The following is a 68,938-nucleotide window of genomic DNA, read 5'->3' on the forward strand; positions in this document are numbered from 1 at the left end:
ACTGCGGTCCAATGTACTATCCTCCCGATCACTTTTTTTTTTTTTTAATAAAGAAGCTGTTAGTATTCGAAAATTTGGAGATAGAAAAGGAACCTTCTTTACGAATTGTTTTCTGACTTGAAACGCCGGTCCACGAAGTCTGTAGGTGCTGGTTCTCTTTTTTAGTACGTCCCTAGGCTCATGCCGGGAACAATCTATGTGCAGAGAAGGGGGAGAGGGGAAGGATATGAGAGACTAGGGACACAAAACTTCCTGGCGCACCTCTTCAGTACGAAAATAGAAATTCCGCCTGAGGAAGCTGTGCTACCGGACAGCGTTTTTCTGCTGGCTAAAGGCAGAGCAGGGTGACTGCGCTCCGCTTCCCCCCCCCCCCCCTAGAGCGGAAGGCGCTTGCTCTGCTCGAAGGGGAAAGGGAACAGGCCCGACCGGGGGGGGGGGAGGGGGCGCGGTTGCCAACACTGCGTGACAGGGCGGGGCTGGGCGGCCGGAATGGACCAATCCGAGCTCAGCGCGCGATTTTTAAATTCCCCCTGGTGTCCCAGAGACGGGGAGCTCGCGGGACTAGGGCCGCTCCTCTGCACCGCCCCTCCCTGGCAGACGCCGTGACGCACCGCACGCGGAAGGGACCGCCGAGAAATTAAAGTGGGGGAGGGGCGGGGAAAACGCCACTATCACAGGCTCCTGATTTACACGTAGTAAATAAAACACTTTCTGGAAATCCTTATCTTGCCAGCAAACTGTACCAAAAGCGCCTGAATTCCGAATATTTTCTTTCTCGCGTAAATCCCTCTCCATTGTATTTGATTTTGATTCTGCAGTAACTGCAGTGTTTCAGCTCTTTTTGAGAGTAAGTGGGTGGCTCTTAAAAGAGCCTTTGGGTTTATTTAAAGGAGTAGACTCTACAATTTTTTCTAAATAGTTTTACTTCTTTTTCGGCGCTGCCTTCTTTGCCTTGGCTGCTTTGGGCTTGGTTGCCTTGGGCTTGGCAGGCTTCGGCTTCACTGCTTTCGCTTTGGCCGGGCTCTTCGCTGCCTTCTTGGGGCGGCCAGCCTTGGCTGCCTTCTTAGGGCTCTTGGCCGCTTTCTTGGCCGCGGTGGCAGCCGGCTTCTTTGCTTTCTTGGGGCTCTTCTTCACCGCCGCCGCCTTCTTGGGCTTCTTGGCGGCGCTCGCGGGTTTCTTGGCCGCCGGTTTCTTGGGCTTGGCTGCTGGTTTTTTCTTGGTTGCCTTTTCTTTAGTCTCGCCCGGCTTTTTGTTCAGTTTGAAAGAACCGGAGGCGCCGGTACCCTTAGTCTGCACCAGGGTGCCCTTGCTAACAAGGCTCTTAAGCCCCAACTTAATGCGGCTGTTGTTCTTCTCCACGTCGTAACCGCCAGCAGCCAGCGCCTTCTTGAGCGCAGCCAGCGAGAGCCCCTTGCGCTCCTTGGAGGCGGACACGGCCTTGGTGATCAGCTCGGTGACGCTGGGGCCCGAGGGCTTGCGGGCTTTGGAGCCGCCTGCCGCCTTCTTCGGCTTCTTGGCGGCGGCCTTTGCCCCGGGAGCGGAGACGGCGGGAGCGGCAACAGGCGCGGTCTCCGACATAGCGGCGAGCGTCGTCCACGAATTAAGGGAAACCACTGGGCCTGGAGCAACTCAGTGGCCTCGTATTTATAGAGACGAGCCGCGCGCTGATTGGTGCGTTGCAGAGCCCGCCCCGCTGCACGGCAGAAAGGTCCCTTCTCGCCGCTCATTTTGTGTTTCTTAGGAGTCAAAAAAGCGTGTTTTTTCCAGAATTTCTGCCACCGAATCACCCCAGTTCGCAGCGGCGTGAAAAGGGAAGACTGCTTTTCTGCTCGGCAAAGTTTCCCTTCGAAGAGGCAAACGGTGAGTTAAGAAAGAGTCGATAAACCCTGAGTCCTGGACCTGGATAGACCTCGGGAGACAGAAACTTTTGTTTTTCCTTCTAAATAAAATCTGCGACCTGCACAACTAAATCTCCAAACTACTTAATTATTATTCTTTAAAGGGTCTTCTCTAAATCTGAACTGAAAACCAGGAATTTGAACCGATATTTTAATCGTAAATTGATTTCAAAGAGAAGGAAGTAACACAGGCTCATCTTGAGCACTGAATATGGATTAGAAATTAGCTTCTTTGTCCAAAATCCTTTACCCTTTTAAAAATAATTAAAATAAATTAAATTAGTACATTATGTAACAGGGCAGAAAGCAGATTAAAGATCTGTGAAGGACTGTTTTTGTCCTAGAAAGAGATGACTTTTTAAAGTAGAGCAGTTAGCACTATGTTGCTCTGTGTGCACAATACAGACATGGTTACCTATTGCTGTGTTGCAGAAGCATTAATTATCTTAATATATTAGGTCACATCAGAATTTCACACCGTTTTCACTATAGATTATAATCAATACCCTAACACTTTGTATTCAGCAGTGTTTTTATTTTGATCCAATTCAGTTGGTGAAAATCTGAGTCATCCTTATCTAAGGAGACACTGCTGCAAATGATTTTCCATGCATCTACACCATAAAACTTTACCAACTTATCATTTACATTTCTCCTTTTAAAGCAGAATGCTGAATGTTACAGTCACGTTGTGCAGTGATTGATTCCTGCATTGGAAGTAAGATTTAAAGTAGCACGTTTAACTCTGAAGTATCTATTATTCTAAAATGACTGGCTGCTAGGAAGAGAGGGAAAGCCTTCCCATACACTTTATGAAGACCACATTTAAACCATTTAAAAACACAGCTTATTTCTCATAGCATAAACAACTAAAAAAGGTCTTCTCTGATATTTTATTATTGTCTATGACTCTTCTTTTTTAGAAAGGCTGACTGAAATCTGCTTTTTTCCTCTTGCTATTGTGTTAGTGGTGCTGCAATTTCATGTTCATTTTCAAGAACTATTAGAATGTGATTGTTGTCCTATAACCACTGATCTTCATGCCTATTTTAGCATCTTTGTTATTCAGTGCTATATATAGCATTGAATCAAAACTGGCAACAGTCCTTTTAACCTTAAACTGCCTGTCAAGTCATTACAAATTATTCTCAAATTTATGCAAACTCCAGACAGCGGACATGATAGCTCAAAGCAATGAGTAAACTGTATTAAAAATTAGCAGTTCTGAATGCCCCTTGTTAACAGAAAATGACAAAATCCATAACTTGAAATTTGTTTAGAGGTGGGCAGGGTTGTTTTGAATATCATTAATGATTTCTTTCATTTTGCCATAGGACTAAGTTGAAAGAGGGAAGGATTGCTGGATGCATGATTCTTTCTTGCAGCAATACTCAACATTGTGTCTTTCTTATTCTTACCAGAGCAAAATAATTCCTTTGATACAGAGTAGTTTTTTGTTGAATGTATTTCCAAAGGTTAACATGTATAATTTTCAGTCTATTTGAAATTCGATGTTTCACTTTTATTTCCTTGTCTACAAGCTAGACACTTAAAACACCTTATTTTTGACAGCAAAAACAGAACATACAAAATAAAATTTTTTCTTAAGTTCTACAGCTCCTTTTATGATGGAGTGGGTGGCTCTAAAAAGAGCCTTTAGGTTACTTTTGAAGTGGAAACGCTCCTCTGCTGAGTTTTACTTGCTCTTGGCCTTATGACTCTCAGTCTTCTTGGGCAATAGCACCGCCTGGATGTTGGGCAGCACGCCGCCCTGCGCGATGGTGACCTTGCCCAGCAGCTTGTTGAGCTCCTCGTCGTTGCGGATGGCCAGCTGCAGGTGGCGCGGGATGATGCGCGTCTTCTTGTTGTCGCGCGCCGCGTTGCCCGCCAGCTCCAGGATCTCGGCCGTCAGGTACTCCAGCACGGCCGCCAGGTACACCGGCGCGCCGGCGCCCACCCGCTCCGCGTAGTTRCCTTTGCGCAGCAGCCGGTGCACGCGGCCCACGGGGAACTGCAGCCCGGCCCGCGACGAGCGCGACTTGGCCTTGGCCCGCGCCTTCCCGCCCTGCTTCCCGCGACCAGACATAGCGCCCGACGCTCCTCTACAGTCACTACCGCCCAGGCCAATGTGAAATCAGCGTAGCACCGCCCCGCGCCCGGCCCCTTTTATAGCTTCCCTGCGCGGACCGGCGTGCCCCGCGATTGGCTGCACCGCGCCTTCGCTTGGCGCGTCCAATGGCGCTGCGGATCCAAATCCACCCAATGGGGGAGCAGGTGGCTGCCCCCTCCTCGCACGCTGCCCCCCGTGCGCAAGGGGCGGGCGGCAACGCGCACGCCCCCGGGGGGCGGGGGGGCAGACGGGTGCAGTGCAACCCCTCCCCCCCCGCCCCCTCCATTCGGCTCCGCTCGTGGCAGCGCCCCGCCCTCCCCGGCTGAGAAACCCAACGGCCACCGCCCCGCGTGGGCGGGGTTCGCGACGCCATCTTGGTGGAGGGAGGGTCACGGCCCGCACGGGGCGAACGGGAATGTGCGACCGCCTCGGAGTGACAGAGGGATCTTCTGCTAGCACCAGCTTCATCGTTTTGGTGATTATCCTACCATCCGCCCGTATCTAGCGCTTCAGAAATTCTGGTAGAGTATCAGAAAGACACTTTTTTTTTAATACCAAAATACACAGGTTCTTTTTGGAAGGTCAAAAGAAACAACATTTGCAACCCAGCCCTACTGAGATGTGTACGATACCAGACACGAACATGTAACAGAATTAGCTTATTTTGTTCCAGAAACAAACTGCTGAAGTAGTACTCTAATCAAGCTAATATGATGTTATTTTTGAGGCTATTCGGCAAAGCATCAGAAGTAAAGGCTGTGATGCTTTTGCTTCACCAAGATTTAGGATGTCCATCTGTTACTGGCTGGTGCTGTTTCGCAAAGAGATTCTTGTTCATTTTGCCTTTCCCTTTGTTCTAAGTTGTGTGGTTTCTCTGTTCCCTGACATCTCTCTTTCTTTAATCTATTTCCAGCAAGGACAGACATTATCCTTGTCTAAGCCAGTGAATGAGTCCACGCTCTGGAATTATCCACGGCCTTCTGCTGTCCCCAGTGTTGCGCTGTCTTTTCATCCTGCTTCCCCCGCACCTCAGATGCCTGCTCTCACTGTTAACTGCACAGGGCAGCACGCCTCTCGCATCCGAGCATGCTCGCGGCCTGCGGGGTTGCTTTCTTTGTTCCCAACCTCGTTCCTTGATGCTGTTGCAGTCTAACTTGCGGTTCCCATAACGCATCTCAGCTCCTGTGATATGGGTATCATAAAATCATTTTGAAGTGAGCAACGTGGGTGCCAGAATCTGCTGCTTACCAGGGATACCAGCATTGCCATATAACAGGGAAAGGCAAAAACACCTGTTCCCACCAGGCCAATCCATAGCAGGATCCCCCACACACACACTCCCCCAAAAGACTTTTCAACTAAATTCTTCTTTCCAAGAGGTTACAATAATAGGAATTTTGATCTAAACTGTTCAGAGTATTTCAGCAAAAGGATCATGAACAAAGCCAAAGAAAAAGACATCTGCAGCACACACACAAAGTACTGACACAACTTGTTTATTTCTGGGCAACCAAGATCAATTCCCTGTTCTGAAAAATCTAATAACCTTTAGGAAGCACCTTTCATCAGCAGCATCATTCAATGGATTATGCCAAATTAACTAACCTCAAGAGTCCTCTTTATTTCCATCTTTGTCCAGGCACTGATACCTCAGGCAAGTCACATCGCTTCTCGGTGCCTCCCCCCCCCCCCGATCATTACCTCTACTGTAAACAGCACCCAGAGCCACAGATGAAAGATGCTACCACAAAATCCAGGTGGTATTAGAAGAATCACAAAGCTCTGTATGAGCACACCACAAAAGCGAGATACAATCAACTAATGAAGTGGCACAGCTGTAACCATAAGATATACATTGCTTTATGCAGCTGACAAAGAGCTAGTGTGAAACAAAGCAAGCTTTTCCCAGATAAACCAGACTGGGTTTATGGTGCCATTTGTCCAGGGCTAAGAACACCCGTTCTGTGTTTGTAGAGATGGCATAACAGGAGCTTGTCTATGACCAGTGCAATCATGATATAAATATATAATTTTCAAAGGCTGTGTTGAAACATAGACAAAAGCTGTTTTTAAATGCCACATTTTCTTTTTTTAATATTTCTATTTAAATACTAGAAATTTATTCCATTCTTCCTCAATAAATAAACTAACAGTAAGAAATATATATGTATTTCACATACTTTCTTATTAAATGCTTTTCTGCCTGGTCTCAGACTTCTGAGTCACAGAGCAGTACAAATACAAGGGAGCATTTCCTGTATTTGCTTGGCAGAAGTACAATCACAAAACTTTACATAATTCAGCAAATGTTGAGCTGAAGCAAAGTTCGTTCACCTGTTCTTGTTGAAGGACTCCAGTCGCTCAGAGTCATTACCAGAGCCCAAAAATCCACATGTGGATAAAAGGAAACATTCATCTCGATGATCCAAGTAATGTCAATTTAGATATCAAATTGTTTTACAGTCATTTCTGACTGCTTTGACTGATGCTGGAGAAAAGGTTGCCAGCAATCCAGAAAGATCACCTGGATTTGACATTCCTGCCATGGCCCATCATTTACGTGGCTGGTGAAGAAATAGTTTATTACATGAGTGAATGGACTGAAGCAAGGGCAACCATAGATCCTACTGCTCTGATAAAAACAGGAGTTTCCTGCTTTGTGCTCTTCGTGCTTAGAAATGTATTAAAAACAAGGAAGGGAAAAAATCCCTCGTACTATTTTAGCTAAAGAAAAAAGCAGACCAAGTCAGTAGGATGAAACCTCAGTCTCACATGCAGACAGTTTTTACACACATGCTCTCAGCTAGTCATACAACTCCCAAACTCCCATTTTTATCTGAAAACAAGAACACAGCTGCTGCTGGGACATTAGACAGGAATGCGAGAAGCCTCCTGTGTGAGGCTGGGCCCTACAAGAGGCAGGAGGCATCCTAGCCCTGGAGTCTTCCCCTGTCCTGAAGAGGACAGGAGCAGGCAACCACTCTGTCCCAAACAGAAGAGATGCCTTACCTAGAGGAGAATATGACAAATGGTACATAAAAGGTTTAAAAAAAAAAAAAAAAATCAGACCAAAGTGGAAGAATGAATGGAATGAATCAAGTGATTCCTGCAGGTTATTAATATAATCACATGGCAGCTAGTGAGCTTTTATTGACTTTGGATGACAGGGAGAGAGGTCCTTTTCTCGGAATACAATTCCTATTCTCCTCAACCTATTTCCTGGAAGGGAGGGTCAATAATCCTATTAAACTCAAGGTCAGAGGTACCATAAACTAAAAATTATGCCCCCCACATAAATCACCATTTTCACATTTCACTTATTAATGAAGACAAAATATAAATATCTTTAAAATAAACAAAAAAAGAGGATATCCCCCTAAGTATCACTTAAAAGAAAAAAAAAACTACACAACTGCAATTGAATCCTAAATCAGGAAGAGAACCATTGTACAAACTTGTGTTCGTATGCAGAATTCTGTAAAACAGAATCAAAAGTTTTGAAGTGTAACTAAGTTTGGGTAACTAATAATTTTGGTTGTCACTTTAAAAGGGACTTAGCTAAATGTTCAATGTTTTAAGGTTAAGTCTGATGCTTATAACTCAGATGATGCCTATAGTTGGTTATCTAGTAGTCTGGCAGCCTAAGACTAGCAGAAACTCTCAATTAAAAGAGAACAAAGAAGCCACTACACAGTCTGGATATATTCATCTAGAAATTGATACATGCTTAGAGGACTCACTTTTAAGCCACTAAGACATTCACTACAAGCACTTTAATGAAGACAACTAAGTTTTTTTTCAATCTGAACACTTAATATTAAATCATAATTTTAAATGTAAGACATACTTTTTTTAAATTACAAAACCCTGCAGGATAAAGACTCCTATATAAATATGTAACTATTAGTATTCATTTGGTGCTTAAATACAGTGTTTCAGACAAAACTTAAGTGCTTTGAAAATACAATTCTCTCAGAAGAAGCAATTCATTTGGGGAGGACTTACTGTCAACACAATTAATCCCACAGGTCTTGAAGTTGATTTGTCTACATGATCCCAAGAGGTTTTATTCTTATTTGAAACAGACCAAAAAGATTTGTTTCTTGCATATGGTAAAGGTTATTGGAATGTATTTGACTGGCAGCATAATGAATGAAGTTAAAGGTGTATTTCAGCCAAAAGAGAGGAAGAATGCTTTAAGCTAGAAAATGAAGAAGTCCTTAGAAAAAGAAAAAAAACCTGCAGTTTAAGAGCGCTAATTTCACAGAATTTGCATCTACTGATTTTACAACAAAAAACTTGTAAAGTTTGCAAAATTATTTGTCAAGATCTTAGAATTAAAGTTGTTTACCAATTTTTATGTAAGATAAATCTAGTCTGTCCAAGATGCATCTAGTATATATCTAAGGCTTGATATAAAGTAAACCTTTCGATGAGAGTATATTTAAAAAAAAAAAAGTAGTGTTTTGTAATTAAGAGTATTTCAGGACTTAAATTTCTACCATCCACCAGCAAAGGCTGAAAGGGACATACAGGAACTGTTGAAACAAGAATATAAAAGACTTAATTAAGAATATATATATATATATATATTATCCTTTTATTCATTTACAACATAGCTATTGCTCTTCTTTCATGAAGGTCAGAATGCCTGTGTCTTCCTCAAGGTCTTTGAAGAGATTCCTCCCTTTCCATCCATATACTAGATTTATACAGATCACAAGGAAACTGACATTTTGATACACTGAACATTTATTGTCTTTCACAAGACAAAATGAAATTTCCCCTGTCAGTTAAAAGCCATCAAGATGACTGTAGAGGGGACAGGGTGCAAAATTCCAGTGTACAGTATACACAACAAATTACCTCCCTGACTACCCTGGAAGAAAAAATGATTGATCAATCTCACTGCAACTAAAAAAGCGACAGGATTATAAAATATTTACAGGAAAAAAAAAACAGTACAGAAAATAAAAACTTGACAACCATGTGTGTGTATGAAATCCTGCTAACGTTTTTCCAGCTCCTTAAAAATTTGCTCCACTACCCTCGCCAAAGCACTCATGAAGTGAAAGGTTTCCAGGCAGAGCATTATCATACCGCCTCAGAGTACCATTACCTCCCACCAAGGAAGGGGGAGGACTCGAGGAAAGCAGTATCACCTTCTTGACTGCAATTTCCTTCCACTAAGTGGACATGCTAGCTCTGAAATGAGGTCCTGTCACCCCTCATCTGCTGCGGTCTCTATTCAGAGCATACTGGCAAGTTAACCTGTGGGTAGGGAACTATTCCCTGTCATGCAAGCCCTCTCACTGCTTGCAGGGGGGCCTTTTCTTCTACTCCCTCTGCGGGAGTCTGATCTGTGTTCAGAGAGCAGGAAAGCTGACTAGGGCTATGACAGGTCACAGGAGACCTTCCATTTCCTTCATGAAGGCTTCATACACATCATCCTTTGTCTGTACAGAGATAGGGGCAGACGATCCAGACTTAGGGGCTGCTTTGGTTAACGGGAGAGTAGGCTCATCATCTGGTTTTCTCTGGGAGGCAGCCAAAGCCCCTTTATTCTCCCGGCGCACTCGCAAGGCAGTGGGCACGAAGCGAGTGATCTCTGCCTTGGGGTTAGTGATCTGCGGCTTGGCACTGATAGTGGCTGTAGCTTTCTTCTCAATGGTGGCCGCACTGGTGTCATCCGCCTTGGGACGCTGAATCAAGCTGGGTGGGGCACTCAGCACCCCTGGATTTGGAATGGGAGCTGGTGGGAAAAGCCCAGGTGGGGCAGGTCCTAACGGAGGCACCAAAGGTGGCCGTAACATGCCTGGGCGAGGAGGAGGGATACCTGCAAGAGAAAAAAAGTATGAGCTGGCTCCACACTGGGAGCCTGAAAATCTTTGACAGAAAAGTGCGCAGGCTCAAAAAGTAAAGAAATATCAACAAGATGCAACTGCGCTGGCTTCAGAAACTGTTTTCAATGTTGCACCAACCACTGGTTCCCAAAAGGAAGAAAGAAGAAAAAGTTGAGGAAAGAAAAGTGCTCCTTGGACTTTGAAATCTACAGGTCCCTGCATATTGTTCCACCTCTTTCAAATTACCCTGTTCCAAGCTGAAAATAAAGTTTCTTGGTCAGCTACTTGGCTGAAATTTCAGAATCATCAGAAGTATATGACCAGGCAGCATAAAATCCCCCATCATCATTGCGCTCTGGTATTATTCAGAAACACAGTCCAGCAAAATTGTAAACTCTGAATCCTCCTTCCCCCCCTTTTTTAAGGGCAGATTTCTTGCTAGCAAACTACACAGCAATATTGAATTACTTATTACATAGGAAAAGAGACAGCTATGAGGGACCAACCAGGAAGAACTTCCTAAGGGAGTACTTTTAGCCCCACAGAGGGGAACACAGACAAACTGGTAACAGGGCACTATTTAAAGACAAAAGGAATATCCACTTTTTCCCCCCCATCAGATTTACTGGCTTGATCATCACAGTAAAGGTTCTAAGTGTACTAGGACAATAAAGCAGGGAGAGACCCTGCTCCAAAGCTTTACCTGGTGGGGCAGGAGGTGGCAGACGAGGAGGGGGTCCACGTGGAGGAGGACCTGGGGGCAGACCTGGTGGGGGGCCAGGCGGAGGGCCTGGTGGTCGCCCAGGCGGAGGGCCTGGCGGTAGAAGTCGAGGTAAAGGCCCACGCAGTCCTGGTAACCCAGGAGGTCTCAGGAACGGAGGAGCTCCTGAAAGCATACATACGAAAAAGAGAAACTTCTTTAGTAGATAAAAGAACCATCACATCAGGTAATATTGAAGACCCTTGACATGAACTCAAAAGCTGTGTCTGTTACTAGCCAGCTGCCAGATTAAATACATCTTCTGAAAGTCTCAAGAAGAGACGGCAGTCTTAAGTCAGGGAAAAGTTTCTTGGTAATAATCAGGTATATTCCACTACCTGTGGAAAAGCTCTATTCCCCCCTTAAGAGGCGTGGTGCTAGACCCTTTTCAGCTCCTGGTACTTCCCAACCACACTAAAAACCAAGGTGACCATTTTGATGAGCAGGCATGTGAGCGAATGAGTTTGTCACACTAGCTGTTGTACCAATGCCAAAAGTCTTCCATTAGATGAACGTTTCAGTGATACTGTGTTAAACCTCAAAATCCTGTCACAGTTGGTTTGTCAGGTGGCCCTAACAACTTGCCTTCTTTAAGGATGCAAGTGCAGCTCTGACATCACAGCCACATACTTCAGAGAAATATATAACATCCTGATGTACTGAACCCCAGACAAATATAATGGAACAAGTCCTCTTCCTTATCCCAAACAGCTATTTTATTAGGTGTCTTTTTTTTTTTTTTGATAAACAGAATCACTTTGTCACGCAACTGAATTGAGTTCAGAGTCATTCTGCTCTTAGAACCATACTAAACAGGTGTTACTTCAAAGGTTTTATCATTTCTCCTCTTCAGATTTGTTCAGAAAGATATCAGCATGCTCCAGAACGTATCTTATTCCCAAACCAAACACTCAGCCACATGCTTCCTTTCACCTTGATGCTGCTTGGAACAGGGGTCTTCCCCATGTACTGGAGAAATAGCCAAAAACTGCTACTGAGCTGACATTGTCCAAATTTAAACAGCTAAAAGTGAAAGAACTTTTCACTCTGGAATCTAATTGCCCTTCTAGCCTGAAAAGAAGCAAAAAAAATCATCTTGCTCTAATGAAAGTAACTGTTTTTAAAGTTTAGATCCCTCCTGCCAGGAGATATCAAAAAGAAAACTGAAGGTGGTGGTGGGAAGGAGGAAATACCAGAAAGAACTTTGCTTCTTTCCCCCCACCACCTTGTTAAATCATGTTGTTAGTGTGCCATGTAGAACAAAAAACATTAAAATCATTGTATATACTCTTTCTCAGTACACTCTAACTAAAATATTGGTCTTTGTGATGCAAGTATAAAAGCTCAGGGAACAGATTTAAATACTTTTTTTTTTTTTTTAATTACTAAGCAAACTGTTATCCAGTTCAGGTAAATGGTAACCCCACTAACTTACAGAAAATAAAGTGCTGTCTTTCTCTAGATCCCAGAAACTTTGGTGCTTGCCCTCCAAAAAAATAAAAAATAAAAAAATAAAAAAATAAAATAAAATCATATACCATTTAAAAAAAACCCTGATATTGATCGGATGCTAGTAATCTCTAGGCCTCCCAATATTGATGTAAGTTCAACTTTAATGCTTATTTCATCTGAGGATGGTTTTCTTCCTAATAAGACCAAAATACCTTGAGAGAGTGGAATAACAGAAGCCTTCATACTGCAGCTTGTTTAAAAATAAAATTGGATAGTAGCTCCCAAGCTTCTTTAACCTTTCCTCATGTGGGGGCCAGGGTATCAGTAGAGAGGCACATGGCATTCTGTGGGCTTCTTCATAGTCCAACACTGGCTCTGCTGCTACTCATCAGTGCTACAAATAAGCTAATATCATCAGCCTGACTATAGCTATACTGATCTGATGCCTCAAAAGCAGTGCAGCAATAACAGACACAAGAGACCACATATGTCTCAGCAATTGCCACATTGGGCTCTTGTTCCTCAACCGTAACACATACATACCCATTCTGCAGCTTCGTAACCCCCAACTAAGCGACTATCTGCAGTACTGAGAGCCTGCTACCTTCAAACCAGAGAAAAATAAATAAATAAATCAAGTGTTCACCTGGTGGAGGGCCAGGAGGAAGGCCGGTGGGTGGGCCTGGGGGCCTCAGCGGAGGGGCTGGAGGTGGTCCTAGAGGAGGTGGCCCAGGCATAGGAGGTGCCTGTATCTGAGTTGGAGGAACAGGCTGTGGAGGAGGTTGCTGCTGTTGCGCCTGGGAGGTTGCAGTAGATGACCCACTTTCTGCAAGAGCTTCCTCACTGTGTTGCTGTTGTGATGTCTCTTCAGACTCTGAGTCCTCTTCCTCCTCCTCGTCTTCTTCTGAATATTCTTCCACTTCTCTCCCTTCCTCTGGAATTTCCTGACCTGAAAACAGAGTCATATTTATAAAATCAGCTCTCAGCTACTCTCTTTTTTGAATAGTACAGAGAAACTTAAGTACATAAAATAAAAAATGAAAAACCTCACTTTGAAGGAAAAATAAAACCGACCACATTTAACTACTACACAGAAAAAGCAAAAGCAGCACAGAGTTCTAGGTAGTGCTGCCACCTACAGCTATACTTTCCTGCGAGGACTAAAACTTCTACTACCAAACCTGAACTTGAGCTATGTGATACAGGAGCATAAAAAAGAACAGAGTAACTTCCTATGACCATCTAAAATATGGGTCCACTTAAGACATATCTGTATGACTCACCTGCCATTCGCAACATCATGGCCTGGAGTGGAGTCAGTTCTTTCATGTTCTTTTTCTTTTTTCGTGATTTCCCAGGCATGTCTGCAAACCGTACACTATGACCTAGGGAAAGCAAAGCATGAAGAAAGAGGAAAAAAAATTAGATACATGAAAGTTTTCTACCTGGTGTGGATAATACTTCATTTTAAAGTAATGATGCTCCTAGGTAAGAGTTAACAGTGGTATTACTGACTTTTTAAAATTTTACTAGCCTCTACCACCAGTAGAATTCTCTACCAGTTCAATTTCCCCAAACAAATCAAAAAAAAAAAAAATTAATGTCTAAAAGCATTAGTAATGTGAAATTTAATCACTTTAGAAGTGCTGTTCAAGTCACTAAATAGTGACAATATTTTACACTGAGGCTTATTTTCTGTAGGGTCCTGTGCTAATTTAATGTTTTAGGCCAAACATGGTTTGTGACCTTAATAGTCTAACTCAACTATTAAGGATAGCTCAACCTGGAAAATATGAGGCACACTCAGATATTTCACATCTAGATAGTTTTATACAGGTCCATTTATGCAAAAAAAAAAAAAAAAAAAAAAAAAAAAACTTCAAATTCTCCAAGTGAAGTTTAGGAGAGCTAGAACAGAGTTAATTTGCTAGGAGTGTGTGTGCGCACGTGTACACACATGTATACACATGCACACACACACTTTAAGTCAATAACACAAACACAACCTATATTAAATAATATTCCTCTTTTGACAAATCAAAATTCAATTTATAACTTCCCACCAGACCTGATTTCTTCTCTTCGCCACCTTCTCGCTCCTTGTCATTATCACGATGCAGGAAATCCTCGGCTTCACTGTCTGCATCTGACCTATCGCTGTCACTGTCATCACTGCTCTCATCGTGCTTGTCTTGATCCATATCCTCAGGATAGCCTTCGTCTTCGCTGGTACTGGAGATATCATCATCATGCCCTCGCTGTCCTGCAGGAAGCAAAGTATCAGGAAATGTATAAATTCCAAATACACAGGCGTGAAAGAGTATTTTAGAAGTCTGCCGTTAGAAAACCTCCATATTGATAGAATTAACTTTTTGTCATTCTTTTATTCTTTAATACAGATTATTAAGGAATATTTGGGGGATTCTGTTCATAAGGTTTCTGATTCCTCTAAACTGGCTGGCTAATTTCCGTGAAGACAACTCCTACCCAAAACTCACTGGTTCATTTCTGTTCAGCAATTTTTTCCCCCTTTGAAATACTTTGATCTTTTCTGGTACACAGGAAAGCTGATCACTTCACTGGCAAAAGTTTAGACATGATACAATAACTGCATGAAAAAAGGGACTCTAGCAAGTGCATGCCCAGGTTTGTTTCAGTTCTCTTGAGAAAAGGAAAAGGTTTCTCTGAGAAAGTTAATATATATACATATATATATAAAAAATTTATATATATATATATATATATATATATATATATATATAAAATATATATTTTTTAAAAAAAAAAAAAACACACACACCCTGCAATGTTTCAGCCTTGTTAAGACTGTAGTGGAGGATATCCAGCCTATGCAACATAACGAAGAAAACAAGTACCTGAAAGTTTTAATTAGTAGTTTCAGCATCTAAAGATATAGATGCTAACAAAACTGCAGATATTAAACTATGAAATATACCAGAATCACCTCACTGGCACAATCACTTACGATGAAACCCTCCTCAGGTAGTATAAACACCCATATTTCCCAAAGAACACCTTGGCTAAGGTACACTATGTTTACAGTAGAACTATCTGTAGCAAAATAGAGAAGTCTAGGAAAAATGAAGACAGAGACAAAGAGGTCTTTTTACCTGCTTCAGAACTGTAAGAAATATCTTCTTCTCGCCTTCGAGGAGCCATCTCCAAGGTGAAACCCACCTTACGCCCATACATTTGTAGGACTTGAGGCGGGGGTGGCCCTGGAGGAGGTCCAGGGGGCTTCCTGCCTGGAGGTAAACGTGGAACACCAAGTCCAGGAGGTGGAAGTACAGAAATGGCCCGAACTGGTGGTCTGGAAATAAAAAAAAGGAAACAAACCCAGAAGAACACAGACATACACAAACATGAGATTAATAGAATTCTTTACTCCTTCTCTCATCATTGCTTCTACAGAAACATTCTATAAACAGATATGAACGTTTAAAAAAAAAAAAAAAAAAAAGCTTTGCCTCAAGAAGTTTACAGCCTCATACAAAGACACAATTGCTGAAGATCAGACAAAAGAAAGTTTCTCAGAAGACAATATAAGAGAAGACTGAAATAAACTGAACACTGAATCCCATCACAGAAGCCGAATGAAGACCTCAGAAAGTCAGTGAAAACAGAAGACTATTCAGAAAGAAATAGTCTAGAATAAGAAAGCACACTAGCAAGTAAAGTAGAATACTAGCAAGACAAAAGAAAACATACAGAGCAACTTAAGGGAGCATTTAGGTTCAAACAATGTGGCAGGGCTTTAAACTGAATTGATACACAGAAAGACAAATGCTAGAAGACAGTGTACTACTCGTAAACCAGATTAAACAAAAAAAATGTAATACTAGGCAAAGATTAAGAAAGGATTTGGCAAAAAAAAAAAAAAAAAAAAAAAAAAAAAAAAAAAAAAAAAAAAAAAAAAAGTTTGGAAAAAAAAAAAAAAAAAAAAAAAAAAAAGTACAATTCACTCTCTCAGAATCTCCAGTTTCCACTACTCAATATTACCTCTACCAGTAACATCTAGCTCCTCCCCAGTAATACAAGCACTGCTTTTCACTTCCACTCCAAGCTTCTTACCCATAAGCTGATGTCTTCTTCAGGATAGAAGGTGGCTGGGCCCCAGGAAGGGGAATGTCCTGTATGAGGATGTTGGAGGGTGCATGTGGCATATCTGGTAAGGGGATACTTTCCACTTCAACGTGCTGAGCATTCTGGGGAGACGGAGGGGAAGGAAGAGAGAGAGAGAAAGAGAGAGAGGGAGAATGGGTTAATCCCACAGAAGCTACCAAACAGCTTCTTTACACTACAGGATACAAACACATGGGACCTGCCATCACTTGCCAAAGGTGCCTGTTCTGATAGCATGTTATCTTGCAGCAGTCCAAGCCAAAGATATTTGGAGAAAATCAATCATAAAAGCCTCCAGTGCAAGACACACCACATGCAGCACACCTGTGAAAGGCTTTAGTATTTTAACCCAAACCCAGCCAGGTTTCCATCCCCCTTTAGACCTTCAGTCCCCAAAGCAAAGATGCTGAAGACAACTATGCCTATATCTTTTGGTTATCCAGAAGGCATGAATCACAGGCTGCTGCATGTTCCAAAGGAAAACCTTACAGATGTTTGCACTTGGGCAACATTACGTTCTCCAATATGGTAGGGAGGAATTTCAAAAGAAGCTCTTAATGAGAATCCTCTGGCATTCATTTAATTTCCTTCAACAGAATTAGCTGAAATTCACAGAACAATCTACTGCACTTTCACAGATAAAGCTCCCTTCATTTGTAACTGTCACACCTGAAGAGGGGACAAAGTATATGCTACCACAGCTACAGGTCTATAATTATAAGCAGCATTACCTTGACAGCATCAAAATACTGGCTGAGTTGTGATCTCTTCTGCTCATACTCCACTTCCAACTTGCGCAGCTCTTTATAGATGTCAGGATTCTCCTTCTCATAGAGCCGCAAGATACGCTCGAAAGTCTCACGCAGTTTTTTGCGTTTATCCTTTAACACTTTTTCATTAAGTTGTGGCTGCTGTACGGGGTTAAACTCTAATCCAAGACAGCAAAAAATAAAACAAAAATTCAGAAGATATTCTACTCTACAACTGTGATGAATGAAACAACTTTAAAAACAAACAACTTTCAATTTCTATTTTCAGGAAGTCTTCAGCCTTAAGACAACCCCGTCCTTCAACTCTAATCCGCCACACAACCTACTCAGTCTTTATTGCAGCCATCTTCTCCAAAAATTTTGCCTTCAGAGACAACAAACCACTTCATGATTTGAAGTCCTTAATTATTCATAGAATCTCCCTCTCACAGAGTTTCTAATAGGAAAGAAAGAGGTTTACTCTGCCTCTTTTAGTCTCTCAACTGTCCCTAAAAACTATTCTTCTGTGTCTACAAAAAAAACACTGCTTAAGCCCAACAGCTAGTACTACTCACTCACCCATCTCATCCAATTTTTCCATGTCCCGGATAATCTGCTTTGGATCTTTCATCTTTAGCACAGCTGCTCGTACCATCATCCGTTGCTTTTTGTTCTGAGAATATCAGAGATCAAGGGGATGAGAAAAATGTCACAGAAAAGACAGAACCTTTGTATCAAAGACTTGTCTCTCAATATTCCCAGCCTGAAAAAAAGGGCATTTTAAAATGCCTTGCAGATATTAATCACAGTACAATCAAAAGCAAAGGTAATTAAAACTACTGGGAGTTTTAATTCCACTCTCTATTTATAAATACTTCCATAATTCAGTCACTCCAATTAAGACACATATAACCAGCAAGTTAAACCAACTAACCAAAGGGGTACAATAAAATATGCCAACAAATACGTAAGGTTTTTTTTTTTTTTTAATTTCTAAGAACTTACAATAATGCTTTGAAAAGTCTTAATCATCTCAAGTTAAAATACAGTAGAACAAAGAGATACTGTTACTCGAAACCAAATTTCTATTTCCTTAAAGTATTTGTTTAGACAGTATTTTCCAAAGTGAATCTTGCAAAATCAACTGAAACATCTGCAGTCTACTCATTGGTCATGGCCCATTACAATTACAAACATGATGCACCATACAGGGGATGCCAAATAAATGTTCCTGATCTCTTTATTTACCTTCTTTAGTTCCCTTTTCCGAGCTTCCTTACCTAGAGAGGGGAAAAAAGGAAAAGAAAATAACTTGAAAGAGACAACCATGTCCATGAAGAACCTCTCCCTAATCAGGGCTACTGCCCTGTGTCTCAACAGTTGACTTGTTTTACACAAAAACATAACTTTTTATCTCATTCTCACCGAGAGAGAAATATGACTAGAAATAAAATTCTATTTCATTTGTGTTGTACAGAAAGAAAAAGACTGGAAATATCACCATGTCTTGTCTGTTTCTGTACAGACAAGAACTACGGACAGCAAGTCATAACGGTATTTGCAGTCATCAAAGGACTGCTGCCCAGAAGCTGCCTGTAACAACAGACAATGAATTGCACTTTAAAACAAAACACATTTTGAATACACATCTAAAATAAAGCATATTCATAATGGCAGTCTGAGTATTGCTATCTGCTTAGTGTTGATAACAGGCCAGACACGTTACCAAAAGGAAAAAAAAACAGGATTAGATGATTTCCTCATCCAAACAGAGTATTTACAAAATTTAACACATTCCTCAGATTCTAGCTTCAGACAGATTAACTATACCACAAGCTTGCAGTTTAGCTGACAGCTAAGTAAAGAGGCCTTAGAACACTTATAACTAAAGTAAAAGCTAAGAGACAGATACTGCACAGCAACAACAGCATGCAAGCGAGTAGCTCTCTTGGGAAGTTTTTATAGCAACCAAAACAAAGATAATATTTCTGAAATTTGGGGAAATCAGTTCATATTCACATACGAGGACTTTTCTTTCTGAGATAAAGGTGGTTTGTTTGTTTTTTTTAAATCTGTCACTCCAGGACCCCATGTTCATATCCATTTAGCTTTTATGGATACTTACGGGCCTGATCCGTGGGATTCATGAACTTCCCACTCTTGGTGGATGATGTAGATCTCCGCCCCATCTTGACCTTTTTTCTTCTGTCTCAAAAAATAAAAATAAAAAAAGACCTGGAAAAGATAACAAAGTCTCATATCCTGTGCACCAATAGTGTGAGAATGATTATTTCCCCTCTCTAAATCAGTAGGTTACTCCCTCAAATACTTGTCAGCTCTTCAAATCCTAGCACAACCTCAGGCATTTATAACAGAATCACCCTATTTTAAACAACAACCAGTTAGTTATTCACTTCAAGAGTCAAATCAAGAAGCTTCCAGCTTATGTCATTTGGGGGAAGGGGGGGGGGAAATCACACATGTTATGCTTTTCTAAGAGCACATCAGAGACCTTCTCATTTTTCATTTACTCCCACAAGAGCTCTCCAGTTTTTACCTTCTCATTCCTCTCCATTTCATATGCTTCCTGTAAATTTCCTCCTTTCCTCACTTCTAAGTTGTCCATGATTCTTCTTCCCCATACCCATTGTATCCATCAGCAAGTATTCTGCACACATTCACATCTCTTTCTCCTCACCACAAACCACTGCCATGCTATTGCCCTTATGCTCTCTACCTCCATATCTCCACCAGTATCATTTTAAGCTATAGTAAAATGGACAGAGAAAGGCAAGATTATTCTGGAGTTACTTCCTGTTTTCAAACAGTTTTTTTTTTTAATTCACAGATGACTACTGATGTCATAACTACAGCTGTGCATGCATCCTTTCTCACAATTCTAACCTGCATTTTCTCCCCCCCATCCAAAACCACACCACAAAAAATACACAACAGGTTCCATCCCAAAAACTAAAACATTCTGCAAATTGGGAGTTGATGGAATGCAGCTTTCAAGTCACCATACTGCATCCAAACAGGCAGTGTCCAAACACAGTGAAAGACTTCATAAGTTCAGTCCAAAGTTCTCGACACCCTTGCCGCAGCTTGCCCCACACATCCTTCTCCCCTCATTGCAAAAGCTGCCACTTTCAAACCACTACTGATTCATGTACCTCACCTCATCTACTATAAAGAAATTTAAGCATAAGTCTCGTTTAGGGTTTCAGCACCTCACAGAATAGATTGCTAACAAGCTCCAGGGATTAACTGCACTCAGTGCACTGTTCAGCAAAAGTCCACAGAACTCATGGCTCTTACTACCAGACTATGCAAACAGCAGGCCAACTGTGAGCAACAGCACCCCACGATCTGTGATCACCAATAACACATATGTCCTACTTACAAAAATAACTCACATTGATAGATTTCTTTGCAAGATACTATAATTTCTTTAGCTAGGAATGCTTAGAGGGCAGACCTACGAGTTGCACATGCACGCTGCACTTCCCAGATTTATAACATTGACAGTAGGGAACCGGGGTAGAAAGCATCCCATGAGGAACACGAGAGTCTCCGCTCCGCTTCCCTCCCCTCCGCTCCCCTCCCCCAACCGGGGGTGGGGGGAAGGAGGGAGGGAGGGAAGGTGGTACCGTATGCCACCTTCCTCTGCCCGCTTCGCTTCGCTTCCCTTCCCCTCCCCTCCCAGCGCCGCTCCTCTCACCCTGCGCCTGGCCGGGCCGCGCAGATCCCTCCCGCCGCCGCCGCGGCCTCTATAACGGCGGCACTCCTCGTTGCCGCGGCCGCGCCGCCATCTTGAACCCGAACAGAGTGGCGCACCGCCGTAAAGAGCGACTGCCGTGCCGCACCGCCCAGAACGGCTCTCTGGAAGTAGCGCGCCACCTCCGACTCTATGATTCCGCTCCTCTTCTCTCCCTTGCACGGGGACTGCTCTATGGTTTGGCTGGCGGGAGGCCGGGGTGGGGTCACGCGGCGGAGGGGGCGGGCCGGCGCCGCCCCGCGAGGGGGGGAGGGGCAGGGCTCGACGCGCCGCGCGCGGGCACAGAGCCATGTGATCTGGGTGTCCATTAGGCGCGGCTATTGCCTCAGGGGCCTCAGGTGGGGGAGGTGCCCTAGCTCTGGCCGGGGGGAGGTGGGTCGCTCCCTGCCCCTGTGTCCCTCGGGGCCAGGAAAGGCTGTGAGGGCAGGCTGTGGGGCTGGAGGGGAGGGAAAGTTCAGGGAGGAGGTCGTGTCTTGACATAGAACTATCTGAAAGAAAAAATTGGGGAAGCAGGAGGGATGGAGGGCACTCGGGGGTGGAGGAGTATTACAAAAATTGAGAGGTTAAAAAAACAGAGGGCCAGGGGAAGGTGTGCAGAGTGAGCCTAGGCTATGTGATGTTTGGTCTGTAGCATCTGGAGTTACAGTTTAAATTGATGAACTGATGATGGCTTGACTGCTTTGAGAGAAAAAGGCAATAAAAATCTGAGCCTTTATGAGATTTTTTCACTTTAATAGATACTAGGCAGAGATTATTTTCCTTTTGAGCAACAAATAGGCACATTTCAATCTGTTTCAGTTTCTTCTTTGTAAACTCATATGCTAGAAGGAAATGGCTACAAATGATGTTTAGTAACATCTTTAGCAGTTCAATGAGTATTTCCCAGCCTTAGGAAGAAGAAGAATGCCAATTCTGTAAGACAAAATCAGAATATAAACCTTTGGGGGAACTCTTGTACAGCAATGATATTCACCAGATAACTTGGGCCATACAAAGAGTACAGGAGAGCTAGTTTCCCACCAGCAGAGAGCACAGAAGCTACTCTCCATGCTCGCCTTTTCCTGCAGCTTCCCCCCCCCCCCCCATGGAAACCCCTGCAGCAAACTGGTGACCAGCTTTGCGGAAGCTGATGGACACTTGGTGGTAACTGTTCTCACTGCACAAAGTGTTTCTCCCAAAAAAGTCCCTGGGCATATGAGCACGCGTGAAGAACCAGGATAAAAAAATATGTGAAACATCTCTTTGGTTAACAGTTGCATCAGTGTGAATAAGGAGGGGGGAAGCAGCATAGTGTGGGTGCAGGCTAAAAGAATAAACACGCCAGGGGAGACAGAGTAGGAAGGACATTCTTCCACACACAGATGTACCTAGAAGCTAGTAGAGGAGGCTTGCAGAGATGGTCTGATCTCTGAGCATGAGTTACAGATCACCTGGTTTGGGGTGAATGGGCAGTGTTACCCCAAAGTGTTAGGGCTTTTCAAATAATGAAGACTTAGATGACAAACTGGGAACATTACTAAGAATCTCTGCAGGGTGGATAAAAGCAAGACTATGCACTAAGCATCGCGTTAACATCAATATTAGTCACAAACTATACAAAATCTAAGTTAGAAGATGATCAGTCCAGCAGCATCTACAAAGCCAGGTTTCTGAGAGCTCCAACTGTCCCAGAAGTCCTGCTCACCACGTATGTAGCACCTTTGGGGCATGTTCTTTTGTGTTGTTCTTGTTACTGGGTAGAATTAGTTGCAGAACAGATTTTGGTTGCAACAATCCAATATTTCTACACAGGTGTGAAAGCAGCTTACACTGCTTTGGGCTGGTTTACAGTTCCTTTTCTTCTTTGAGCTTGTTCTTATTTAAAATACCTATGATATACAATTTTAATTTTTAATCCTTTGTTCACAACAAATGAGTGAGCAGAAGGAGAGTGCCTGAGGGGGCTGTGATGGGAACATTATGGCCATGCACATCAAGTCTTTGTCATATGCATGAAAGGAGTACCATATCATTGGAGAGGGAGGTACCAATGCTTTGCAGATTGCCTCTTCCTCATGGGCTGGGCCTGTTGTCATGACATTACTGGGCTCAGTGGGGGATGTGTTAGTGCAGCAATCCTAATTTAGGTTTCTCCCAGGAGTCTGCTGACTTGGAGCTCAGCAGGAGCTAGATTACAAAGGACATCAAGCACAGACATCTCCAAGCACCTCAAGTGACAAGCTGGATCCAGGGCAGCTCTCTGTCAAGAGCCACAAAAACTGCATGTGTGCAGGGCTGTGCCTCACAAGTGCTTTGTTTATTGTTGGAGAGAAATTTCTGGGCCTGACCAAACACATATTTGGCCAATTAGATATCTGTCCTGTAAGAAATGCTGCCAAACAACTACTAGACAAGGAGAAACATTGTCCAGCCTGTAGAGTTCCCATGCAACCTGTGTCCATATTACAATAGTACTGTCACATTTCACTTGGCCTGAATGTACTTCTGTCACTCAGAGAGGTAGCACCAGAGGGTCTAGAGCAGAAGCATCAGCAGTTTGGCCCCAAACTGGGTATGGCATCTTCAGAGAAACAAGCGTGAGATTTATCAGAGGGCAAGAGAAAGCAGATAATCGTTTCCTATTTTGAGGGGAAGTATTTCAATTACCTATCACACACAGAGTGAGCTAGGCTGTTTCTGCTCTGCTGGATGCTCCCCCTTGCATTTAGCCAGTTGAATGCACACTGCACTGAGTGTGAGAACCAGTAACTAATGACAAGGAATATATAACTGGCAGTAATACAGGCAAATCCCAGAGATTTTCTTATTCCTGGGGTTGGGGGAAAGAGTTGGGGGGGGGGTCCCCCAAGCTAATTTGCAGGTTTCTTACCTCAAAACAGCCTTGTCTGGCTGGGGCATCTGTGAGGTCATGGGCCCCGTCCTAGCTCATAGGGTTGCTGGCCAGGCCTCTGTGAGGTCATGGCCTCCTGCTCTATAAGCAGCGGCCTGCGGGCTGCCAGCGTCCTCAGCGTCTTTAACATCTTGTGGACATGAGGACACCTTCCACGCCTGCTTTCTCAAGGAACCCATCTTTCCTTTGAGCCCACCAGCAACAAGGATCTATCAAGAAGTGAATGGCGACTGTGTGTCTTTACAGTCTTCATTGCATATGCCCATCCCCCAACACGGCTTAGAATTTGCTTTAAAGAAAATGTGGACGAACTGCCTGAAAAATATGATAGAATTCTGTTTGTCTGACTCCAATATTCTCCTACAACAGTGGTTGGCAACTTCACAAAGGTATGTACCGAGCTGGTGTTTCTTCTTCCTAAATTAGAATGTACAGGTACCCATAGAAAATGAGCACAAACTGGGACTTCCTGTTTCTCCAAAACTCAAAACATTACTGTTCTGCTGATTGACAGTGTCTAATCCCTTTGACTGAAGTGATAATCCCCTGTTTCTACTAAGCACCACACTTCTTAGGAGCTAGGAAAAGCTGCATCTTAGAGAAACAAGGTGCTTTAGGTCACCGTGCCACCACAATACCTTGTGCCTAGGCAGGGCAGTGCTTTTTACCTCCTCTGAATTGCCTCTCCAGACCCACACCACCCAGGCTGCGGCTTGCGTTGGCCCCGCTTGTCAGGCCAGCAGTGCCATCTCTGGCGCTCACCCAAGCTCCGGAGCTGGGGACTTCTTCCCTGTTGGCTGCCAGAGCTATTTTCGAGCCGTCAGCTGCGTTGCCATCTAGTGGCTTCCGTGCAAATGAGAATAAAGGCAGAGAGAGGCCTGAAAAAATGATTAAAAGTGGGAAAGATGGGAAAGAAAAAAAATGAATAGGAAAGAGTTAAGAAGAGAATGAACAGCTTTTCTGTTGTAACTCACCTGTTTACTTTCATAGGCACAATCTAGTTATTATCATAATCATTTAATATTGCTAATATTGAATATTAATAAACATGTATGAATTTGAATATGCTTTTAGTGTGGGGGAGGCTGGTACTAAAATGTACCTATGTACAGTCCTGGATAGATAATAATCTGTCCTGGATAGGAATAGTAATTTATAAATTGCATCTTTAATGAAGATTTTAATCTTTTTTCTTAGTAAGTACACCATATGATTTGGCTTCAGATTGATTTTTGAGACAGAACAAAAAAAGTAGAACAACTACAGGAAGGAGAGCTTGTTTAGATGTTTAGATGCATTTTTTTATTAATTTTTAAATTACATTTTTCTTCAAAGAACAAAGCAAAAAAGCAAACCACAGTAAATTAGAGAAGGAGACTTCTTCTTGCTTCTAGCTTTTTGTTTTTAAAATCTGCTGCATAAGGACATTTGGTAGCATGTCATGAAATGCAAAATTTGAGTATGCTCTTGGCAGTCCCACATTGGTGACTTGCAAAGCACTTGAAAAGAAAATAAATTCAACAGCATGTCTGTGATCTAGGGCTATGATCCTACAAATACTTGCACATGTGTATAATCCCATTTCAACCAGCAGCGCAGCAAATGTGCCCAGAACTAAGTACCTGTGGGCTGGCAGGAGCAAGGCATTACTGAGCATAAGAGATTATTCACAGAACACCTGGAACACTATAGCTGATTTCTCTCAGTTGTGGGGCAGGGTTGTATGTGTTTGTCTGTCGGCACATGATTTTCTTAACTGCTAATCTACTGGGATTAGAATTTATTTAAAGAAGATCTCTGGCAGGCTCCTTAGGACAAGAATAGGACAGGAAATAGCAGTTAAATATGCTTCAGCAAGTCCTTAATGAGCACTTGTATGAAAAGGGAATTCAGCGTATCAGATTTAGTGCTAATCCACACTAAGCAAATTTAGGCAGTACAGCTGTCCCAATGAACCCTCCAGATGATGATGTGGGTTTGTTTATTGAAATCGTTTTCTCCCATCATGATCTCACTTTTGCTATAGAAACACAATAAGGAAAAAAACATGCTTTCTAACCACTACTGCTCCACCAGTGAAATTATTGTCGTTAGTACTAGTTATGTTTCAGGGTTGTTATCTACAACGCATTCCAGAAAACCGCTGAACAAAAGGTGCCAAGTATTTGAACTGCTGCCTTGCAGAAGCACCCTTAAGCCAATTCCTTATTAATATATTTCTGTTCCAGTTCCCTCATCTGTCACATCTCTTGTTCTGTTACCACTAGAAAGAAACAAATACACGCACAGTGAGAAAAAAAAAATCATTTTACCATAATGAATCAAAAACGTTTAGCAGACAGAGCTGCTGCAGTTGCTATCATGGCAGGAGCAAGAATACCAACTTCATTCATTGAGCCTGATGTCTCACCAAGGAAGTCACTTCATGGATGGCATGCTGGTATTTTTCTGAGGCTGCTTTAAATTGGGCCAGGTGTTCCTCATAGCTTCTCACAGCTGCCAGAAGCTGGTTCTTCTCCACAGCTCCCAGAATGGCGTGGAGGATCATTTCAATGCCAAGCCCGAGAATGGCAATGCTGATTCCCCCAAGAACAGATGCCCCAATCTGTGCAAGGAGACTGACAAGTTTGCCAACAGTGAGAGTTATAAGATTGGAGCCAATTAGTTTGATAGCTACCATCCCGGCCGTCGAAGTCGCTTCTCCAAGAACAACAGAAAAGACTTTATGGGCTATTGCAATTTTCTCCAGTTCAGGCTCTTTGATATCATACAACTTCTGGTACAGCACAGGCTCTAGCTTTTCCTTCATGTCACTATCAATCTTCTGTACTTGACACTGAATCTCACTCATTGCTTGAATGATAATGTCACAGTTTTCCTTGACGGTACTGCTCTCTCTCATCTTAATACGGGGAATCATACACCCCAGGTGTTCATTCAGCACTCCAGCCAGCTCATTTGTTGCACGGAAATTTGTGGACATGCAGTCAAGCAATTCCTGATGCAGATGGATCAATTCTTGACGTCTCTTGGGGTTATCTGGGTAAAGGAGGTCGCTCAGCGCCATTCTTCAGAAATAAGCTACTCTAAGAGAAAAAAGAAAACTTTATTCTGTTTAACACCTGGAACCCTAACCCTTAAAGAGAATTAAAATGTACTCCTTTGTCTCTGCCTCACTGATTCTTTTCATACTTGGCAAATCAAATCCCAAGATATAGCTTATAAGTCTAGAAATCGTAATTGTGTTTGGGGTCTTTCCAGTGCATGTATTGTATCACTTCAGACCTGAAAGTTGCACCTACTAAATATTGCAGTGTTGAAATACCTTTGAACTTGACTTGCTGAAGCCAAATGATTAGAAAGAGACATTCTGAAACTTGGGCATATTCAGATCAACAAAAACAACTAACAAATATGTAATTAGCAGGTTAGTAAAATGAATGTGTCATTCTTCACCTAGAAAGCTGAAGGTGGTAGAAACTGAACTGGTTCATTAAGAAACAAACTTATCTCATCTGCAAAATCTAAAATAATCTGAGGACATGAAATGCCTGTTCTAAACACACTTTTGTATCAGCCTATTTTCTTCAATTAATGGCATCTGATTTTTATACTACTGCAATGGCTTGTGGAGTGGGCACAGCCTGTACTGGCATAAGGGTGTTTTATGCAGTGTACTGTATCTCTTCTCACGTTCAAGAGAAAGTGTTGTCATATAAGCACTTTTATACTAATAAACTCATACTTGCGAATTCATACAGAATAGTGAAAGCTTCTTAGATAAATCCATCCTAATATCATTTTGCACATATCTCCCACTGTGTTTTCTTCCCCAATATTTAACCCCTATTCCTTATTATTGTTGATTTCTTCAGTGTTCCTATTCACCGCTGTTTATAATGCTATAAATAATTCCCCATTGATTTTTTACTCACAGCTGTCAAACAACTATAGACAGCTCCCTCGATGTTGAATGTGCCATGTAATTGCAGTGAGGTGCACCTATTTTAATAGGATGTGTGCGATAACAGACTGCCTTGGAGCAGCACACACCAGCTTGCAGGGAGTGTCCCACCTCTGCAGCCTGACTCCTCCTGTACACAGGTTGTCCTGTTTAGATCTAACATCAGCAGGTGCTCGCCAAGCTCCTAGGACATAGCTGGGCAGAGCCTGGCCCTCTCCCATCACTGTACAGACCAGAGCACATAATTTAAATTCTTTTTTTTTTCTCTAAACTCTTGTGTCCAATCCTTATGGTCACTGTTCTTGTCTGAGCTGTCTCTGGTTTGACAATAAGAAGGCATGTTTAATATATTTTTCAGCATCAGCTGAATGTCAACATACAGGGTCCAAAGTGACAGTTACCAAGGATTATGGAGTTATTCCTTGTTACTAAGCTTCTGTAATCAGCTCTGTGCCACTTCCTTTTAACCCATCGCCAACTGCAAAGAAAAAATGCTTTAGTGTGATTTTGAGTTAAATGAACTCTGCAACTGGGGCGAACTGTGAATGAGCAGAACATCTGATTTCTTTGTTGGTACTTTTGCATTCTCAGCCCTCTTGTCACAAATCTTGGCCACTTTTATGAATTAGTTTGCATTTTTCCAAGATAAATCTCTTCTTGTTATTGGTGCCTACATACCACAGTTATAACTACAAATTGTTATGAGTAGGAGATAAGATAGATTTTTCTTCTGCAACAACCCCTTTCTGTTATTTTGCTCTTTTTAGTTCTTGCACAGTCTGTTAATTCCAAACCATCTGACACTGATCCAGCCATATTTCACTAAATGCACCTCTCCCCAACAAAATCACTGTAGAAAAACAGAATGATTTCAACAGTTCCCTAGCCAGCTTTTAGTCCCAGTGTTGAAATACAAGCCACTCTGAAGGGATTTTTTTCCCATAATATTTTGCGCAATAGTGTACATTGAATTAGGTATGCATTTCTTCCAGTCACTTACCTTGTAGCTCTGTCAAAAAAATAAACTCTTTAACTCATCTTTCTTCAGGCTGGAGGGAACAAAGTCCATATACAGTAAGAGTTTGTGATTTTCAGGAAACATAAAACCCTGTGAATGCAAAGTATGATTTCATATCAATTCTGCCTCAGGGATATTGTTGGCCTGCTTCCTGACCCAGAGTGGTATTAGATCTTTTCCACTCCAGTGACATTTTGTTAAAAGGTAATTTGCTTATTCTTACTTACAGAAACTGAGAGAAAACAAATTGTTCTAAGAACAACAACACTTCAATGAACATCTTACATACTAGAAAGATATGGAGGAGTTTTCTAGCATCTATTCTTTATCCATTACAAGAATTATTTCAGGTTCCCATTACCACTCTTGACTGTATGTCCCTTAAAACTAAAATTGCCTCTCACTCTTCACATTAGCACTTTTGCTAGTTGTTACATTCACTTTCTAGAGTTAGGCTGACTACATATATTTCAGTATTTCTGCCTATTTCTTCAGTTCCAAGGAGATATTCTCCAGGGGGGTTTCCAGGGGCTTTTCCAGTTAAACATTTAGACTGCCTACCTGATTTTGACTGAGCGCTTCTGCAATCAGCTGAATGTGTGCAGGACAATGACTTCATCCTCTTTCCCCTGGATACCTCTGGTGGTTTCCAGAAGCATGTGATGAGTTACAGATCCAGAGCGTGGGGCTTCATCTGGGTCCTGTTGCCTGCCTTCTCTCAGTTATTCCTATTGGATGATGTTTTCCTTCTCCTTTCTCCTTCCCTCCAATTACAACACATTTCAGTTTATTTCAGGCTAGTTCACAACTGTTAGGTCCTCCAGGCCTGTGTCCAAAGGCCTTCTGTTCGTGGAGAGAATAATTACAGCATGAATCCATCTGCCTATGACAAAGGTGCCATCATAAGCACCTCTAGCCATGTCTGAAAGGGGATGGTATTACATGCTGTTGTCAGAAGATTTAACATGTAGGGCAGCACTTTTCATTCATCCAGGTACAGGATTAGGTTTCGTACTGGGATTTATACATTTCTGTTGTTTATAAATATGCATAATAAATGCTAATGTTTTCAGCTGTTGCTTGAAATGATGAATTACTGCCATGACTGTTTTTGTACACCTATGAATTATGGAAGAAAAGTTGAACAGTCCAACACAAATAGAAAAATAAATACCAGAAACCATGAAGTCAGCAGTACAGGCTTTGTCTGTCCCAGCGGGAGAGCCTGTACTTCTGCATTCATTCAAGTTAGACACCTTCTATGCACTGAGCTTTAGAAAGGCAGACCCACCGTCCACCAGGACCTAGTCACCAGTGCTGCCTCCCCATGTCAGAGTGGTTGAGTTCTCACGTGAAAGTACAAGACCAGTTCTTCTATCAAGCATAAAATGAGTCATCTGTAATTGCCAGCTTGTTTTCCCTGAAAGCTGAGCTATTTTGTTCTGTCCAGAACTAGAGTATGAAACTCTCCTTGATTTCAGAGCTGTAGGCATGAGAGCATGAGCTAAGAGAGAGCACTAATGATTTAACTATTACTTTTCTGCAATTAGCTGTTCCCAGCCCTTTCTCAGCTGTGACTCCTTTTACTAACTGAGAATATCATGCAGTCCTGAAATACTTCCTCAAATATTAAACTGGATTGAATTCATCAGCCTAGCAACTACCTCTTTGTCATACTCTGTAGTCCTGGAAGCTGATTTCAGGTCCTCAAGGTTTGTGGTGGATGTGAACCATTCTCTTCTGCAGTTCCTACTCGATTGTATGGAACATGATTCAGAATGATTTGAACAATAAACCAGCAGTTTTGTTCCAGTTTTGCTCCAGTTCTTTAAGCAAGATAATAGCTATCGTTTCAGACTTTTTACATTTGGGGGAAGAACTTCATCTGATGTGTCTGTCACTCTTCTTTGCTGCAATTTCCCAGGTCCTCTCCTCTGATGCAGTGAGAGGGGAGGAAGTGGCATGGAGCCCCAGAGCCAGCTCTGGCTTAACAACAGTGGTGGCTAAAATCAATTTTACTGCTTTATGCAATTTCAGACTACTTCTGCCAGGGTAAAGGAAAGGAGGGAGAGGTATGGGGTAGAGCTGAGCACTAAGAGAAAAGCCTTGAAGTGTATGAAGTGGGATGGGGAACTGCAACTGCTTGGATACCTCTAATTGTGCATCTAATTGCAGCAATAGCTGATGAAACATGGCTGCTGGTTGCAGCACCTGCAGCCAGTCTGGCTTTCCAGGGCAGGCCTCTGGCACAGGCAAATGCAACACCAGGAACAGTGCTATTTTGTTCCCCTCAGCAGTGTGCTGCCCTAGGACTGTGCCTGCAGTTGGCCTTGGGAGAACACCTAGTAGTCAAAAGAGCAGCAAGGTGGGAGCCCAGGCAAGGAGACTGTTACCTGCTTCCACCCACCAAGGGATGCTGAGCTGCTGTCTCTAGGTAGCAGGAGTGCAACATCTTGCCACTCTATGATTTGACAGATGTGGGTCACTTCAAAGGAAATGGTATCCTGACAGCACATTGCATTATCGGCCTTTAATTGTTTTGTCTCTTGACAGCAGATGACTCATTTGGCAGATTGACTTTCCTCTGTCCATTCCCCCCTGCCCAGAACACAAGTTTAATTCTGAGTAGACCCACTGGTATACTCAAACCAAAGGATGATAGTTCTAAGGATGATGTAAAATAGACTATTTGCTAGGACTCCCATAATGGATCTACCAATAAACACCAAAAGGCAAGAATTATTCTCTCACACACCTCAGCTTTTCAGCTGAGGGTCAGATTCATAATTCCAGCAGCCATCAAAATAATAACATATAGCTGCTTACCCCATATTTTGCTGGCCTGCCTGGTAAGACCTGCAAAGGCTAGCAGAAGCCCTTTTTCCATGTTCTCTTCTAACTCTAATGTCTCTTGTTTGGGGGGGGGGGGGCAGGTGGGTTGATAATTTGTAATTTTAGTTTCAGAAGTGTAACATTATAGCTGAAAAGATTTTCAGTTTTTCTGCCCTGTGTCTTCTGGATTTCTTCTCTTTGCTTTTCAGATCTCTTCTGTAGAAATGTTATCCCGCCTTGGGTTTGAGAGTGAGAAAGAAAGGCTGCTCAGAGCCAGCCAGGATCTGTATGACTTAGTGTGCATGTATATCTCTTCGACCAACACAATATTCCGGATCCTCAATGAGCACCTTGGCACCAACTTCCCAATCATTTCAGTTAAAGAAAACTTCAGCGTTAAAGAGAACCTGCAGCTTCTAGTCAATGCTTTGAAAGAGATGCAAGTCATTGTGGAAACAAAAGACAAAGATGTGCAGGAAAAAATCAGCCACAGTTTGTATGCTAAGATTGCTGGTCCCATCACCTCTCTACAGGATAAGGTCGCTACAGTAAAGGATCTTTATGAGAATTATAAGGGGGTTTTAGAAAGCATCATGGGCGCGCTCATTGCAGTGACGTTGAAACATGGCAAACTCCCTGACACAGTAGAGTCTGCTATTCATCAGTTATTGAATTCTCCTGCCTTATGCCTCCAAGTATCGGAAATTCTCATGGACTATGCTGATATTGCTGAGATACTGCCACAAATTGAAGCACTGAGTACCACAAAAGGCAGCTCCTCTTCAAGGGATACACCTGAAAAGGTCAAGTCTCGCTCTCAATCCTCCTCCTCTTCACTTCTTACTTTCATAGAGCTTGTTCTTCAAGGACACAAATCTGTAAAGAAAAGCCTGAAAATAGCAGCTGACTACCTAGAAGAGGCTGTCAGGGTGCTAAGGGCACCTTGTGAAGCATTCCATTCCTTTGTTAAAATGGTTGAGGCCTTCATCCCACTGATAACAGATAAGTTGCAGGAGACATAAATGTGTTGACTATCAGAAATCCATTTTGATTCCATTTATTCTCACACAACGAAGAGTTTGAACATGTTCAAACACACATACAGAAGGTATCTGCAGCAGCTGCTTCTAATCTTTTCAGTCTTTTTTTGGTATCTTTGAACATTTAGGGGTCAAAATCAAGTTCTGTTGGTTTATTATTTGAAATCACTGGTAAACCGAAATCAACAAGAATGTAGCATGAACTATAGATAGAAAGCAAGCATGTAGTAAAATACCTCTATATTAAATCTGTTTTAACTTTCTGGGCAAGCATGTCTGAGGATTTCAGGAACAGTAGTTAGGTTGACAGAAAATGTTACTAGATTTTAGATTGATGGCATCTGCCATTGCTGACACCTAAATCTGATACCTGAAATGCTGAATCTCAGGCTGCCCCTTTCAAGCTGCTAAAAGCTGAAAGCACCTAAATTCCCTAACTGTCTGCATTTCTGATGCTAACATTTCTCAGATACCTGAACTTCTGCATTACTAGCCGCAGATTTCCAAGGTAATGACAACACTGAGCTTATATGAAGCTGCACAGAGAGTTCAAGCAGTTTGCACAGAAACCTTTGGCTGTCCTTTCTTTTGACTAACCGGCTGATGAGAACTTTGTGCAGCCCTCATGTTCAGATCTCATGTGGATCACTAAATTCTTGCTTACTGCTTTGGACAGGTGATGGTGAATACAGAGCTCCAGTTTCATGCCAAGTTCAGTCGTGACTGAAAGTTGTTACCACTCAAAGGCTGTTTGTGAAATGTGTCAGTGAGTAATGGCAGTGAGAAACGCACAATGAGTTCAATGGTTTGATGATTCCCTGAAAAGTTAAATTGCCATGACTAGTCTCCTTGGACCAGTGAGATAACCACTCTGACCATAATCCCAGGGGCTAGGATCAGAGAAGGTGAAGGGTCAGAAGTGAAGGAGAAAGCCAGGCATTTTGGAAAGGGGAAGTGCAGGCAGAAATTTTTCCTTATTTTCACATTGTTGTCTTTCCGAGGTGGGAGGACTTCACAGTTGTTCTGGCTTGGGCGTCTAAGGCTCTAGGAGTGCTAAATGAATATGTAAAAGTGAGAGGAATATGTAGCTAAATCAGAAGTTCAGATTTCAGTTTGTGATGTGAATTTGACCACCAGCATTAGACATTGCAAACCTGTGAAGTAGAAAGACAGGTTCAGTCACATCCAACAATCACTAAGACAGCAGTGGGCTCCACAGGCTTTCCTGCATTTCAATGTGAAATGGCCAGCAGGTATTCATCAGCCACCAGAGGACTGTTGTGAACACAGCATCTGCCTGAGTTTTGCAAAAGAAATGCTACAGCCAAACATGAAAGCTGAAGGCAGGCCTGACAAGTCTCTGATCCTCTGCTACTAGATCTGTGTCGCAGGACAACTTCATGCTTCTGTCCACCATGTGCCAGATGCAGTCAGTCAGCTTGAGATGGGAGATATCAGCTGGCTTTGGTGCATGGGGTCATGCTGGTGGGAAGGCTGCTGTGCTGCAGCCACAGACTTTGCTGTCTCCTGGGAGCCTGCATGCAAAGGAGATAGGCAACGCTGCACACTTACCAGTTAGGGTCTACCACTATAGTGCATTTTCCATCACACAGCCAGAGTCTCTCTTGTGCTAAAAACAAAGTTACTAAGAGATTCAAAGTCCATATGTGTCTTTCCTGAATGCCTGAGGGACAAGCTACCTACAGTGAAGGTAGTCACTGCCCTACTCTTCAGTAAGGCCACCAGTTGTCCTCCTGCCTGAATGGATCCAGGGAATGCCTATTTTGATGAACTGGGCTGAATGTTCCAGTCTCAGCTAGAGAGTTGCAGCTGAAGGCAAAGGAGGTGTTGAACCTTCTGTAACAACAGTAACTGGTGGCTGATATGCTGTGAACCTTCTTTGCTTGCTATTCAAGTGTGTATATATGTAGATGTAACCAGAGCATCCATCACTGCCTGGCCAAGCACAAGAAAACTCCAATGACAGTAGGAAGAACGGCAGAGCAAAGGCAGTGAAACCACTGTTCTTGAAGCTGAAAGAGAGTCAAGAAAGCAGCCATTTAGACCTCTTTTGGCTGTCTAATACTTCCTGTACTTGCTAACACAGCTTTTACCCAGAACAGTCATTTCCACAAGTCTACCTACTATTTTGTCTTAGGTCTAGGCAAAAGCTCTCATTCCTGAATGACTGTTTTGTGCTCAAAGGTTGCTATTGTCCAAAGAGACAAAAGCAAGAGTCCTGTATTAGTGGTGGACTGAATGAAGGACAGGGCTGTGGAAAAGACCCAGTGAGGTCTTCCAGCACAGAAGAGTTATTTCTGTTGCCAGGACACTCACAGTGTGTGCTTTGCCAAAGAATACTTCTCAAGACTTCCTTCTGCCACAGGAGAAGAGAAAAAGGCTAAAGCAGCAGTGGCTTTGTCCAGCCTGTACCTGAGCTTGCCAGGTATTGGTGGACCAAAGCTCAGCATAGTCCTGAGGCCTGAAATGTGGCAGTCTTGCAAACCACCAGAATAATATCTGAATTCAAGCTGCCTGCAAATCTCATCTGCCCTTGCAATATGGATGCTAGGGACCCCAAGGCATGGGGCCTATGACATCCTTGCAATGGCAGATGGGATAAGTGGAGGCTCCAAAGACCCTGAGATTTGTTGTGTATCAGGTGGATTCGTATTTAGTGAGCTGTGGGGTGTTCCCAGGTTCCACAACAAGCAGGTGAAAATTGGTGCATATGGGTCCTAGAGTGCTCTGGTAGGCAAACACAGTGAGCAAGCTATCGATCTGGACTTGAGTGTGGCCCCGTGTAGGTGCAGCTGGTGAGGACTGCTTAGGGTACTTGAGGCCAGATAGTCCTGCATTCCCCCTGCACAAAGGCCTATATACAATACCTTCCAAGAGCTGGCAGTGGTACTTGCTGTAGTTCTCCACAGAATGCAGATGCAGCCGGTTACCCTGCTGTGTCTGAGAGAAGTTTTTGACAAGGAATATCTCGTAAGGGGGAATGAGGACTTCCTTCTCAGACATGTAGTGAGAAAAGCCTTGCACAGCTGCTCCCAGGCAAGTTACCACAGTGAACAAAGTTTCATTCCCAAACTTCTGCGCTTCTTTCCAGAGGCAGGAGGTGGAGGTGAAATGGCCAAATCTCACTCTGCTGCCTACAATGGCCTTGATATATATGTCTTTTACACCCCGTGCATCCGGTAACACTTACGTTTCCCTATGCTCTCCTTGCTGCTCTGCCATTGCTTCATTATCTGGATGGCAGTCGTTAGGTAGAAGTGAAAATATTTGAAACTGAAGTTGTGTCTGTAGTGCTCTGGAGAGCTTCCAGCAATAGATGTGGCCCAGTTCAGCTGGGAGTGCAGGGAGGAGTTCATGGTGTAAGCCATGAGGACTGTGGCATGGCTCTCATGCATCTCCCTCAGCAGACCTACTGGGCTCTTTAACAAAGCCTCCTGAGCCTTCTTCCAGAGACTCAAATAGTTCTTGTTAGCAGCTATTTCCTTTTGGAAATAGTCTCCTCGCTCCAGTTCTTCCATCATCTGCTCTCTGCACCCCAGATACTGGTCATCGTAGGAATGCAGAGCCATATCCATCATATGTTGGGACATAGCCTACAACATGAAAGCAAACCACAATTAACATCAGAAGTGTGAACTTTTTGTGAATCTCTGTGGATGTAAGCCAGGTTTTTCCCTACCCTCTTCCTGCTTTTTGTCACTATTGGCAGAGCAAGCACAGCAGGTAGGCATCTCTGACAAGCCCTTCTTGAGCAACCTCAGGCTGTTGTCCAAACCTCATGGCAGGCAAGTACCAGTCAGGATGCCAGAGTCCTCAATTTATGAAAATAAGTGTCATTAAAAGCTTCAGCAAAGTTTGCAGCAGTATAGATATACCAGCCGGCAAGGTCTAGGAAACAATGCAGAGTTCCCCTGGGTTCTGGACACACAGAAAATGGTAAGGTATAGCTAGTCAGGCTCAGATCGGTAGAGAGTACCTCCACTGCATTCCATGGCATCGGATACAGAGAGGACAAAACTTGTGAAGAGCATTGCATTTTGTTAAACCAAATGCTCAAATATACTGTTGGAAATCTGCAGGCAATGTTTCATCTTGGTTCTGATGGGACCAGACTCTGTGCTATTCCCTTAGTAATCAAGTTTAGCTATACTTCCAATATCTCCCCTCTTTTCTGGAGTAAAATGGGCAAGAGGATAGGGGCTGTAGGACAGACCCATGGTGCATTTATTTCTGTACTCCACTCATGATTAGTAAGTGGTTTTGAAGAGGGAAAGAATAAGCAAATCAATATGCTGGGGGGCAGTGCAGCCTGAACATATCTCAGGGGTGAATTTCTTCTTTCTGCCTTGTTATACCTCTCAGACACATTGTGGCTCCAGAGTGTGTTCAGTAAGATAGTATAGTAGCACTATGTTAAAACTTTTATTCATCCAGTTTGTCTCAGTGAGGCCAGGTAGATTTGTCATGTCAATAAACATTAAGCACATGAGTAAGGATTTACACAACTGAGTGGTGTAACAGGAAAATAACTTCTAATATATTCTGTCTGCAAAATGACACAGCTAGTTATACTTCTAGCATTTCTATTTAATAAAAATCTTTTCTAATAAGACCTAAGAAATAGTGCATTTGATGACATCATTAGATTGCTCTTTTTGCTTTTTGATCTCTTAGTAGACTATAGTCAAATATTGTAGGCAGTTAGTTGACAGTTAGCTGAATACTACAAGTAGATGTTCACTTCATCTCAGATGTTCACCCTGGTCACATAACCCAAATCAATACCTTTCTTGGCTTCTGAAGTTAGTAAACTGGCCCATAAACTATGCACGGATTCAGTTTACTATCCATGATACCTTAATTACTTTGAGGGAAAGCTCTAAAACAGTCGCAAGGAATAGAGCAATATGGTCACTGTCTCATCCAACAACAGACTGCTGTTGTCAGACCCTCAGCTGAGAGTCTGGAAAAGGAGCAGAACACTTCCATGAGATCTGCTCACAAACATACCCTGGGAAACCATCTGGCTCCAAATGAGAAATTTACAACCATGCAGTTGAAAGGAATTAGGGCAGGTAAGAAACAGAACAGAGCAATTGAAAGCAGAACACTTCTCCCCTTAAGCCTAACCCCAAGCTCCTTAAAGACCACATTTTAAAGAGAAAAACATGGGCTTTATTTCAGTAGGCTTTGAATCAGTAACTTTCTGAGCAATTTTGTAATTTTAGATAAAGTACAATGTTTCCCCCTCTCACCAGCCTTTGCAAGGAGAAGATCAGCAACAGGAGGCTGGCTAGCAGATGTGCTGACATCCTTGAGTCCACTCAAGACACTATAAAGAACGTTGAGCTCTCTCAGCATAAGCAGAGGTCATTTATCTCTGTTTCTTTCTCTTTGTTCTTGAACTGGAAAATTCTGCAGTTTGGAATTTGCACTCAGGTTTGAGTGAGGATTCTTTGAGCAAAGATCATTCACCAGATTCTTACAGCAAATCAGAAGTCATAAACCAAATGGACAAAGTACTGGTAGAAGTGTTCCCACAATTCATAAGGAAGGATCTGCATGCACTGAAACCTCATGAGTTGTTTTTTCACTCCAGTTACAGCTGGTGTATATGTCCTTCACCTTGATAATTCTCTTAATTCCAAGGTATTTCATCTTGTTTTTCTTTTTGCCTTTTCCCTATCCAAATCCAACAAATAGAAGAAGGGAAGAAACTCATGTCTTGGAAAAGTCTCTTCTCCAAGGCAGTTCTCTCCTGAGGGGTTATATGACAAGATGAGGTGGAGAACAGTCCCTGGTCAAGAGCTTAAAAAGCCCTTTTAAAGAAGTGTGGAGGTCTGATAAAGCCAACACAGAAATGCATGGTGGGTTGGGATCCCATCTGGAAGCAGAGATAACCTAACTGTCCCTCTCCTCCTTAGGTCCCCCTGTTTTCTAACAATTTGCTGCCAATCCTATTCTTATGCCACTGCAGACTGGCAGCTCTTTAGAATTGTGTACATGGATACATTCAATATGAGTGTATAAATACAGATTTTGTACTGGGACTAATCTCTTTCTACTAGCTGCTTTGCAGTCACCCAATTAAAGGGCAGTGAGTTACTCGCCTGCTAAGGCCTGTGGCCTCTGACCACTCTTCTGCCTGGAAAAAGAGCCAAGAGGGGGTGTCAAGGCCTAATTCTGACTGCACAGAGAAGGCAAGTCCACTTTTCATTGCAGTCTGGTGACAGGTTGGTCAGAGAGATTTTGAGAGGGGAAATCAAGGGTGATGCTTTGGCTAGCAGAGGAGGGATACCTGTGGTCATGATTTGATTCTCTGGGAAAAATAGACATCTGTGCCACTGATTGGATTCTGTGGACAGAGAGCATTTGCTGAATATCACTGAAATATGGTGAGGGAGAGGATAAAGGTCTCATATTGAATCACTCTCAACATTTTGTATGACACTCCACCAGCAGATGCTGAATGAGTGACAATATCTGTAGCCATTGGTGATACAAGATGGTGACATGAAGGATGCAAAGTAATAAATGCAGCCTATCTACTACTTCTTGGAACTGCACCATCATCTCAGGCTATATTTCAGAAAGAAGTTTTCCAACAGGTAAAATTGAGTCCGGAGAAGGGGTTATGAACTTATTCAGAGGCACCTCCCCCATTCATGTAAAGATAAAAAAGACCTAAACTGTGATGGGTTCTAGTGGGCATTTGAGCAGTCAGTGTGAGCAATTCCTCTAGAGTCCCAGATTTCTTATCAGTCCATCTACATATTATTCAGTTTCAGCTTATGTCCTTGCCTCTTTTTCCCTTGTAGCGTCTTAGCGTATGTTTTAGTATGAAGTGAATGAGGATGAAAGGCCACTGGATTTACATTTTCAAACACTTAAAATTCAACGTAGTTTATTGTGTCATGGAGGTAACCTCAATGGCCATAAGATGGCAGCAAAGTATTTGTGGTGGTGCCTAAATCTACATTGACCAGGTGAAAATTGAGCTCCTCCATTCGAGAAGTAAATTTGCAATCTGATTTATGGACTCAGATCCCCAAAGGCTGTAATGACTTCAGCGACTTTAGCACACACAAAGATCTGGTGGCACAGAGCAGAGTATATGATCAAGGCCTGAGCATGCACCTTCTCTGCAAAAACTATTTACCAAAAGGGGGAGAAAAATGTAAAACTAACAGAAGAGTGCAAATATAGACAGGAAGTTTGAGTTTCTATTTTACCAAACAAAACCATATAAAAAAAAACCCAATAACTTGTTAGTACAGAAAGTACTAAGGTCTCACTAATCTCTGTAGTATCTTTCTCAACAAAATATTCACTGCTTTTGATGAGCACTTTGTTTGTTTTTACTAGAAGGCATTCAGAGGAGGGTTTTGCTGTGGTCAGTGAAGCCCCATAAGTTTATGCCAATGGAGGAACCAGTCCAAGGTATTTGACCAAGACAAACAGGGGTACTTATTAACTGTTTTCTCCTTGCTGTAATGTCAGTATACCCAGTTTAAGTCATAGCAGCTTGCCAAACACAGACTGTTCATGCTCATGCCTGCAGCCATCTGTGTGGACTTATCTTATTCCCTTACTCCAGGGGAGGATCTTTCAGAGAAATGCTGAACTCAGTAGATGGTGAATCAGAGAAAGCCTGTCCCACCTCCCCCTCGCTGTGTATTAGGATCATGCCTTGAGTTTCAGTGTAGTCACTTCTGATTCACACTGGGGCACAGGAAGGGAGACCCAAGCTTCATGCAGCTGGATCCTGCTCTTCAGGGCTCACAAGAGCAGGCTTTATCTTCCAGACCTCTCTAACAACAGATAAAAGTTGTATAGAGGAACAGAGAGAAGCAGCACACTGACCTGCTTTACATAAGCAGTATTTATTACAATCAACAGCTGAGAATGTCTGTAGCAGCTAACATGCAGCTAGAGAGATTCACTCTTTCTCAGTCTCTTGAGGCTCAGCAGTCTCTGCTCTTTGAGATGGTACCCTCCATCTACCTCTCAGAGAGTGAAAGCTGATACAGGATGTTAAAGAAGACTTTTCAGAAAGTTGCCAATGCATAATAGTCATACAGAGAGACAGAATAAAGTTGTGCACAGGGAAAAGAAAATATACAGAGCGAGAGACCAGAGACAGATAAAATGCTGACCCAACTTCAACCCATTCTTGAACTGATTTTTTTTTTGTTTATTTCATGAAGTCTATTGTTTGTTTCTTTGCTTTTTTGGAGCTGTTGTGGCGCTTTTCGTCTCAAGCATAAATGCTAAAGTATCACCAAGGGACAGATATTTTTGTTTTGCTTAGGCATATCAGTTTCATCCAAAACAGATTCTAGCAAAAACAAGAGATTTTCAATTCACTTTTTACAGTCACTGAATGTAGCATACAAATGGAAGGGCTCATCTAAATGGACTCCTCACACACACCTTTTGGCATTCATCTGTTGTTGCTATACAGGCAAATTTTGTAATAGAATAATCAGAAGAGCGTACCAGAATCTGATTTCTGGCTGTGTAATAGTATTTCTATACTTCCATCCTTACAAAATGATCCTACATTGGCACATATTTAAGGTAATCATTCCATCTGAAGGTACTGAACTTTTCCTGTCACTTGTACCAAGAGACAGCAGTCCCCCCATCTTCCCAGTGAGTAGCTCAGAATCAGATCCATCACATTTATACACATTGTGGCATTCTCCTTCTACAATCCCCCTGCATTTTTGGAAGAGGACAAAAAGTCTTGCTGTGTTTCTAAGGCATACATTGGGTTTCTTGAGAGGAATCAACATTTTTTCACATAAAGCATCCTGGGGATTCAAGAGAAAGGAGGTAAGACAGAATCTTCTCAGCCTTCTCTAATGAAGCTCAAAATACCACAAAAGACTACTGAAGAGAAACATTCTTGATAAAAGGAAGAGAGCTAAAGAAAGCTAGGCAAGTGGGATAAATTTTGCCTTGGTGTTCCTGTTGGCTAAGGGACAGAATTGAAGAAGGCCCCAGTCTATACCTCTTCCTTCCCACCCCCAAAATGTCTTTCTTCTGGGGGTTTTAGAGTGGTCCCGAGCCAGATGAGGGAAATGACTGTCCCATCCTTAGTATCTCCCAAAGAAACGGTTGTAGGCCATGGAAAATCCTATTTGGTCAGAGAGAAAGTCACAGGGAGGATAGTTTTCACAGCGCTCATGCATCTGCTCCATTGGGCTTTTGTAATACTCAAAGTACCTGGAGTAGACAAAGAGAGAGATGTTGTTCCACAGATTCAGTTGATGCAGTTGGACAGGTTTCGCACCGTTGGCTGCCACCAGAAGTGATTCCCCAGCATGCCCTAGCATGCCCGCAGCAGAGGACTTCTCATAGTAAGTTCAACACCTCTGACTTGGGAATAGATCTCCTTGACTAATCCTGGGGAAAGTTGGAACTGAACCCAACTTAAAGCAATTGCTCTTGAGGCTTTAGCAGAACAGTTAGGTTTTTCCCCCTTCTTCTTAAACTATAGACTTTTTCCAACCCCATTTCCCAGCTGTCTAGGACCCTTTTTCTTATTTCCCGCTTACCTTTATTTGTGCCCAGTTTCTGCTCATTTTCCCATTAGCCACTATTTTCCTTTAACTAAAACAGTTTCCTCTCATCATCTGCACTTCTGTCTCCTTTTATTTTGCTAGACGAGACAAACTCAACTCTTTCAGTCTCAGCTGCTCACTCTGGATGCTCTTCTCAACCTCTGTTCCAGGCTGAGTTTCTTTCTTGAAGACTGTACACATTACTACAGGAGAAGTCCCTCCAGGATCTCGCGCATTGCTACTTTATTTCTGTTGTGGAAATACCTTGGATCACCCTTGAATTTCATTTGTTCCATCTACATTGCTGGACTAACCTTACCTCATGATCAAATAATGCACCAAGGTCTCTCTCTACCTCAGTCCTTCCTAACTGATGCTTATAGTAGAAGCTACTTTTGTGATGCCCCATCTGAAGGGCTGTACATTCAGTACTACTGAGTTTCATCTTGATTTTATCATTCTAGGTTCAACATCATTTAGTTCCTCCGCTACAATACTCTGATCCTCTTCCTTACAGATGAGGCCTCTCAATTTCATATCATTGAAAAATGACATCATCCCTCCAGTCCATAGATGGATTGAACAGAAATTTCACAGAATCACAGAATCACAGAATCACTGAGGTTGGAAGGGACCTCTGGAGATCATCTAGTCCAACCCCCCTGCTCAAGCAGGGTCACCTAGAGCACATTGCACAGGATTGCATCCAGGCGCGTTTTGAATATCTCCAGAGAAGGAGACTCCACCACCTCTCTGGGCAACCTGTTCCAGTGCTCTGTCACCCTCACAGTGAAGAAGTTTTTCCTCATGTTCAGATGGAAAATTTCTGAAAATTTCTGAAATTTCTCCAAATCTTTATACCTAGGATTTCTCCAAATTTTTATATCTAGGATTTCTGCACAAATGGACCTATTCCTAGTAGGATCTGCAGCTTTGGAAAGAACAGCCATTCTGATCTGATCTCATTCCTGCAATAAAGCTTCCTTTGTAGGGAGCTATAGGCAGTGACCAAGGCTCTGTGATGCTCTGTTCCCTGGAGTTTGTCTTTGATGTCCATGCAGGTTAGAGCAGCTTCTAACTTGTATCCTGCTGTCCCAATAGCTTGCTCAGACAGTTCATACTGTCTTCCTGCCTGGGAGAAATAACAGACTGTAGCTATGAGCTCGCCCAAGGATGTTTATGGAGAAAGAAACATTCATCTATCAAGAAGTATTTCCTAAGCGCTGTGCTTTTCTGTGCTTGAAGCTAATAACATAAGTATACAACAAATGAATGCTTTGCCATGTCCCATCACCTTCCCACCCCCTCTTTACAACAAATCCAGGGTCCAGCCCTCAGCCTGACTCATGAGTTGTTACCATTCATACAAGTCAGATCTCTTCTGCCTTCTCACAAAGGCATTGGCAACTTCCCTTTTAATCTTGATGCCTACCAAGAGAGAACACAGCAGGTTAGTGATGCAGGGTATTGGTCTATACAAATTGGACCAGTCAGGTCTCTGAAGGTGACCGTTTGCTCTTTTTGCAAGCAGATGGCTGCTGCAGCCCATCCTAATTCCCTGTGCACCTCTCCCCACCACACTGTCTACTTGAAACCCAGCAGTTGGGCTCCCTCCTCACCCCAGCCTGAACAGCTACATGGAGCAAGTTCCCTTTCCATCATAAACTCCATTCCCTTGTTGCTTAGCATGACCTGAGTCCATAGCAAATGTGCAGAGCCATGACAGCATAAAAGATAAATAAGGAGAAAATGGAGCCTTGTGCAAATCTGAAGGGAATGGCATTCTCTCTCCCTGGTATGGCTAACTTCAGGGTCTTGGCTTCCTTTCTGTATTCTCACTCAGACTGATAGTGACGTGGGATACTAATGACCAGGCCTTCCGAATGCCTCCAATAAACCATAAGCAACAGGCTGCATGTGGAAATAAAATATCAGTATCTGTATGTGTAGAGTTCATGAAAAATGGAGAGTATAAAATAAAGAGAGTAAATATCACCTAGGAAGAAATATGCCCATGAGGTGCAAAAATCCTGTTGTTCAGGCATTGGAGAGTGCTTGAATGTGAGAGGTCTTTTGGCCATGGCAGCATTATCAGCTAGGCTCCGCTAATGTACTGTGTGAGCAAAAGTTGCTTATTTCCCCCTTGGATCTGTACTTGTGTACACACAGGAGTGCTGCGGAGCCCTCCCCACAAAATGGCATGAAGAATGACTTCACCCCACCCTAACCAGGATTCAGCACAGCACAACCTCTCTCCATGAGACAGACCCACACCAGCAGAAGCGTGCACGCATGCCAGCATAATGGCAACACAGGCAGCTGCACAGCAATATGTTTTGACTGAGAAACTGGCCAACTATCACTGTCACTGGGGGAATTCAGTTTCTAAGACCCATGCCTGTGGATATCTCTGAGGGAGAAGGTGGGTTTTGTGTCCTTCCCTCATCATCCTGGGGTGTCTGACCATGTTTCTGCTTGGCAGATGGGAGGTGCCCCATGTGAAGAGACACCTCACTAGCAAGCTGGCTTTTGGTCAGGATCAAAGTACTGGCTGAAAAGAAACTGCCAGTTAATGACCTATCAGAAATCACCACCTTTCCCATATAAACCCTTTTTGTTTTTTTTCTCTATCCCAATCCATGTTTGGATTGGCTCACTAAAGAAATACTGGCTTTCATACTCCCCAGCAGCAATGTTATCCCTTAAGGTGTTTGGAAGGAGAGTGACAGGGGAGAAACAAGGGGGATTTTCCATGCAGATTTCTGCCAGGATCAGCTTGCTGTGGACACCCCAAAGCATGCAAGTCCTCATGTCCCGGGCAACCTGACAGAGGAGGGACTGCAACCCTAGGGAGTAGCCAAGGAATATGCTTGCTTTCAGGCTGTCCAGGATGTGGGATTTGGCAGGGATGTCACAGCCTGCTGCAGTGTGGCACCAAACCTTTCTGCTCTGTGATCCCGCACACCAGACTGGCTGCTAAGTGGATCCAAAAGGCCAGTGCTTGGAGGCCCTGGGGCAGGTGCTGCTCTATAAACAGGCAGAATTCAGACCCAGCTGCTGGGAAATGTGAGGTGGGATCTCCTTATGTGAGACATGACATGGCTGGGGAATGAGAAGAACCTCACCATGTTTTTGACAGAAGGAGTTTCCCAGTCAAAGACTTGCCTTTCTTGGGAGCATAGTGCTTCTCTGTGAGACAAATCACAGCCTGAAGTTTCCTCTTAGCGCTGTGCTCCCCTGAAATACTAATGCATCCCATAGCAATCTCTGCAGCACCAGCATCCTTGTGGGGCTAAACATCTTTTCTTGCCCTGGGGACACAATCATTTTTCATAGGTTTCTGAGGCCTGCTCAGAGAAGACAAGAGACAGGCCATGTTGTTTTACTCACATCTCCCTGCTGCATGGAGGGAAGATGAGTCCAGCTGCTAACAACCCACAGGGCTCGTGTCTCTCCTTGGGGCTGCTTAAGGGTTGTGGAGGTGCTGGCTACAGCACTAGCACACCTGGAGTGATGCTGTGTTGCCCATGCAGGGAGCCTGACCTCCCTGGTGTCTCCTACTCCAACAGCTTGTGAAAGCCAGCCCTCTGCTACAGGTGCTCCAGCCAACAGCATCTCAGGGACTGCAGTGTTGATGGAGAAAAGGGTGAGGAGGCAGAGGGACTCAGCATGGCTCTTGTTTGTCCCTTGAACCTAGTAAAGGGAAAAAGGGAGGCGGATGCAGTAGGATTCAGCTGAGGGACAATCGCAACAATATACTCACTGGCAGCACTGGGAGATCCTGAGGGGTCTTTGGAATCTGGAAGACAGACAGACAGACAGATGGAAAGGAGTTAGCTCGTGAGTCCTGCTCCCCTGCTCCACCCCATGACTGGATCCCTCTGCTTACTGGATGGGTCCAGCTCCCTGCCTTTCCCAGAAGACCTGTATCTCCCAAAGAGGATTTTATTAACACCCAGAATCTAGGGCTAGAATTCACCACAGCAAAATTCACCCATTATGCCTGGATTTGTTTAGTTTCAACTTCCTCCGTGCAGGGTTAAATGACACAATGACCATGTAAGCATTGTGGAAGCTGGATGAAGAAAATGAAGCTTCTTCTCCCTCCCCACCCTTGCTAGTTAGAGCTAGGGGACAAATTAGGCAAAAGCCCAAATTTGGACAGAACCTGGTGATGGCTGAGCATCTCCTCTGTCTTTGGAAAAAGGAGTTTCTTTCCCTCTAGGGAAAAATCACAAGCTATTGATAGGGAAGAGAAATAGGGCCTAAAATTAGGAACAGTGCTACCTTCACAGCTTCGTGGCCCAAGGTTGAGGTACGTGGCTTACCAGCCCTCCCAAGAGGAATTTATACACTTTATTTCTGTATTCAGTCATAACCTTGACCCTTAACGCTCACTGCAAACACCGAAGGAAAGTGTCCTGTAAGAGAAATGGTAGGTCTCCTCCTCATCTTGGCTCTCCCACCCTCTGCTATTTCACCTATGACTTTTTCCTTGAACAGTCAGTTCCACACAAGTGTTCAGGTATTTAGTGTGAATGTATTTATGGGGAGAAAGAGGATTTCAGGGACCAAAAAAATAATAAAATTGTGCTTAAACAAAAATTTTATGTGAGAAAAGTTGTGTCTAGTTCTAATTTTAAGCAACTTATACATTCCTTGGATTTCAAAAAAAAAAAAAAATACAGATTCAAAATTACTCCAAGACTATTAAGCAATCCGGAACATAACAATAGCTAAAAAAAGCTGAATACTCAAGAATGAGAGAGTAAGCAAGAGACTCTCGGACAGAAGGAAAACACAGATCAAACAAAATATATTTGTCAGTATTGAATCATGACATATCTGATGCCAGGGAGCAAATTAAAAGAACAAACCCAATACAGGCAAACACAAGGCACTTTCCTGCTCAGCCTCCCTTTTCCTGCTGTAAAAGGAAAACACTTACTGTTTCTGATCTTTCCCCCTTTCCCACTCTCTACATTAATTATAGAGCTGCCACTACATTGCTATTTCTTGATCATAAAGTCACTATGGTTAAATCACCTTCATATATGATGTGCTCTTATTTCAGTGGGACAACCTCCAATTTTTTTAACCATCCAATAGGATTATTTTCTCTTCCAGAAATTCTCCACATCCTGCATTTTTCAGCAGGTGAAGGCTTGACTCAGTGCCTATCTGTGATCCTACAGCATTCCAGTGCTGGCAGGTAAAAAATACCTCTCCCTGTGGTCAACACAGCTCTGCCCTGCAGCTCAACCCTCTTACTCAAAACCGAGCATCCGACATACCTTTGCCAGTTCAGCTAAATGCTAAACTAGTTTAATGTTTAAACATGTCAAAATATCAGAAATCTCTGCTGCAGTTCAATGGAGCAATTTGTTTAGGTTTCTTTTTTTTTTTTTTTTTTTTGACTGGTAGAAGAAAGTGCTCAGTAAGAGATAAGGCTGGATATCCCCGAGCCCCATCTCATTTATGCCTGTGTAATGTAAGCAGTCAGGCAAAAGATGTCAAGCTGTGCAACAACCTGCTGCGCGCTGCCTACCCCAAAGCTGTGGGTCTCTGCAGACCAGAGGGAGGCTCCCTACAAGCCACAGGGCTCAGTGACACTCCCGGAGAGCGTCCCAGGGGAGACATCCCCTTACCTTTTTCACAACAGCAGAGTGCTGCCAGGGCCAGAGCCAAGATCAGCGGTGCCAGCAGACTCCTCATCGTCTTTGGCTCAGCTGCTCTCCCCAGCCTCAGAGCTTTCCTGGAGGCTAACGGGGTTCTCTGGAGCTTGCTTGCGGGCAGCAGTTTATATCCTGTGATCATCTGGAGAGATCAGGGCTCTGGCTTGCATTCCTGCATCTGGGCTCCAAAACAAAGCCCATCATTTGGGCCAGGAGATATCTGGCTCTGGCAGCCATTTTGACATCCATCTCAAGGCTCACGCTATTTCCAGAAGATTTTATCTGAATTTTTGAACAGGACTGTTAAAGAAAAACAACTGGGATGAAAAAAACAGCTTTATTATAAACATGAAAGTCATTAAGCTTCTTGCAGAAAGGCCATGGGAGAGACTAACACAACCTGAGGTGGAGCAGTTCCTTTGGTGTGGTGGGACTCTCTTCTATAGAAAATCAAATGAGACTGAACCTGATGATGACGCTCTTCCCCCACCCCACCTCACCCATCCCTCTGAAGGAAAAACAAGCCCTTAAAATGGTTTGCATAAGATAAACACACAGCGGATTTTCACTTCAGACAGTTTCAACAAACTGCTTTGGAAAGCTGACATTTTTACATTCTTGTGAGCTTTGGTAGTTATGTGTGGGTTGTTGGGTTTTTTTTTGAGGTGGGGAGGGGTGTTCTTTCTTTTTTCTTCCTGGAAAGCTTTCTAGTTTGGAGGTTATTAGCTTGGCTTCTCATGTCTCAAAACCAAATAAACCCTGAGACCGTAGAGATGTTTTATTCTTCAGGTTGCGGGTGGCTGTAGTTACTCCAGTAGGTTAAGAGCTCCGCATGGGGCACAGGCTCTCACCTGGCCCAAGGGCCATACCCCCCACAGCTGCTGTCAGCATGTTCCCTGAGCAGTGCCAGGTCCAGCGCAGCCCCACGTGTATTAAGTGTCCCCGCCGTCTCTCCCCGGGCTCACCACAGGGCACCCAGAGCCCACACTGCTCCTAGTGCCAGCAACAAACCATGATCATGTCATTGACAAAATCTCTAGCTGTGTTTTTTCCCCCTGGTCAGGGAATTTCAGTGAGTACTGCAGCCATACTTAAAGGCACAACTGAGCCCTTAGGTATGGCCTGAGCTAAGGTGACAGCTGCTTTAGCTTGGTGGCCAAATGTATTTTTCATGGCTTTTATTCAGAGTTACATGATGGGCAGTGTTTCTGCTCACACACAATAGCTCACCCCTTCTTGCTCCTCTCCACAAGCCCTCTTCAACTGCCAATCCTTAGAAACACTGTCTTTTAACTTAGAGAAATTTCAGGATTAAAAAAAAGTCTATAAAACTTTTCTGCAGTCCAGGAGAGACTGAATATATACAACAGCAACTTCCAGCAAAAGTATCTTAAAGAATAATGATTTAAAAATAAATAAATAAAAATAAGAGGAATTCTAGGAAAATCACACTTCCACAGGAAAGCTTAAAAGAATGTACACATGCAATTCCAGTGTTCCAAACAGCCTTGCTTCTCTTCACAGGCCTTCCCAAGCTTTCTGATCAACATGTAGTCTCTTAGATATATTTGGTTGTTGCTTACATTAATGAAATCCCACTGAAATCTCTGGTATTATTCATTATTTATACTGGTAAACCAGAGATTAGATCTTCCAGATATTCCTGGACACAAACCCAGACAGCACAAACTCTACATCTTCAGTTTTGGTAGTGTTACTGTGTCAAGTCAGACCCAGACATGGCAGATGTGTTGACTTGAGGGTATGAAAGTTTTGTTCTGATTGGTAATCCCACAATTCACCTACTCAGGAACATGCAGAAAAACTGAGGGGGGAAATATACCTAATCCATATTGCTTTTTTTTTTTTTTCCTAAACTCACTTCTCACTCACTTTTTCTTTTGGACAAATTTTAGAAACTGTTAGGCTGGAGTTTCATATCAGAAGAGTTTTCAACAAATAAATCACATTTTTTTCCAAAAGCTCATCTTCAAAGCTGGTGAAGCCTTAAGCATATTTCTGAAGAAGATGTGTGTTTCTAATGTGGAAGGTAGGTTTAGCTCTAGGCTTAATTTCACAGAATAGTCAACAATTTGATATTTTATCCCATAGCCTTTGATAGTGTGCCATGAATCTTTCCCAGTTCTATACTTTGCAGGTCCCTGAGGAACCTAGAGATGTGAATATTGAAACAAGCTGTGGTGAGCCTATACAGAAGATTTCATGTCTTCTACATACCCCACACCAAGGGGTAGCCAAACAGCTGTGGTTGCTAACCAGCTGAGAGCAGTATTTAATTCTCCCACATGTCAGCACTGGCACCTGTTGCCTTGGGACAGACTGTGAGGTGCTCTGGGGCTGATGCTGGTGACAACACAACAGTGGCCACACTCTCTCTTCAAGGGGCAGGTGTCTGGCAACCTGTGAGCAGGGTCAGGCCGTGTCTTGATTTTGGATGAGGTATGAACAGTGAAATAAAATTGCTCCAGATGAATTAACTGGGGCTTGTCAAACACTGTGCGTTTCTTTTATTTATTTACCACCTGGAGCCCCATGACCTCCTTTCAGCCCCTCACCACCACCAGTGGCCCTTCCTCCTGCAGGGCTGCTGCAACCATGCTACCTCCTACCAGCACAGGAGCGTAGTTGCCCCTCTCTCCTCAGAGCCCTTGTTTTGTCCCTTTCCTTGCTGATGCTTCAGCTCTCAGATCTCCTTCTCCCTCATGGGCTTGGGATGACACAAGAGGAGACAGCTAGAGTATAAAAAGGGATATTTTGGCCCCAAGCTGACTTTCCAACTTCGTCAAGAGCAAGGCATTGAACCAAGGAGAATATACACCTGCAATCTTGATTTTAGCTGAAGAATAAAAAATAATAATAATTCCAAATAGTATTTCAAAGTAAAGGGTTAAGACTAAGTTGTCTGGAATTATTCCAAGTGGAAACAAGGGTGTAAAAGGGAATTCCAAAAGGAAATAGGAATAAAATCCAGACCAGGAGCTTCTTTACACAAGATCACCCTACGTCAGGACCAAAAAGTAGCTGGATGGGCAAGATGCAATTTAGAGGCTTTTTCTTTCACTAACTTTGGCTCTAATTTTGTTTTTAAGATTAAACAGGCACCTTCTGATTTTTTTTCAAAACTGAGGAAAGATGTTACAGATTTCATTTTCAGAAAGTGTATCTCACCCCATCTTCTGAACACTGCCACTTTAAGATGACTTAAGTTTGGGAAATGAAATTTGGCAGGGACATCTAAAAGAAGTAAATTTGGACCCTGGAGTATAGACTTCATAGATCCTTTCAAACTCATGTGTTTCCCAGGAAGTCACTTTTTTTTTCCAATAATCCACACCAGGTTCTATGCTACAAAAACTCAGCTTCTTCATGGAAAATTCCCCCCGAGAAAATACAGTGACTCATGAGAAGATAGTATCAAACCAGCAATTTATTGTGTAGCAGACACCCACATCCTGAACTCTCTCTGATCTCTGCTATGTCAGCTCAGTGCTAATCAACACAGAATGCAGGAATCCATGGCTGCATGGGAGAGAAGCAGCAGGCAGGTTAACATACAGGGAAACAAGCAACTGAATATATTTCAGAGCCATTGCTTTTTCTGGGAGGATACCTAGGGCTCCAGGCCCCAGTGTGGAGACAGGTCTTCCTTTACTTAGCCCTCCTCCTCCCAAAATAGTGCCTGTAAGCAGCAGCATACCCATGGCGATAAGCATAGAGTTCACAGGGGTAATAGTCCTCGCACATCTCCCTCTGATGTTCCCGGGGGGCCTTGCTACGTTCCCTGATTCTGCAAACAGAGAAGAGAAGAGGAGTAAATGCTGTCATCTTCAATATGTGCCCCACAACCCCCCACCAAGATCTCTCTCCAGTCTCATGAGTCACCCAGTTACCAACGTTAGGGTGTACCAGCTTCTGTATTCCGCACACCCCAGGGAGTGATGTGACTAAACGAAGAGCTTTTTGTCCCCTCAGGTAACCTTTTATGTCAGGGCTCAATAGGTTGGTGGTGGGAGGGTTGTGGCCTGTGCCTCGGAGGCAATTGCCAGCTGCTGTCATGCCCTCAGTGCCCTCAGCAGGAAGCTGCTGGTACGGAAGGAAGGGCTCTGCCTCTCCAGCTGTCTCCAGCCTGCTCCTGTCAGCTCTTCTCCAAAGCCACATGTGTAGCAAAGAGCTGAAATGTCTTACAGAGGGGCCATCTGGAACTGCTGAGAGAGGATGCTCGACACCTCTCTAGGAGACAATCTCTTCACCTCGGCTTTTATTTTCACAAGCCCTGCATGAGATAGGAAACTCCCTGTATCTACATTTCATAGATGGGGCAAGGAGGCCTACAGATGGCCCTGTGATTTAGAAAAGGTCATGCAAATTCTGCATGTGATATGAAGGCTGGAACCAGATCTCAAACTGATCTTCCTTTCTGGCAATCCCACACTGATACCCTCTCATTCCGTTGGTGCTTTCTTCAGATGAATTAAGCAGAGTCCCCTCAGCACAGAACACGTCCTCCAATTCAAAGACTCACTCTCTGCTAATCAAATTCTGTGTTCTGCTAGGTTTGGGGAGAACTGGCACCTCAGGCTGAGAGAGGAGCAGACGCTTCAAGGAAGTTGCCATCGCTTCCTCCACTGGTACCAGCCTGTGCCTGGCTAGGAGAGATCTGTCCTGCCTCTCATCCTCAGTACCCTGAGACAGTAACATACCTCTCCTGAGAGATGGCTTGTAGTCTCATATCAGGTTGTATGAAGTCATTGGCTCTTCTCCTGTTGATGAAGGGATCTGAGAAGGCAAGGGATTGTTCAGAGTACATTGATACTTGGACAAGGCCAGATTTTCGCAAAGATCAGCTCCCACCTGTGTGACAGCCTCCTTGTCCACCTTCCCGTGCACAGTGAAACCTAGGACATTTTAATATTCCCTCCTGTCCATCCCAACTGGTTGATGCACAGGCCTCCTTCTCTGGCTTGTGCAGCCTGTGTGGAAGTGTACACACTGCTCTTGCTCTACTGTTACTGAAGCTACCCAAGGAAAAGCTACTGTGAGTTTACTGCCACAGCCCCTCTGACTGAGTGGAGTTTGGCCAAGAAGTAGGTGCCAACCTAGTTAGATCACAGGAGGTCTGGGCACACTGAAAAGAATTTGCACCAATGTGAAACTGCAAGTAAAAAGAGGAAGGGCCTGAATGAGTTTATCTTCCTCCAGCATTAGGTGGTCACTGAGCAAAGGTCTGTGCAACAATTTTGGACTACGGTGCCTGAAGGTCACCTTTATCTTTTTAAGAGACAACATGGTCCTGTTACAGAGTTCAGGGGTCTGTGGATGTCTTTGGCATTGACTCCCACCTGAGCGTTTGTGCTTCTGACTACTTGCTTTGCGAAGTCCTTTTCCAAGATGACCAATTTCTTTTTAATTTTGATCAACCTGTTCTCTCACCTCTGTAGGTCTTTGCTCATTCCAAAGTGAGACTCTCCACTCTGTCATGCCTCCCCTGTATCACTAACTCTCTCTTCCAGAACAAGGAACCTTCTTGCCCACACATCCCATGTGCTTCCTCCAGGGTACTGGGCAGTAGGATTCTCCAGGTCCTTGGTGAAGTACAAATCATGTCACTCGTGGCTGTGGTACCTCTTTCCACACTCAGCCCAGAGATTTTTGGATAATGTGTTTCTCTGGTGTCCCTTCACCTATCTTAGGTGCATGCAGCTGGGATCTAAGCTCATCACTGTTTGTTTTCCTGTTCTCATTATCCTGCTTTGCAAAACACAGTGGTACACACTTGTGCCCAAATGTGTAAAGTCTTTTTTGTGCTCTTTTCCTATTCATCCTCAAACTCTATCACCCAAAATAATAAATTTCCCTGGGCTGAGTGTTTCTCCCTATTTAATTCCCACAGTAAAGTATAAAGAAATGAGCTAGGAGGTGTCTGTAGCACACTTTGAATTAAAGAAAATAGGAAAGCAGTCTCTTACTGAGATACTCATGGGATTCCATGCTCTCGTGGGACTCTGGGGAAAGAAAGAGTAAAACATGCAGTAAGACAATATATTCATGGGATACATAGTCTTTCACGCACCAAAGATCCATAGAACACACACAGAACAGAGAAGCCAGGTTTTAAGTTTCCTGTTTAAAAGGAAGAGAAAGGGATAATCAGGATGACCTAGTGTATGTATAAGGCATTGAGGGTATTCAGTAGTGTAAAACAGAGCTACCTAATATCTTATCCAGGCCTTCAAGGCTCATGCTTGGTCTTCCAGTGTGTGATTCTCAAGCATATTGCTTCACCCTCATGTTCCCATCACTACCACAGATATGATGCCTGCTTATCTTCAAAGCCTGGATATGTGCTTAAGTAATGGATTAGCACTGTGAAATGTCTTTGACTCTTGCATTAAACAGCATTCCAATTCCATCTGCATGGAACTATGTGCACGACAAAAAAAAAGGGGCAAATATTACAAAAGGAGAGAAGGTATTCTCTCCATTTACAAGAAGAAGCCACAATTTGGAGTGCAGTAGGCTGGTAATTGAGATAGCCTTAGAAAATAGCCTTTGGGATAGTCACACCCAGAACACCTCCTATGCACCCCTCCATGACTCCCCTTTTTGTATTGTCCTGGTGATCAGCTATGTTCTCCAGCTTCCTACCTACTGCAAGGTAGTCACACATTATAATGACCACAGCAGAAATGATTTAGTCTCTTCCCCCTCCTCTTATATAGTCCAGACAACAGAGGGGCAGAAAGAGTTGCAGTCTGCAGAGTGAGCTGGAACAGCAAGTAAGGGGCTGAAGCATCCCAGCCTGCCAGCTGCGATGGCTGGAGCTGACTGAGCTCTGGAGCAGAGCTAGGAGGGTCTGAAACAAGGGCAGGAAAGCAGGCAAGAGATCAAGCTAAGGGGAAGGAAAAAACAAAGGCAAAGAAAAAGTATCCGAACAGACCCAAAGGTGTCTGCAACTTTGGAGTTATCGCCCCACACAGTAAGAGAGGTCACCTACCATAGCAAGTAGCAGTCATCACCAGGAAAGCCAGAAGTGTAAGGACAATGAGAGTGCGCATTGTGCGAGTGCAGGGGAGAACCTCTCACGCTGTGTCTCTCGCTTTCTTCCCACTGAGGCAGCTGGAGATCCTGGGCTGCCTGCAAAATTAGCACTGGAATGTTTATTATGAAAACAGAGTCAGGGAGGGGGGAACCCATGAAAGAGCCTGGGGAAGGTGATGGCTGGCGGGTACACACTCTTTATGGAGCTGTTACAAAACATCCTCTATTAGCAGACTGAATCGTGTTTTGGGAAAGAGGGGGCATGCCCCCTTCCTCTCTCAGTTCAGGTCTGGGGACCATAACTCAAAGACAAGCATGTCACTAACACTACACGTTCAGAAAAGCTGGCCTCCAGAAGTGGAAGGAATTCAAGTGGCTGCCGAGGGCCCACAGGGAGGGTCCTGTGCTTATCCTAAATGTACATGTTTGCCTTTCTGATTTTTCCTCTGATCTGCCCTCTTTGCCTTTGCCATCTTGTGTCTGGATACACAAAGCCCAGTCTGTTCTGTCAGCTTTGCCAGTGGAGCTATGGAGAATAAGCTCTGGAATGTTTCCTCCCGACTCAGTTCCCCTCCCTCCAGTTGGCCCCCACTGCACTCCAAGCCTGCCAGAGTCAGAGGAGGACTCCAGACTTGCTGTCCCTTCCCATCTCCTGCTTTACTGTTCCAGTACTGATAAGCAGCAACCTATAAGGATCCCTCTGCTGAAGGGATTTTTGCATTGAGACCACAGCAGCACCCAGAACGCTGTCTCTGCAGGTCCTCACTGTGGTACTGCCCCTACACTGCTTTTCCAGCCCAAGGGACAACATGTTGTTGGAAGCAGAGGAAACAACGTTTCTCAGACGTGCTGATTCCCTGGTCCAGCCCTAACAATCCTTGCCCTACTGGGTACTCAAGTAAGATATAAATGCAAAGCTCCTCAGCCAGGATGAGTCTCTCATGCCAGCAGCCTCTGGGAGCACCACCTCACCTGCTAGCACCCAAAAAGCTTGTCTGGGACCAATGTCGTCGTCAGCAGTGATAGACAAAAGGTGGGGGTTTCCTTTTCCCAGCTCTGTGGTATAGTAGGGAGGAATGAAAGAGGAAAGAAGGAGCTGCAGGGATGGGCCTTCCTGCTGAGACTTAGGTAGAGTATGGACATCACTAGGCAAGTGAGGGAGGGAAGGGTGGATACCCAGTGCCTCACCATGGTAGCAGTGTAGTTGAGACTATACAAACTGCCTACGTATGAGCGCAAGGCACAGTACTCATTGCTATGCGTGTCAGGCCGTGGTGACTACGTGTTTTGTCCATGTGCACATGGACTGCTCACCTACCAGTCTGTGGGTCCCCATCCACATGCAGGTGGTGGGATTTCTCACTGACTGGGTGGGTGCAGACTCCTCCAGGCCATTCCCCCAAGACAACACTGTGTTGTCACTCACTTCTGGAGTGGGCAGCTGCTGTCACCTGCAGAGGCTGCTCTGGGAGTTGCACTGCACATGACACAGCAAAGAGCTACAGGGCCAGCCAGCCAGAGCCTAATACTTCCCCAGTGGAGAGTGAAACTTCAGCAGGACAAGACTACTCTGGGCTTTATAGCTTTTCTTTTCAATGCCAAACTCAGTCTTTGCTTATGGCCTGTGATCACTGGGAGAGAAGATGAGCAGGTCCTTCAACTTCAGGCCAATGAGAAAGAGTTGCTTTTCTTCCCTGTTATCCCACCCCATGTGGAGAGAGGCTCAGTTCCACACCACCAGTGCCCCCTATATCATCTGTATCCTGGCCATTCAGTGCACAGCCTAAGATGAGAAGGAAAACAAGGTTGTGCTCTAGCAAAAAACAGTTTTGCTGTAGTCACAGGCTCATAGGAAAATTGAGACTCTTCTGCTGTCCTTCTGTGCCCTGCCACTCCGGTATCTTTAAGAGAATTCTCTGCTCTGGGATTGTTTGGATTCCTTGGAATCCAAGGTTTTAGGATTATTGTGTTGAATGTGGATTTTATGGGTTTCCTGAATATCTTGTTCACTCTCGCAGCTCATGGAAGCTGCCAAGAAGGGGAGGTTTAAGGGAGAGGCAGGAGGGGAGATCCCAGAGGGAAAGCTGTGGGGCACAGGGAGGAAGATGCTGGTAGTTCTTTGGAGTGAAGGTGGGGCTGCACAGTGGGAAACTCAGACTTTCTGGCCAAACCCTCTTTACTTACCTATCTTCACTCAGTGCAGAGCCCTCTGTTCCCTGGAAGACCCTGCTCCCAAGTCAGATGACTCACTAATCCCAGAATGCCTGAAGCATCCCCTGCCATCACCACAGCAGAAGTGCCACAAACACCGCTTTAACCCAAATGTTTCATTTTTCGCTGCAGAGGCAATGTATTTTCCAAAGAACATATGAACATGCAGGCTGCACAGTCCTATACCAACACCTCTCCTTTCCCTTGTGAAGTTTTACCTCCTTTCGACTCCCCCTGCAGTCCATGCTTCTGCAGCCCACATCTCCCTTCTGCAGGGTCCACATGCTGCCCCAGAAGTAACACATCACACAGCACAGTGAGCCAAATCCCCCTGCTTTCTAATAGCATCCGCTGGTTAGACTGCAGAAAAAGGAGCTAAGATGAATTGCCTGCAAATGCCAAGGAGATTTCCGCAGTCCCCCAAGTAACAGGGAGATCAGAAAAGCAGCCCTCTGACCTGTCTCCTACTGGAGTGGAGAATCACAATGTTACACACACGACAGCAACAACACTTAACATTTTGCAGCTGTAAAGCACCAGCAAAGCATTAATAATTAGCAGCCGTCCAGGAAAAGCAGGGCGGTCCCTGCATACTCACTGAGCAGTCGCTTCCCTGTCAGCCGGCAGTTCTTGTCTGAGGGGGCAGTTCTCCCAGCGTCCTGTACCCTGGACTGAAGAAGAGGGGCCTTTTATTTATTAGCATTGATTGGTGACTCCTCCCCTCTCCTGTCTCCCGCTCTCGATCCACCCCCAGGCTACCACCTTCTCTGTCAAAAACACCTTCTGCCCACAGCCAGGAAACTAAAAACCTCAAGAAACTGAGCCAAGGGAGAGAAGAAAGCACAAGAGCAGACACCAGGGGATGGAGGGGTCACAGCCACATCCAGGCTGCCTTTCTGTGCCCAGGTCAGGATATGGTGAGCGGGCAGAGGCTCCAAGAACAAGCTCAGTCTCTCCCATTGAAGCCAGACTCCCATCTCCTCGCCCTGTCCTCCCACAGCTATGCTCTGACTCAGAACTGTGCTGCTGGCCAGGGCACCTGCTCTTTGCCACAGTGAGCAGCAGAGGTCAGGAGTCCTCCCGTCTCTCTTCACGCTCCTTTTGTGACTGGCTGGTCCCCCCTCCTAATAGCAGGCTCATATCAGACTGAAAACTCACGAGGACAACGGTCTCTGCTTTTGGAGGCAGTGGTGAAGTCTCCGAGAGTGACAAACCCTACAAGGCCAAGAGCTGGCTTACGCACACCCAAGCTCCCAAGATGCACACTTCCTGCTCACACTGCTGGCTGTTAGACCCACGGAAGTGCTGAACAGCCCAGCTGGACAACTGAGGGCATGTGCTGGCTGGACTTGGTTATTGGGTTCCTGGTTCTGCCTGTACTCACACTGCTCAGGCCAAGAGTGCTCACGTGCCACTCTGGGATGCTGAGCCTGTGCGAGTGCTCCCCCTCTCTCAGCCGAGATCCAGGCCTGGTGCACGCTCAAGTGTATATAGTAGGGATGGTGGCAGGTCCAGAGAAGCCAGCTCTGTGTTTAAGTAACAGAAGGCACAGCCTGAGTGACTGAGCTCAGAAGAGCTGTGATGGAGGGGGTTAGCAACTTCAGAATCAGAGACTCATGAGGTTAAGAAAGAAAACTCATTGCATCCATTCAGTAACCAAGCAGCTAGCAACTGTGGTTTGTCTGGTCCAGGAAAAAGATCAAGCGTGGCCTGACTTAGACCCATGGTTGCAAAATGAAAATAATAGCATAACTGTGGAGTTAGAGTAACAGCAATAGATTGTTTGGGACAGAGGCGGGATCTGCTGCATATTTATAAGACTCCATGTCACCTCACATGTAACATATAAGTGTCTGTGATCTATGCACTTTTGCCTAATCCCCAAAGAAGAGTCCAAGGATGAGATCTCTAGCTCCTGCAGTGACTGATGATTTTAACTGGAGGAATTTCAGATCTAACTGCAGCAACAAGGTAGTCACCATTACATGTGTACTTGTACAAACAGCCATGGGCCGTCAAAGCCTGAGAACAGTAACCTGACATGAATATTTTTGGAGTATGTCATTGCTAGAGACAGCTTATGGAGCTTGAGCAACTGTCCAGATGAAGACCTTGTAACCCCTGATACTGGTTATTATATATTCACTTCAATGCATGAGCCAGCCCATGGAGGAAAGCTCTCCTTGCTCTCTGACATGGCAGAATGTGGGCGAGAGGCCTGTTTTCTCAATTCATTCTTCCCAAGTTTGAGGAGCAGGAATAAAATGTTCCCCCGGTGTACTTGAAGTGCTGGGGACATCGTTATGAGCCACCTTTGAAAAGCAGTGCAAAGAGGAGGACGTTCCTTGTCCCCTCTTCTACCACAATTCAGAGACAACTGAATATTCAGCTCTATGTCATGCAGAACCCTGAAAGAAATGAGGAACCAGAAAAAACAGGTTGGCTTTGTCTACCTAGATGTTGGAAAGGCTTTGGCCACAGTGTCATCTGGGAAATTTTTTGTGAAGTTGGAGAAAATGGGCATTAAAGATAAAATTGTGAGGTGGTAAAGGAACCAGACAAACAGGACAGAAGCTCAAGCAGTGGAAAGGATGAACATTGAGAACTTACCAGTTGAGTTCCTCTTGGGGCTAGATTTATTGAATACTTCCATTAATGATTGGCTCAAAAATGGAATATTTGTTGGGGAAGTTTGTTGATGACACCAAGCAAGAAAGCACTATCAGTGGAAGGGAGGCCTGGGAGTTCATACAGGTGGAAAAGGATGACCTTGAAAGCTAGAGTAACAGAGACAGGGTAATATGCAGTAGCCCAAATGCAAGGTTTTTCAAAGGGCTTAGGAGCAAGAATTCCTGTTATAAACTAAGAGCGCATCAGCTAGAAGTAACAGGGGAACAAAAAAAAAACAGTTATGAAACCAACAATCAGAAAGATAATCACAGAAGGGTAATTCTGAAATGTCTGCTGAGAATCTGCCAGCAGAGGTGGGGAACTGTTAGTGCCCCTGCATAAGGTACCAGGGAGACCTCAGCAGGAGTCCTCTGTGTGGCCCACATCGCCCATGTTCATGGAAGAGGTATTCTGATGGGAAGTGGTGTAGATGAGGATGGGAAATAGAGATTGTTTTCAAAGAAAAAGAAAAAAGAGCAGCTCACTGAGCTCAGGGAGGAAATATACTTTGCTATTTATGAATGTGTTGGGATAAGCATCGAGAAAGAATTATTTAAGCTAAAGAACAGCACTTGTCCAGGAAACAAGGATCCATGGGTATGGGTTATGACCATGAGCACACTGAGCCTGGAAATGGGACGTTTCCTAACTGTGAGAGCTGTGGAATCTGAAACAGCCCCTGTGAGAGAACTAATTGCCTGTCTGCTCTCCTGGCTGGAAAAGCCTTGTGGACACTGCAGAGAAGAAAAAGCTCGGTGACTCTCACAGGCCATGGTGAGAGGGTCTGTCATTTTGTGAGTAATGGCAAATCCCCCCAGCCCAGTGCCAGGCACGCTGAGTATCCAGCTCATGCCTCCAATGAACCCTTCGGCAGAGTCGCTGAACACAGCAGCAAGGGAATAGCTCCACGGCAGAGTGGGGTTTCCAAAAACCACGTTGTCCAGAGTATCAAGTAGCTGGACTCACTGACCTAGGCAGCCCTTTCCAATCTTATGTTCCTGTGTTTCAGGATATAAGGTATTCAAACACTGCGATGGGCTATGGCTTAAGGAGCAATTTCTCAACATGATAAACAAGTGCTTTTTGGAACAACTAGTTCTACAGCACATGAGAAAACAAGACTTTATTTTTACTCTTTCATTTAGTCCTAAGTAATATCTAGGAACTGATCCAAGAAGCAAGTATAATTGAGCCATTAAATAACAGTATCTGAGTATCCACAATATAATTAAAGTCAACAACCTCATGGAATAAATCATGCTGAAAACTAGCATACTGACACTAAACTTTAGAAAGGGAGATTTTTTTAAACACAGGACTCAAAGTCAAAAGACTACAGAATAAAAATAAATGGAACAAATTTCAGGCATTTAAAGAACTTGATATACATATCTGAATGTGTGTTAGCTCTGGCAGTGAACTCACTCAGCTATCAGAAGTTAACCCTAAAATTGGTTCAAAAACCAATTGTTCATCCTGGAAAAAACACAGTTTTCAACATTTCAAAACTAGATTTAAAATATGCAGATTAAAATAAATGTTGAGCACATAAACAAGAAAAATCTAGCTTCACAGTCATCAAATAATTTTGTTTCAATATAATATAATATAATATAAATAATTTTGTTTCATTGAAATGATGCATTTCTATTTCAGTGGTTGGGTGGGGGGGAAGAAAGTAATATCATAATGAATAAGTGTTTTGTTCCAAAGACATTTAAACGCTTATCTTTGGAATCTGTTTCCACCTTTCCCTGGAGAAAGAATTTTGCCCCCAACATTACACCTTTGTGGAAAAAGAAAAGCTTCTTGTGGGAAAATATCTATTGGTTCTAATTGAAATTTCTTCTAATAAAGCAAATCTATGCCATGTACAGTCTTAGGAGTATAGTAGAAACCACTGTCTGAAGCTTATGGATACTGTCAGTCTCTTATGGTTGAGGAAGTTTTCCACACCAACTCGCAGATAGTTGCTTTCATGCTTCCTCCAAAACTTTGGGCTAGGGTGCATTGTAGAAACTCCCCTTTTCATCCTATGCAATGACTTTCAATGACTTTCTCCTGCCCATAGGTGTGGGGCACACCTGCACATCCAAGCTGGTGGGTGTCACTTTGGAGTTTGTAATGACTGACTGCTCAATATTCCAGTGCCAAGGAGCGGGACTGAAATTAAGCACCATGAAAAGACTCAGATCTGTCTTCCCTGATCAAGTCCAGAGGATGATTTTAGCTAATTTTTCTTCCAACTCCAGTGTCCTACAGCATTTGGACCTGTCTCCACATTAGCCACTATTGTAAGGAAAGTTCTCCAATTTGTGAGCTGTGGGGTTTTGTTGGTTTATGGGATCGTTGGTTGGCAGACTGGGGTTTTTAAGTCACTGTGTTCTGTTGGTGATGGCAAATCTTTAATCAATTTTAATTCAGAGATTAGTTGCCAGACACAACCTGACAGCTGCGGCCCATGGAGTTGTGATCCTCAAAGTTGTTCCTTGTAATCCATGAAACTTCAAAATGAAGCCCAATGACACAGAAAAACCTCCAGCAGCATTTTGGGTCAGCAGTACAGTTCAATGCCCTCCGTTTCTGCTTGCTGCAAAAGTGAGTGTGGTTGAAGCCTTTGACTCCAACACTCAGTGCTCTCTCTGGGAAATCATTTAGTTACCTTAAAGACTGACTCTCTCTGTTTGGCCAGGACTTCCCAGAACGGCTGTGTTTGGCTGAAACAATGAAAAAAGATTACTGGTAACGGGAAGTTCATGAGCAGAGAAGACTAAAATTTCATTGAAGCTAGACCAAGGTTATTTAATTCACTGAATAAAGCAACAAAGCATTCAGAGCTAACTCTGTGGCTTCCTCTAGCTTCACCCCCACCCACCCACGCATGTCCACATACATTGATCAGCCTATTTCTCTTACTGTCTGGGAAGGAAGGAAGGGACAGGAGATTGTTAATATTATTTCTATGTTGAAAAATTTGGCAGAGGCTCCTGCACAGAGATTAGATAATCCATATAAGTAACTACAATTGCTTGTACTTCAAGTATCCTATGAAAAACTGGGTAAAAAAAAAGTTTGAACTCTGACTGTAAAAACAGAGCATTCTTCTGAGTTGCACTCTTGTGGGAGAGGGGAACAGAAATCTTTCTTCCTTTTCCCCTCCCAACCTTCTCTCCTCACCATGTGAGCACAAAAATGTCCTGACCTGACTCATTCTCTGGGATCAGATGAGATTTATCCACTTTATTTCCTGTCCAGACATGCAGAGTGATAAGAAAGCAGCTGTGATTTCATTCTGCTCATTCATCTGGTAAATAAAAAAAGAACAATACCATCTCTTTTTTAAGCAATGAATTTAGATAGCATCTTAGATCCAGAATCTGCCAGTCCTTGTGGAGTCAAGTTTGGACTGAAACATTTCTGTGCTGGCCATCTCCAATGCAGCTACATTGCCACTGAAATATTCACAAGCATCTCCTTCATGCAATATACATTTCCTTGTTCTGTCTCAGGTTCAGCATTGACTCAGTGCTATGCTACTGTAGATTTTCTCTTTCATAAGTAAACAACATTTTCTGTCTCAGACCAAGCCAAGCCTGGTCTTGGTGTCTCTTTGTTGTCAATATCTGATAGACTTCAAAGCAAGATTATGGAGGGGAGGAGAGGGGAGGGGATGGAAAACACACGAGACCCAACTGATTGTGAAATGCTGTTTGTGGGGAGAAGACATTTCTTGAAGCATGACATATCATTATTCTTATCTTCCTATGCATAACTACAAATGGTACTAATGTTCCTAACATCACAGGCCAGCCAAGTCACTTAACTTGATGACCTTCAATAGTAATTAATTTCACACACTAATTATATGTTCTTTGATGATGTATTTCTTGTTTATTTGTATTCATTTTGTCAACTGTTCATTTTTATGAAGAGATTCCTTATTCTCATAAAGTGGGAAAGAATTTAAAAAGGAGAAGGAAAGACAAAAGATGGATCAGATCGATTTTCATTGCTGTTCAGTTAGCTTTTCCTTCTTCCTACAATGGCACTGGACTCCAGAAGTCAGTACTTTACCGAGGGAAATGTCTTTGTCACTAGTTGTCATAATTTTTTTTTCAAATTGTAGAGATTTGCAAAAGAAACAATAAGATTGGTACAAATGGAGAACAAAGTAGAGTGCTGGGGATGTGGAAACACTGGAAGGAATGGCAGAAGAAGAACTATAAGAAAGGCCTATATTCATGGCACCTAGATTAGCAGGTCTTCAAGGTCCCAGCACATTGACACACAGATCCTCTGGAGACCCAGATTGGGAAAACAAAGCCCGGTCTAAAACAAGGTGCATACTAAAACAAGGGGCAGTGGACACCCAGCTCTAAAAAAAAGAGACACTCAAACTATTAGAGATGATGGTGGGAAGATAAAGAACAAGACTGAACCACAAGACACCTAGATAAGGAGACAAAAGACAGTGAGTCCTAACGACTTCCAGAGGTGGGACAAACGGAGAAACAAAAGACCACAGTCACTGTCTGCTCCTGAAGCAGACAAAAGACACATCTAAAATGAGCATATGGTGGCCAGATTAAGAGAAGCAAAGGCGATGTGATGAGGTCTCCAGAGCCCATGCCCCTTATCCTCTGTGTCATTGCAAGGAAAACAGACAACATGAATAGATGCATCTTGCTGCTTGTGAGTATGTGGCTTAAAATAAAATAACCTTCCACTCCTAAAATGTCTCACATTGAGATTTGTTACTCCAATATTGCAATTTTATTTACTACAAAATGAGAAATGAAAAGGTAACCTGCAGACTTTTTAGGATATCCTCAGCGTGTGATAATCTTCATCCAAAGCCATCTCACATCATTCTACAAATTTGGTAGTGGTCCATGTGGTAGGAGATTTCTCTCAGAGCTCTTTTCACAGAATCACAAAATCGCTGAGGTTGGAAGGGACCTCTGGAGATCATCCAGTCCAACCCTCCTGCTCAAGCAGGGTCACCTAGAGCACATTGCACAGGATTGCATCCAGGTGTGTTTTGAATATCTCCAGAGAAGGAGACTCCACAACCTCTCTGGGCAACCTGTTCCAGTGCTCTGTCACCCTCACAGTGAAGAAGTTTTTCCTCATGTTCAGATGGAAGTGTCTGTGTTTCAGTTTGTGCCCGTTGCCTCGCGTCCTGTCGCTCGGCACCACTGAAAAGAGTCTGGTCCCATCCTCTCGAGACCCTCCCTTCAGATACTTGTACACGTTGATAAGATCTCCTCTCAGCCTTCTCTTCTCCAAGCTAAACAGGCCCAGCTCTCTCAGTCTTTCCTCATATGAGAGATGCTCCAGTCCCCTAATCACCTTTGTAGCCCTTCGCTGGACTTGCTCCAGTAGTGCCACATCCCTCTTGTACTGGGGAGCCCACAACTGGACGCAGTACTCCAGGTGTGGCCTCACCAGGACTGAGCAGAGGGGGAGAATCACCTCCCTCGACCTGCTGGCAACACTCTTCCTGATGCACCCCAGGATACCATTGGCCTTCTTGGCCGCAAGGGCACATTGCTGCCTCATGCTTAACTCGGTGTCCACCAGCACTCCCAGGTCCTTCTCCGCACAGCTGCTTTCCAGCAGCTCAACCCCCAACCTGTACTGGTGCAGGGGGTTATTCCTCCGCAGGTGCAGGACCCTGCACTTGCCTTTGTTGACCTTCATGAGGTTCCTCTCTGCCCACCTCTCCAGCCTGTCCAGGTCTCTCTGAATGGCAGCACAGCCCTCTGGTGTATCGGCCACTCCTCCCAGTTTGGTATCGTCAGCAAACTTGCTGAGGGTGCACTCTGTCCCTTCATCCAGGTCATTGATGAAGTTGAACAAGACTGGACCTAGTACTGACCCCTGGGGGACACCACTAGCTACAGGCCTCCAACTAGACTCTGTGCCGCTGATCACAACTCTCTGAGCTCTGCCATTCAGCCAGTCCTCAATCCACCTCACTGTCCACTCATCTAACCCACACTTCCTGAGCTTGTCTATGAGGATGTTATGGGAGACAGTGTCAAAAGCCTTGCTGAAGTCTAGGTAGACAACATCCACTGCTCTCCCCTCATCTACCCAGCCAGTCATTCCATCATAGAAGGCTATCAGATTGGTTAGGCATGATTTCCCCTTGGTGAAGCCATGCTGACTACTCCTGATCACCTTCTTTTCCTCCACATGCTTGGAGATAGCCTCCAGGATGAGCTGCTCCATCACCTTTCCAGGGATGGAGGTGAGGCTGACTGGCCTGTAGTTTCCCGGGTCCTCCTTCTTGCCCTTTTTGAAGACTGGGGTGACGTTGGCTTTCTTCCAGTCCTCAGGCACCTCCCCTGTTCTCCACGACCTTTCAAAGATGATGGAGAGTGGCTTAGCAATGACATCCGCCAGCTCCCTCAGCACTCGTGGGTGCATCCCATCAGGGCCCATGGATTTGTGGGTGTCAAGTTTGCTTAAATGATCTCTAACCCACTCCTCCTCCACCAAGGGAAAGTCTTCCTTTCTCCAGACTTTCTCTCTTGTCTCCAGGGTCTGGGGTTCCTGAGGGCTGGCCTGATCAGTAAAGACTGAAGCAAAGGCAGCATTCAGTAACTCTGCCTTCTCTGCATCCTTCGTCACCAGGGCACCCACCCCATTCACTTTGGCTTTTGGCCCTTTCAGCCAGACACTGAGCATAAACCTAAGACAGATACACATGGAGAAGAAAAGAAAGGCACCAGTGCTTCAGGCATGAGGCGACATGCTTGGATTCATACTCCTCCCTCACTTGGCTTGGTACATCTTGTTTGGGGTCTGCTGTGCTGACACTTCTCAGGCTAGGCTATTTGCCCTTTTTTCTCTCCATGCATCAGACAGGATGGCATTTTAAGACTCAGTACTGGCACCAATAATCACATATAATCACATATAATCACACATATGATTTCTAGCATATATCAGTCCTAGAGGTTGCATTGAGCTTTTTCCATAACAGGACTTTCCATTAGAAGACATTTGCCAACCAAGACTCTTTTGTCCTTCCTGGGCCTTATTGTTTTTTCCCACTCTGTTTCAGCAACAGGATCCATAGACAACACTTCTTGCCTTCCTTTGGGCTGTATTATTTGGGATTTTTCTTCTCACAGTCTCCCACCTACAGCCATACCTGCACTGGAAAATTGTGCTGTAAGTTTGCTAGCAAAATATGCTGCACAAGTCACGTATCGGGTATACAAGCAAGAACTGCATTTACAACCCTGCTGGCTGGTTAACCCTAAGACTAATGAGCAAATTATTTAATAAAGTACATTTCCCTAAAGCAGACAATGCGTGAGAATCTCTGTTTTGTACATACTATTTACCAAACATCTGTATACATCTGTAGAATGAGCCTTCCCCCCATAGTACTTGACCCACTGTCTGCCTGTTACTTCAACTCCCTGAGGTAGATACCTGTCTTCCTTGATGTCATATCAATATTGAATTCACTAGAAACACCCAATAAATAAAATATATTCACTAGCTTTTAAAAAGACCCTTGACTATTATGACACCTTAGTGTACACCAGAAATGAACAGATAAATCCAGTAATAACTGCAGTAGTAATAGTCACCCTGTGACAATGCCCCCAGGACCTCCTTAGGGCTGAGGTTCCATTTGTGCTGATTCCTCTACAAGCCCCAGAGGGGCAAGACATGTGGCTACGTGCCCGTGTTGCCCTGCTGTGGGGGACAAGGCCTGCCCAGCAGGAGCACAGTCCCGAGCCACAGGCTCTGTCATGAACAACCCCATGTCTCTGCCTGGCCTCCCTTAGCCTCCAGGCTTAGTGAGGACAGATGATACACAGGCATCCCAAAGGCATGAAGGTCAAGGTCACCCTCTTTTTCAGCCCTGAGAGCTCTTCTGCGTTATCTGATCTTTCCGGCCTCCTCTGCACTACCATTTTGGTGCTGATCTGTTGCTGTCCCTGCAGCTCCTCCATCAACTATTGGAGACATCTGGCTGCTAAATAGAAATATGCTGTCATTACCCTGTAGACCTGTTCTTTGCAAGGGAGACTATGAGATAGTAAAACCAGGAGAAATTAATTTTCCACAGTGGGTTTGCCCTTCCAGAGAGGGGCATCAGCAGTAAAACAGCAGTGGGGATGTTACAACGAGCTCTGCAGCCACAGAGGAAAGAGCGAGATCTGTAGGGCTAGAGAAAGAGTTAAGAGCTTGACTTCAGCTCCTTCTCTCCTGCCTGAAAACAAGCCCCAATGATTGCTTTGATCAGGTTTCTGTCTCCTCTATGCCACATTCAGCACCAGGGCATGAAGCCAACCTTAAGCTGCTCCTGAGAAACACGCTCCTGCTGGCTTGCTACCAATGCTGTTTCCTACCCATTCCCGCTTGCCCGCTGGTTGCTGTCCTTCATTCCTGGAGTCTCCTGAGTTGTGTGTGCTCCCTGAAAAGCCTTCAGGCCTGAGGCAGGGTTTTCTTCTGCTCTGCTAAGCTGCAGCTGCTCCTGCTGCAACAGGAAGCCCCACCACCCGAGCAGGCACCCAGCAATCACAGCAGGGATTAACAGGCTCAGGAGAGGAGGCAAAAAGGCACAGGGACTTTCTGGACCAGGTTGGGGTGACCAGAATAAACTAACTCACATGGTGTCTGAATTCCCTTTGATTTCAGCAGTCTTTGACTTTGTTGGAAAATTAAATGGCTAAATAGGAATGAAGTACATAAATACACTTGTGGGCTCAGACAGGTAGCAAAAAAGGCATTGATTCCAGTTAACTAGCTAGATCCAAATCCCCATATTGAGGTCTCAAAGGTATCCGATGAAAAATGCAGCTACTCTACTCCATAGGCTTCTCCCAGGGAAAGATCCCATTTCCTATCACAGTGCCTCAAACATGATGTTTCGCCACTGTCACTGATAACTGATGTTCAGCTGTGCAGTCGATGGTGAGCTGCCCTTTCACTTGGGAACTCTTCAGAGCCCGAGAAGGAAAACACCCTCCTCCCCTGGGAGTGGTGAGCAGGACCCTGAGGGCTGCACACAGCAGTGGGGCCCCATTCCCCAGCGAAATGCCAGGGGGATGAAGGAGGAGTGGCAGAGAGCTTGTTTTTACAGGAAATATGAAACAAGGCCCCACACGGCCCTGGGGCAGAGCCTGCAGGACCACAGAGGCTGGGGGAGCCCCACAGAGAGGGGCCCTGGCTCCCTGGCTGCCCTTGAGAAGGGCAGGGGCAGCCTCTGCAACCAAACCCATGT

At 44.0% G+C, this 68,938-nt stretch overlaps 9 protein-coding genes across 11 annotated transcripts in view; 2 read left to right on the forward strand and 7 right to left on the reverse strand.

Moving 5' to 3' along the window:
• The window catches only part of LOC112971056 (histone H1-like), a 1,880-nt gene extending 144 nt beyond the window's left edge, over window positions 1-1,736 (reverse strand). Inside the window, exons 1-2 of the mRNA XM_026076085.1 lie at window positions 926-1,736; window positions 1-194 (exon numbers count right to left, since the gene is read on the reverse strand). The exon at window positions 1-194 is cut by the window's left edge and continues 144 nt beyond it. Of these exons, the coding sequence (XP_025931870.1) occupies window positions 179-194; window positions 926-1,578 (669 nt within the window). The 5' untranslated portion in view covers window positions 1,579-1,736 and the 3' untranslated portion in view covers window positions 1-178. The remainder of the gene's footprint in view (window positions 195-925) is intronic.
• LOC112971058 (histone H2B 1/2/3/4/6) overlaps window positions 1-3,319 on the forward strand; it is a 4,897-nt gene extending 1,578 nt beyond the window's left edge. Inside the window, exons 2-3 of one of the 2 annotated variants that reach the window (XR_003255240.1) lie at window positions 1,768-1,860; window positions 3,233-3,319. The gene's annotated coding sequence lies outside the window, so the exon portion shown is untranslated. Of the gene's footprint in view, window positions 1-1,767; window positions 2,995-3,232 lie in introns of those variants that run through there. The other variant, XR_003255239.1, reaches the window with a different exon arrangement.
• Window positions 3,320-3,345: 26 nt separating this feature from the next.
• LOC112971057 (histone H2A type 2-C) lies at window positions 3,346-4,090 on the reverse strand. Its single transcript, XM_026076086.1, has one exon. The coding sequence runs from the start codon at window positions 3,982-3,984 to the stop codon at window positions 3,595-3,597; it is 390 nt and encodes a 129-aa protein (XP_025931871.1). The 5' UTR covers window positions 3,985-4,090; the 3' UTR covers window positions 3,346-3,594.
• A 4,496-nt stretch (window positions 4,091-8,586) lies between these two features.
• On the reverse strand, window positions 8,587-20,908 carry WBP11 (WW domain binding protein 11). Its single transcript, XM_026076084.1, has 12 exons — window positions 20,677-20,908; window positions 19,081-19,190; window positions 18,204-18,235; window positions 17,535-17,628; window positions 16,938-17,134; window positions 16,156-16,289; window positions 15,195-15,394; window positions 14,132-14,326; window positions 13,347-13,448; window positions 12,710-13,012; window positions 10,555-10,737; window positions 8,587-9,844 (listed from the first exon to the last, which is right to left on the reverse strand). Exons 2-12 carry the CDS (start codon window positions 19,142-19,144, stop codon window positions 9,411-9,413), a joined length of 1,938 nt encoding a protein of 645 aa, XP_025931869.1. The 5' UTR covers window positions 19,145-19,190; window positions 20,677-20,908; the 3' UTR covers window positions 8,587-9,410.
• Window positions 20,909-24,920: 4,012 nt separating this feature from the next.
• SMCO3 (single-pass membrane protein with coiled-coil domains 3) lies at window positions 24,921-31,476 on the reverse strand. Of its 2 annotated transcripts, XM_026076117.1 has the most exons (4): window positions 29,167-31,476; window positions 28,588-28,695; window positions 27,989-28,065; window positions 24,921-26,709 (listed from the first exon to the last, which is right to left on the reverse strand). In XM_026076117.1, the coding sequence occupies exon 4, from the start codon at window positions 26,688-26,690 to the stop codon at window positions 26,013-26,015; it is 678 nt and encodes a 225-aa protein (XP_025931902.1). In that variant the 5' UTR covers window positions 26,691-26,709; window positions 27,989-28,065; window positions 28,588-28,695; window positions 29,167-31,476; the 3' UTR covers window positions 24,921-26,012. The 2 variants fall into 2 exon arrangements, with proteins under 2 accessions (XP_025931902.1, XP_025931901.1); XM_026076116.1 differs by lacking the exon at window positions 27,989-28,065 and having other exon boundaries at window positions 29,167-31,474.
• Window positions 31,477-31,543: 67 nt separating this feature from the next.
• On the forward strand, window positions 31,544-42,594 carry LOC112971068. The gene is made up of 2 exons (XM_026076118.1): window positions 31,544-32,240; window positions 42,532-42,594. Exons 1-2 carry the CDS (start codon window positions 31,662-31,664, stop codon window positions 42,586-42,588), a joined length of 636 nt encoding a protein of 211 aa, XP_025931903.1. The 5' UTR covers window positions 31,544-31,661; the 3' UTR covers window positions 42,589-42,594.
• ART4 (ADP-ribosyltransferase 4 (Dombrock blood group)) lies at window positions 34,533-37,828 on the reverse strand. Its single transcript, XM_026076119.1, is given in 3 exon segments — window positions 34,533-35,668; window positions 35,671-36,091; window positions 37,754-37,828. Coding segments are annotated over 3 exon segments (1,011 nt in total). The 5' UTR covers window positions 37,811-37,828; the 3' UTR covers window positions 34,533-35,135.
• LOC112971070 (osteocalcin-like) lies at window positions 41,600-47,782 on the reverse strand. The gene is made up of 4 exons (XM_026076120.1): window positions 47,716-47,782; window positions 45,831-45,866; window positions 43,426-43,495; window positions 41,600-41,729 (listed from the first exon to the last, which is right to left on the reverse strand). The coding sequence occupies exons 1-4, from the start codon at window positions 47,780-47,782 to the stop codon at window positions 41,600-41,602; spliced, it is 303 nt and encodes a 100-aa protein (XP_025931905.1).
• Window positions 47,783-51,170: 3,388 nt separating this feature from the next.
• MGP (matrix Gla protein) lies at window positions 51,171-54,818 on the reverse strand. The gene is made up of 4 exons (XM_026076123.1): window positions 54,758-54,818; window positions 53,730-53,765; window positions 52,464-52,539; window positions 51,171-51,550 (listed from the first exon to the last, which is right to left on the reverse strand). Exons 1-4 carry the CDS (start codon window positions 54,816-54,818, stop codon window positions 51,412-51,414), a joined length of 312 nt encoding a protein of 103 aa, XP_025931908.1. The 3' UTR covers window positions 51,171-51,411.
• Between the last annotated feature and the right edge of the window lie 14,120 nt (window positions 54,819-68,938).

The sequence above is a fragment of the Apteryx rowi genome, unplaced genomic scaffold (genome assembly GCF_003343035.1).
Source record: "Apteryx rowi isolate R43461 unplaced genomic scaffold, aptRow1 scaffold_426, whole genome shotgun sequence".
In the NCBI taxonomy this organism is placed as follows: Eukaryota; Metazoa; Chordata; class Aves; order Apterygiformes; family Apterygidae; genus Apteryx; species Apteryx rowi.

Excerpts from the sequence above, each read along its gene's own strand:
- LOC112971068 (XM_026076118.1), top strand. The coding sequence starts at position 31,662 with ATGTTATCCCGCCTTGGGTTTGAGAGTGAGAAAGAAAGGCTGCTCAGA. Across the intron at positions 32,241-42,531 it reads CAAGGGATACACCTGAAAAG|GTTCAACATCATTTAGTTCC; the intron begins GTCAAGTCTCGC and ends TTATCATTCTAG.
- WBP11 (XM_026076084.1), bottom strand. The coding sequence starts at position 19,144 with ATGGGGCGGAGATCTACATCATCCACCAAGAGTGGGAAGTTCATGAAT. Across the intron at positions 14,327-15,194 it reads TTCTTACAGTTCTGAAGCAG|GACAGCGAGGGCATGATGAT; the intron begins GTAAAAAGACCT and ends TGCTTCCTGCAG. Across the intron at positions 13,449-14,131 it reads TGGCGAAGAGAAGAAATCAG|GTCATAGTGTACGGTTTGCA; the intron begins GTCTGGTGGGAA and ends TGCTTTCCCTAG.
- MGP (XM_026076123.1), bottom strand. The coding sequence starts at position 54,818 with ATGCGCACTCTCATTGTCCTTACACTTCTGGCTTTCCTGGTGATGACT. Across the intron at positions 53,766-54,757 it reads GATGACTGCTACTTGCTATG|AGTCCCACGAGAGCATGGAA; the intron begins GTAGGTGACCTC and ends TTCTTTCCCCAG. Across the intron at positions 51,551-52,463 it reads CAAGCCATCTCTCAGGAGAG|AATCAGGGAACGTAGCAAGG; the intron begins GTATGTTACTGT and ends CTCTGTTTGCAG.
- LOC112971070 (XM_026076120.1), bottom strand. The coding sequence starts at position 47,782 with ATGAGGAGTCTGCTGGCACCGCTGATCTTGGCTCTGGCCCTGGCAGCA. Across the intron at positions 43,496-45,830 it reads AGGATCTCCCAGTGCTGCCA|GCATCAAGATTAAAAGGGAA; the intron begins GTGAGTATATTG and ends CTCTCTTGGTAG. Across the intron at positions 41,730-43,425 it reads AGATCTGACTTGTATGAATG|GTACTTTGAGTATTACAAAA; the intron begins GTAACAACTCAT and ends TGTCTACTCCAG.
- SMCO3 (XM_026076117.1), bottom strand. The coding sequence starts at position 26,690 with ATGGCGCTGAGCGACCTCCTTTACCCAGATAACCCCAAGAGACGTCAA.